General features: G+C 49.7%; 2 protein-coding genes across 2 annotated transcripts in view; both read left to right on the forward strand.

Annotated features, from left to right (window-relative positions):
- Positions 1–15,078, forward strand: part of BPIFB3 (BPI fold containing family B member 3) — a 16,126-nt gene extending 1,048 nt beyond the window's left edge. Inside the window, exons 3-15 of the mRNA XM_032419189.1 lie at positions 1,346–1,450; positions 1,884–2,024; positions 3,776–3,839; positions 5,608–5,668; positions 6,432–6,523; positions 6,632–6,811; positions 8,381–8,434; positions 10,303–10,473; positions 11,318–11,385; positions 12,613–12,655; positions 13,421–13,484; positions 13,976–14,052; positions 15,049–15,078. Of these exons, the coding sequence (XP_032275080.1) occupies positions 1,346–1,450; positions 1,884–2,024; positions 3,776–3,839; positions 5,608–5,668; positions 6,432–6,523; positions 6,632–6,811; positions 8,381–8,434; positions 10,303–10,473; positions 11,318–11,385; positions 12,613–12,655; positions 13,421–13,484; positions 13,976–14,052; positions 15,049–15,078 (1,150 nt within the window). The remainder of the gene's footprint in view (positions 1–1,345; positions 1,451–1,883; positions 2,025–3,775; positions 3,840–5,607; positions 5,669–6,431; positions 6,524–6,631; positions 6,812–8,380; positions 8,435–10,302; positions 10,474–11,317; positions 11,386–12,612; positions 12,656–13,420; positions 13,485–13,975; positions 14,053–15,048) is intronic.
- A 7,125-nt stretch (positions 15,079–22,203) lies between these two features.
- On the forward strand, positions 22,204–49,782 carry BPIFB4 (BPI fold containing family B member 4). The gene is made up of 16 exons (XM_032420047.1): positions 22,204–22,309; positions 23,124–23,186; positions 23,778–24,297; positions 25,227–25,331; positions 26,153–26,296; positions 29,119–29,182; positions 29,642–29,702; positions 30,830–30,921; positions 32,513–32,716; positions 34,249–34,302; positions 37,165–37,335; positions 39,544–39,611; positions 42,078–42,120; positions 43,825–43,888; positions 46,107–46,183; positions 49,430–49,782. The coding sequence occupies exons 1-16, from the start codon at positions 22,204–22,206 to the stop codon at positions 49,451–49,453; spliced, it is 1,860 nt and encodes a 619-aa protein (XP_032275938.1). The 3' UTR covers positions 49,454–49,782.
- The last annotated feature ends 11,215 nt before the right edge of the window (positions 49,783–60,997 follow it).

The raw sequence follows: 60,997 nt of genomic DNA on the forward strand, positions 1-60,997 counted from the left end.
GGGGTAATGGGGGAAGCCCTGGATAGGGAGTCCCAGGGCCTGAGTCGGAAAATAATGAGTCCACTGTGTATCAGGAAACACAGGGATAGCCGCATGTCCCTGTGGTTGAGGGTTCCAGTTCTGTGCCTGACTCTAGTTACTCACTGTGTGACCTAAGGCAAGTTGTTTAGTCTCTCTGGGCTAATCCAGGTATCTGCTTCATCTCCTTTGGGTGTCTGCTGCAAAGAGCCCTGCTCTGACCTACCCCTTTTTGTTCCCTCCCCTGCTTTCAAGTTCTCCAGAAGATGTATCACTCCCCCGCACCCCATATGCTTTACTGGTTTGTTTCTTGCCTCCCCTGCTAGGTTATAAACCCCAGGAGGGGCAGGGCTCCTGTTTGGCTTGTTTATTGCCATATCCCCGATATCATTAATAGTGCTTGATATATAATGGATGTTTGAAAAATATTTTTGAATGAATGAATGAAATCACATAATAGCTAATATTTATAACTTAATTACCACCTAGCCAGGGTTTTCTGTGTAACTAGCACTGTGCTGAACACAGTAAATTAATTATCCCATGGAATCTAGAGGTAGGACTGTTATCAATGGCATTTAACAGGTGAGATTGAGGCCCCCGGCAGCCAAGGGTCCTGTCCAAGTTCATCCAGCCAGAGTGGTGGTGGTGGTGGGTGTGGGTGTTAGTCACAGGCCTTATCTGCCTGCCCCACGTGGGTGGGAACCATTCCATTGGTGGTGAATCGGGGCAAGGTCAATCTGGATAGCTGGGAGGCATCAGCTAGCCAAAGGTAGATGCAGAGTGGAAGGAAAGTCAAGGGAAAGGTGTTCCAGAGAGAGGGAACAGCCTGGGCAAAGGCCCAGAGGACAGAGAAAGCAATGAGCTGTGGGGAGCTGTGTTTGAGAACCCAGCTGAGTTGCATATGCATGAACCTGGGGGGTGGGAGAGGGGAGACAGTGATCCAGGCCAGAGACTGAACCAGGATGGAGGCCATGGGGATGGGGTGAGGAGAACACTTTAATTCACTGAGCCTCCAATGAGGACGATATTACATTTATTGAACACATGCTGTACCAGCTTCAGCAACCACATTTATCTCACTTGTCTTTGCAACGTTTGAGGCGGGTACTAGTATTGGCCCACTTTATAGATGAAGAGACTGAGGCCCAGTGAGGTGAAGTAATTGGGCCCACAGTTGACTTTATGGGTTACAGATGGCATGTGGGACACAGTCCAGAGAGGCTCTAGGCACCACCTGGTCTGAGATGGTCCAGGCACTAAGGGACTGACACTGGGGGTGGGGGGGTCTGGAAATGAGTGGCCCGCCCCTTGATGCCCATCCCAGGCTGAAGATCGAGGAACTCACACTGCCAAAGGTGTCGCTGAAGCTGCTGCCTGGGTTTGGGGTGCAGCTGAGCCTGCACACCAAGGTGGGCCTGCATGGCTCAGGGTGAGTGTGTCCCTGGGAACCTCTACCCTATTGCTCCCCACCCCAGGCCACTGCTCCATTGGGGACCCTACTCTGTTGCCCCCCTCACCCCCATCTCACTGACCCCCCATTTCCTCCCACCGTACTTCCTCTCCATACCGGTCCCTTCCTGGATCCCACCCCACCCCCCTCCCCAGAGACTTCTAGCTCTCTCTCCCTGGACTGCCCTGCCCCATTGCCCAAGGCTCACTGGACGGGGTGGGGGAAGAGGGTGCAGGAACCCTCAAAATGGGGCAGGGACGCAGTGAGTGACAGGAAGGCATGGGGACTAGCCCTCTCGCAGGGCCACCCACCCACTCCTCAGGGCTCCCGCAGCCCCGGGGGCGTGGCCGAGGCGGGCCCTGTTGGGTGGGGCCTGGCAGCCTGGCCACGCCCCCAGCATCCGGTCTCGCAGCCCCCTGGGGGGCCTCCTGCAGCTGGCTGCGGAGGTGAACGTGTCGTCGCGGGTGGCGCTGGGCGTGAGCTCGCGGGGCACGCCCATCCTCGTCCTCAAGCGCTGCAGCACGCTGCTGGGCCACATCAGCCTGCTCTCGGGGTGAGTCCGCAGGTCTCCGGGAGCGGCCGGCTGGGCGGGGCCTGATCTCCCCCGGCTGCCGGTGGGACTCGCCTGTTCAGCCCGCTGCGCAGACCCGCAGACTGAGACCCATCACAGACAGGCTCTCCGGCCCAGCCCACAGCTACCATCACCCACTACTGGGCGCTCCCCTTCTCCGCCCCAGCCACCCCCGCCCCGGGATCGTCTCCCAGACAGAGCAGACCCTGGCCATCTCAGTTCCCCATCTCAGCACATCAGAGACCCAGCTCTGCCCCCGACTCGCTGTGTGACCCCAGAGGAACCCCCTCCTCTGTCTGGGCTCCAGTGTCCCCAGCTGTATAATGAGGACCTAAATTGGATGATCCAGAAGGCTCTGGCACTTTTACATCCGTGTCTTTCCCCAACTGTCCAGGACACAGTGGCCTTCCCTACACTTACATTGAACCATCACTCCTGTGGGACAACTGAGGCCCAAAGGGGGCAAGAGACTTGCCGAAGGTCACACACAGATAGCGGCAAGGATGGAGATGGGCTGGCCTCTGGACTCAGATCCGGGGCTTTTCCCCAGGGCTGGGCACCCTCCCCTCCTCTGCCTCACACTTTGCATCTCCACATTGGTTTCTACACTCCAGGCCGAATCCCACGCCCCCAGCCCATCTTTGTTGGGTGGCTCTGAGCGTGAGGGATAATCAGACAGCTCTGTGGTCACTCCCAGGAATAGGGTGAACCAGGGTTGCTCCTGGCTCCAGAAAGGCTTCCCAGGGTTTCCAGGTGGGGTCTTTGGGCTCCTTAAATCCCGGTGGCTCTACCCTGGTCCTCTGGGCTGGAGAGGGCTCTGGGGAGACTAGAGCCCCGATGGTGTTGGCATTCTGTGGCTGCGGCTCTGTGGTTGCCAGCCCTCCTCCCCAGACTCCCCTAGTCTGCAGACACACCTGAACCCCCCGACATGCACTTCTCATCCTCAGGCCTCCCCCTCTTATTCATTCAACAAATATCCCTTCATTCACCCAGCAGATGTTTACTGAACCCCCACTCTAAGCCAGGCACTCTTCTGGACCCAAATGTCACTTGTCTATAAATGTTGGAGAAGATGAAGGGAACAGACATTTATCGAGCATGTATACCAGACATGAATACAGTCCCATGTAATCTCGGCAGCAACAATTCTTTTTTTTAAATTTTTATTTAAATTCAATTAATTAACATATAGTGTATTATTAGTTTCAGAGGTAGAGTTCAGAGATTCATCAGTCGCATATAACACCCAGTGTTCATTCCATCACGTGCCCTTCTTAATGTCCATCACCCAGTTACCCGATCCCCCCCCGCCAGCAACCCTCAGTTTCCTAGAGTTAAGAGTCTCTTAGGGTTTGTCTCCCTCTCTGATTTCGTCTTATTTTATTTTTTCCTCCCTTCCCCTGTGATCCTCTGTTTTATTTCTTAAATTCCACATATGAGTGAAATCATATGATAATTGTCTTTCTCTGACTGACCTAGTTTGCTTAGCATAATACCCTCTAGTTGCATCCACATCGAGCAACAATTCTTTAAGGTGGGCATTTTACAGATGGGGAAACGGAAGTCATCCCCTGGTTTCCATGGCAAGGCAGAGCCAAGATTTAAACCCCACCCCCTCTGCCTGGAGACGGGAGACGGCCAGAGCCCCCAGTGCCCGCTCGGCCGGCCGTGTCTCCCCAGTTGGAGCTGTCCCTGTGTGGTGGCCACACCCTCACACTTCTCTCCCTGTGCAGGCTGCTACCCGCACCGCTTTTCGGGGTCGTGGAGCAGACACTCTTCAAGGTGCTGCCGGGACTGGTGAGTGTGTGGGCCCCAGGCCAGGAACGCCCCTCCCCTTGACTGCACCTCTCCTTCCCCAGTTTTGAGTAAATCTGGGCGCCAGGCAGGATTAGGCTGTTCTCCCCTTGCACGCCCACTGGATAATCCCATCCTGGCCTGCCCCCGAGCCTCCCGGGTATCGCCAGCCAGTCTGTAGGTGGCCTGGCACCCTCCATCCCCAGGCTTCCGGATCCTGAGTTGACAGCTCCAGATGAGCTGAGTCCCTGGCTCCCAAATCCAAGCCCCTTTCTTGCCCCCTGCTCTCTCTTTCCCTCCTGTATGATTATTGACTTTATACTTTTCTTTAAACCAGCTTTGAATTAAAATTGAGTCACCCAGTTTTAAAGTGAATTAAAACTGAGCCCTGGGCTTGGCAAACATGTCCAGAAAAGCACATATATATAAATTAATACATCATAGGTCAAACGCGAAAACCTGAGAAAAGCTGGTTTGCCCAAAGCCGCCTTTCATTCAGGCCAGTGAGGGGACGGTCTTGCTGGGGTCACACAGCGATCAAAGGGTGGCCGGGCCTCCTGACCCCCAGTCCTGGCAGGACTTCTCTTGTGAGTCATTATGAAGAATACCTGTGGGAGCCCATGGTTGGCAAAACTGCCCTGGGCTTGAAGAAGCCAATTGAAAGTGAAGCTCAGGGGGAAAAGGGAAGCTCCCAGCAGCAAGGACCCCAACCCAGGCCCATCTCAGGCAGATTTCAACAACGTGGAGGGGGTACATTTAAATCACGGCCCCTAACTGGGCTCTTCAGGACAACTGAGTGCAAGACAGGACTTGTGTAACTCTAAGAGGTTTTAAAAATAAGGGTCGGTTACTAACATTTCGAGATTGGAGGTTTCTCCTAACGATCCTGTTTCTGGCCTCTCTGGTGCAGTCAGCCAGCCTAGCCACAGGCCCTCCTTCCTGCAGGTTACACACGCTGGTGCCGAGGAGGAGGCCCCTCCTGCCCAGCAGAACCCTTTCTGGTCTCCTCTCATTTCTGTGACATGCCTGACCTCAGAAACCCTGGAGTTGGGGGTCCCTGAGTATAAATGAAAAGGTAGCCATCTCTTGTCTGAGAACAGCTGTGACCTTGGGCAGGTCACCTTTCTTCCATCCCAGCTGCCGAAGGAAGGGGCTGAAAGTAGGAAGGGGCTGGACTGGGTCGCCTCTGGGCTTCCTGCTCCAGCGGACTCAGATTCTGTGACTCCCAGACCCGGGGTTCTGGAAGCCAAACCACTTCGTGTCTGTCCTCCTCACCCAGGGGTTTTCTGAGCACACATGACACTGTGATGTGCGCAGCGGACGGGGCCCAGGCCTGACTCTCCGGGTGGAGGAGGGGGGTTGCCCTTCTTCGGTGTCTGAATTCTAGGTTGCCCAGTGCCCACCTGGACAGCAGGAGGGGCCCGAGACCTGGGAGGGGGCAGCTGCCTTTGTCTCCTCAAGGGAGGGCTGTGCCCCCACCCCCCAGCTGGCCTCTGAAATGTGCCTCCCCTGTTCTCCCGGCCTCCTTCGAGGCTTTCTGAGGGGACCCATGTAACTGGCCCTCTGTGCCCTCTGCTCTGCCCTCCGACACCAAAGTCCAGCCCCCCCACCCCTGCCTCCCGCCTGTGTGTCCCCCAGTCCGTCTGCACATTCTGACTTGCCTTGGACCCCAGGACCACTGAGCAAATGATTGGGAGAAAAGTCAGCTGTCCCCTGCTCTGGTCTGGGGCCACTTCTATTTTCCTGTAACACCTGTCTCCTCCGGACGCAGCTGTGCCCCATGGTGGACAGTGTGCTGGGCGTGGTGAATGAGCTCTTGGGGACTGTGCTGAGTAAGCTGGGGCCCAACCCCCTCCTCCTTGCCCCTTCTCCCTCCCCCTTCCCATTACCCCAAGGGGGGGCAGGGTGCTACGGGAAGAGGAAGGGGCAGAATTCTGGGGCCTTCACTTCCTCCTCAGACTGATGAGGCCGCCACATGGAGGAGGTCTAATGGTGGGGTTCTGGGCTGAGGCCGATTCTGCGGGGCCTGGAGGCTTAGAGCCAGCCAGGTCTCCCCCTGCCAGGGGCTGAGGGCCACTTGTCCAGCACTGGTGGTGTGTCTGGCGCTGTCAGAAGCACGAGACAGATATTATTATTATCTGGACAGACAAGATGACTGAGGCCCAGAGCTTAAGTCAGCAACCCAAAGCCCCACAGCCACAGTGGCCTCCAGTCTCTCTGAGCCTTATGGAGACATGGATGCCTTTGAAAAATATAAAAAGACATAACCAGGCTAAGGATAGAACTTAGGGGCGCATATGTCCCTATATGTGGTGTTATGTTGAGAGAGGCGGGGCCACCTCGTGGTTAGTGAAAGAAACTAGCTCTGGAAAACAGAAATCCTGGCTTTGCCATTCCATTCTGTGGCTTGTGTGACCTTGGGCTGGTGATGTCCTCCGTCTGAGCCTCAGCTTCCTTATCTATAAACTGCAGATGACCCTAGTGCCCAAGTGAATACTTAGTGGAACGCTAGGCACTCAATAGATAGGAGGCGGGCTTATTATTATTGGGGGCTGGGTTCACGGGGTCTTTCTCCCTCCTCCCCTCCCCATGTAGGCCTGGTGCCCATTGGGGCTCTTGGGTCCGTGGAATTTACTCTGGCCACGCTGCCTCTTATCTCTAACCAGTACATAGAGCTGGACATCAACGTGAGTGCCCACCAAGGCCCTGCCCACAGCCGGGGGCGGGGTGGGGTGCTGGCAGAGGCTGGGTAGGGGATGCTGGTGGTCCTCCAAATGATGTCTCCTCCCCTACAGCCCATCGTGAAAAGCGTAGCTGGTGATGTCATCGACTTCCCCAAGCCCCCCAAACCCATCAAGGTGCCCCCCAAGGAGGACCACACATCCCAAGTGGTTGTGCCTCTGCCCCTCTTCAGCACCGTGTTTGGGCTCCTGCAGACCAACGGTGCCCTTGACATAGACATCACCCGGGAGCTGGTAAGTGTGGCCCCTGCACCGCTGTGGCCTGACAGTGCTAGCCATGAGCTCGTCACATCATCACTGGTCAGCCTTGACTAGCCCTCTTCTCTATAACTAGAGAGGGTTGGACAAGTTTACGGCATGCATATGCCCACTCTTGTCCTTGTGACAGATACCACTAATCGATAATGGCCCTCTACTTGGCTAAATCTGAATGGGACATCTGAATCCTTCTCTACATGGCACTCCAGGAAGTTACTTTCAATCGGTCAAAACTGGCATATGAAATGTAGCTAGTTTTCCATCCCCATACCATTTGAGTCCTTCTGGAGTCAAAGCCCAATTTTATACTAAACTGTGAATGGTTAACATTTCCATTGCTTTCTCAAGAGCAGATTTGAGTTGGAGAGAAGAAAACTAGGGTTGGACTATACCTAAAGTCACTTGGACATTTGTTCTAAAGCTTCTGAGACCTCTCTGCTTCCATTCTGGCCCTTCTCGTACCCTCACAGATGTCTGGAAGCCCCGCAGGAGCCTCACCCAAAGACATTTTTCTTAGTCTCATCCTTTCCACAGGCAGTGAATCTGAGCCCCCTGGGGCCTCTGCCTGCAACTCAGGCCCAAGGCGGCAAGGATTGATCACTCATTTCCTGATGGTGGGGTCCAGAGAGCACTGTGAAGGCCTATGGGAGGTGGGAATAGGGCCCTGAGCTGGGAGGCAGGTGTCTTCTAGCTGGAGGGAGGAGACAGGGGAGGCTAGGCAGAGACTATGAGTGTGAGAATGTGTGTGTCAGAGCAGTGTGTGTGTGTGTGTGTGTGTGGCAGGAGAAAGGGACCTCAGTGGCCATAGGGTGATAGCTGTGTGTTGGGTGAGTGTCTGGAAATCCTCTGACCAGGAGAGAATGCGTTTGTATGTTTATCCTGTGTGAACAGGTATGTTCTGCAAAGTGGACACGTGCAAACATCAGGGCGGGGCGGCTGGGCCATTATAGATGAAAGCAGACCTGATGGGACTGTAGTGAGCTAGGGGGCCTGTGCCCCGTGTCTCTGGCAGCTGCTACTCAGCTTCCCCAAGGGGATGGGGTGCAGGCCCAGTGTGATCAGGTTTTCCAAAGTTTTAGCCAGAGCCTGGCAAATTTATATGAACTTCCTTGATTTGTAAATACTGGAAACAAATTCATAGGTTTTGAGAAAAGACCGTTTGGATAAAGGGCAGAAATGTCTGGGATCAGATCCCTGGGCCTTCAGATCGTAAGCTCTGGCAGAGTAGTTTAAGAGTCCAGGAGTCAGCCTTCCCAGGTCAGATCCTGCAGCACAACTCACCAGCTTATGACCTTGGGCGGGAGCATCAGGCTTCCCATCTGTAATGTAATGCTGAAATGAGCAAAGGCACACAAAGCCCTTAGCGTGGGCCTGGCAAGTGGTAAACACTCATCAGTGGCCAAGAGGAGGAACCCGAGTGTCTGTAGGGATGTGTGTGTGTAATTGGCAGGGGTGGGTGGGATGTGGGCAGAACTACTTTGTGTATGCTGAAGAATTCCTGTCCTGTGTCTGTTCACCCCACACCCCATTTGGGCTTGAGTCCAGGTCCCCAGCAATGTGCCGTTGACAACTACAGACCTGGCGGCTTTGGTCCCTGAGGTGAGTGACCCTCTCATGGGCTTTGATCATTGTCGCTCTTTCCTGATGGGCCTGAGTGAACTCCAGAATCGTTCTCAATACCGCTCTCCAGACAGCTGCAATTGAATGTCGAGTCCAAATTCACGCTAAAGTTTAAATGACTACCACTTAAACTTTCCTGACCGCAGATTTTGCTCGGAGAGGAAAGGATCAGAGTTTAACTGCCCAGAAGTCAACCGGGTATTTGTCCTGTGGCTGTTGCACCTCCGTCAGGCAGAGGACAGGAGATTCTTCCCCTCCGTCCACCTGCCCAACTTCATGTTGGCCTCGGTCTTCTCCGTCCCCAGGGAGAAGATTCTGGGTGCTGGCCCTGAGGAGGGAAGGGAAAGGAGAGGATTCAGGGAGGTTTGACTAGTGGGCATCCATCAGGATGTGACTTCAGGGCCTGGCCTCAGTTTTCCTGACTGTTCAGCTGGGGCTGGACCAGCCACTTTCCAGCTGTGGGAATCTGAATTCATACTGAAGTTGAAATGACTACTACAAGGTCCTTACGTAATAGCAGATGCTGACAGAGGTTGGAATGAGGCCCAGAAGGTCTGGGTTTCTACTGGGGAAGATGGAGGGGGCATCGGAGTTTGGGGGTGCAGAGGACAAACTGAATACTTGGAAGGTGGTGATTCACATCAACCTTAGCGGGTGTGGCTGGGGCCTCTGCTTCTGGGAGTCCTTGGCCGAAGGGCATAGGGGTCTCAGGCAAAGGAGGAGATGGGGCTAGACATGCAGAGGACCTCCCGAGAGCAGGAGTTGTAAGATGGAGAGGGACTTGGAGGAGGCAGAGGTGGCAGGAGTGGGGAACCCATGCCCACAGAGAGCCGGGCCTTGTCCCTCCAGCGTGGGGAAGCTGGGCCTGTCTCTGGAGGCAGAAGTCTTTGTACTTGCTGTGTCAGAGCCCCATGGCCCCGGCTCTGAGTCTGGTTCCATGGCTTCAGAATCTGTGAATACATAAGGATGGAATCTGCTGATTCCCTGTCTTTATGACCCTGCGACTCTGGGAGTCAGGGCTGGATGGGTCCCCGGGTTCCGGCATTCAAGTGGTCCTAAGCCTCGGTGACTCCGTGGCTTCCAGCATTTCTATGGTTCTATGATTGTGAATCTTGGAATTTCCTGGTTGTGAGTCAGTCAGCGCTACGCACTGAGCACCTACTATGTGCCAGGCCCTGTGCTAGGTGCAGAAGGAACCAAAGATGAAAAGCAGACCAAAGCCTGTTTCAGGAGCTGCCATCCTGGTAGGGGTGACAGACGTTGGACACATGAATAAGTAGACTATACACCCCGTCAGAAGGTGGAAGAGGATGGGGCAGTGAAGGCAGATGAGGAAGGCGGGGGTAGTGCTTTTAGGCAGGGTGCCCTGCCAAGGCCTCACTGAGGAGGTGACATTTGAACAGTAGGCTGAAGGAGTGGAGGGAGGGAAACACGCGAGTATCTGGGGAAGAAACAGCAAGTGCCAAGGCCCTGAGGTTGGGGGTGTGCCAGGCAGTTTGGAGGAAGAGCCAAGTGGCCATGAGTCAGGAGAGAATGTGGGGCCAGCGGTTGGAGGGAAGATGGAGAGGAGAGCCGAGGATGGGTCGTATAGGACCTGTGGGTCTTGCGGGAGATTTTGACTGTGAGACAAGAGCCTGATTCAATTCCGTGGGTTGATGTCTCCCCGCTTGAATGTCAGCCTCGGGGGGGCATGAGCAGGACTGTCTGGTTCGGGCTGTAACCTTAGCACCCAGCATGGTGCCCGGTGCCCATTAGGTGCTCAGTGGGTGTTTGTTGACTGACTGATTCTATTATTGGGGCACTGAAGCTGCCCTCCCGTCCCCTGCCCTGCCCCTGCCTCTCTCCAGGCCCTGGGAAAGTTGCCCCCAGGCCAGCAGCTCCTGCTCTCGATGCGGGTGAAAGAAGCACCGTCAGTCACACTCCAGAACGGCAAGGCCACCATCTCTATCCCAGCTAACATCCATGTGCTGTCCTACTCCCCTAAAGGGACCCCTGAAGCCCTCTTCGAGCTGAATGTGGTGAGTGGCCGAGGGCTGGGAGCCTGGCACCGGGGCTCTGAGCGGGCCTGCCTTCTCCCAGACCCTGATTTCGGGGGTGTCTCCCTCCCCCATTGTCGTCATCTGAGCTGAGGCCCGGGAGGCCCGGGTGCCCGCTCCATCACGCATCTGTCCTGGCCCAGGTCCTGTCTGCTCTGCCTTCCTCAGATCTCAGGAATGACTCCCCATCTCCTCAGCCTCGCTGTGCTCAGATATCTCTCCGGTGACCCTCCAGCTTCCCCCTGGCCCTCCACCTCTGCTGGTTTTCCCAAAAGCACAGCTGCAAGAGGCAGGTCCCTCCCTGCTCACTCTCTGCCTGGCCCCCCAGGACAAGCACCTTTGCCTGGCACTCAGTGCCCTCCCGCCCCATCCTCTGCCCTTCCCATCCTTCTCCCTCGGCCTCAGTGACTCAGGGCTAGCAGGTCCCAACTGGGTGCCTTTGTTGGCGGGGCTCCCCCCCCCCCGTGCCCTCTCCCCTCCCCCCTTGGCTAACTTCCTCTTTCAAGATTCAGCTCAGGTGTCACCCCACTGGGGATGCCTTTCCTTGCCCCCCTTTAGGCTGGATTGTGGGTCTCTCCAGGCTCCTGGAGCCCCAGAGCTTCCTCTCATGCAACATCAGGTGCCCTCAATGCTCCACTTCCTGAACACCAGAGCCTTCAAGTTACCTCCGCGTAGCCCAGTGTGAACCCTAGCCCACAGTAGGGCCACAGTAGGGATTAGTGGAGGGAACGGATAGTGGAAATTCACCTGTTGGCCAAAGTGGCCCTGTCCTCAAGCTCCTCCTGCCACATTCATGGCTAACCTCTGCCTGCTCTTTCCATTGCAGGTTTTGACTTTAAATGCCCAGCTGGCTCCCTCAGTTACCAAGCTGCACCTCTCGCTGTCCCTGGAACGGTAACATGGGGTCCTGGGCCTTGTCTTTAGGAACAAGAACTAGGTAGGGGCCGACTGGAACCACCACCCATTCGCTGAGCACCAGTCAAGTTGCCTGTGTTCTACCAGCCTCTTCCTTGCCTCCAGGACCTGCCAGGGAGGGGTCGGTATTAGCCCATTTTACAGATGGGACAGCCGGGGCTCAGGGCAGCAGGATCCAGAGCAGGCTTCTACCACTGCACCTGCTCCAAACCTGGCCCTGGGAGATAAACGTGCTGCGGGGACATGGAGTCCAAACTCCGTGAGTTACCAGCCCCAGAGACTAGCCACGGAGATAACTGTAAAATTCTCTGTTATTCATGTGGACTAGTTACTTCTCTAATCTCTCCACCCCCGAGGTAACTAGGTCCCATGATAACCATAAAAACCAAGATGGTGAGGTTGGTGACAGTCCTTCCTGACACATGCATGGCACTTCACAGCCGGCAAAGCCCAGGCTCACGCAGCGGGCTGTCCCCGGAAGCCGGGCTGCGGTCTGGGCCTCCACTCTGCAGGCCCAGTGCTGTCACCATGGCCTGAGGCCTGGGGACCTACCTGTCCCTCCCCTAGGTGTGGGGGGCTTTCCCGGGGGTCTCTGGGATCTGCCCGTCCAGAGCCGTAGGCCCCCCAGTGCTCACCTGACCCCGTATTCGTGTCCTCCGCAGGCCCTCAGGCTGCTGCTTCCCCCCTGCAAGGCTCCATTGTCGCCCCATTTCTAGCCTTGCCCCCCTGCCTGGGTTTGCTTCCCCTCCCTGGTAGCAGTCCCTGCCTCAGCCCCTCAGGAAATAGAGGTGTGTGTCCAGGCTCTGGCCCTGGACCTGTATTTGGGCCAGCTGGGATCCGTCTTTAGTGCTGTCTTTAGTGCTCGCCTGCTGGATGCCGGGAACCCTGAGTCCAGTGCTTAGTCTCTGGGAAGGCCACTCCTTAGGGAGGCTCGGCCACTTGCCCAGGGCCAAACAATTGGGAGGGGGACCAAGACTTCAGGGCCGTAGAGTCAGAGGGGGCCGTCATGATATATCAGAAGAAGGTTAGATCCGTTCAGGTCCATTTTACAGGTGGGAAAACTGAGTCCCTGAGTCGAGGTGACTAGAGGCAGAGTTGGGACTGTAACCCTGTTTCCTGATCCTGGGAGTGGGGTGGGCAGAGCAGTGCTCAGTAGGTGCTGTGGTGGGTGCTGCGGCCGCTCAGTATCTCTCTTCTCTCCCCCAGGCTCAGTGTCAAGCTGGCCTCCTCCTTTGCCCACGCCTTTGATGTAAGTTCCTGGGAGGGTGAGCAGCTTGCCAGTGGTGAGGGTCTTCAAGTGGGGGATGGAAAGGGGCAGGATGAGTCATAGGTCATATGCCTGAGCTGACCCGTCTGGGCTCTGCCCCAACAAGCCAGAGTGGGCAAACATCAGAGCAAGTGTGCATGTGTGTATATGTATGTGTAAAATAGTCATCATCTGAGGAAAGTGAATCTCATGATCTTCCAAAGTCTTGGAACCTTACAAAGTTGTAAACATTCAGAATCTCACAAGGACTCAAAATTCTAGAACTTCACACAGTAATAATGTTCCTGAACTCAGAAAGTTCTAACATTTCAGAGCCTCACAGAGCCCTTGGTGTCCTGCTTCTCAGAGTTCGGAGGTTCTGGAGTCCCAAAATGGTCTCAGGTTCTAGAACATTCTAAGGGTCCCTAAAAGGATAGGAATCTAAGAGCAGACCTCTCAAAGTTCTACTGGAGCTGGGCATGTTTTCTGCTCTTTCTCAGGCACTGTCCCTTCCAGGCCCCACAGACCCTTCCTCTAGGAAAGCAGTTCTTCCAAGCTCATGGGGCCTGCGTGAAGCTGTTCTAAATCACAGAGTCCCCTTTGGGGTCATTGATGGACAGCCACCCCAGTGGGCCCTGTGCCCACCAGAAATGTGTCCTCAGGCTTGGGGGAGGCTCAGCAGCTGGACCTCTGGATTCCCTGCTGGGGAAGGGATGAGCTGCTCTTGGCGAAGCCACACCTCCCAGCTTTCCCTGTGCTCTGTTGCAGGCATCCCGTTTAGAAGAATGGCTCAGTGATGTGGTCCGGGTGGCCTATGTGCCGAAGCTCAATGGTATGGGCGGACTTTGCTCTCTTCTTGGAAACATGGAATGTCTGAAATCAGATTGCCTATTGTTCTGATAGAGATACTGAGGTTGGAGGGGTTGATCCCCATTTCTAAGATGTAGAAACTGAGGCACCAATGTTTCCATTCAAACTACATTAATTAGCACCTCCATCACGCCAAACCCTGGGCCCTGAAAGCTGTCTGACCAGTGTCCTGTCCTCAAGCTCACAGTCCAGAGGGAAATAGTCATATAAACAAATAATTAAAATTTAGATGACTCAGAGTGTGCAAGGGACTGATAGAACCTCGCACTGATAGAACCTGAGGGGAGCCACTGATGACAATACAGAAAAGGAGCATTTTTGTTTGGGTTTAGTAGGATGAGTAGGAGTCTGCCAATCAGGAAAACTGAGTCCCCAAGAACAGAAATGGCTGGCTCAAGGAAACTTGTCCCAGCCCCCAACCTACCTTGGCTCTCAACCATTTCCTCCTCACAGTGGACCTGGATGTTGGAATTCCCTTGCCTAAGGTTCTCAATGTCAATTTTGCCAACGCAGCCCTGAAGATCATCGAGGTAAGTTTCCCACGCAGGTGTGGCTTTGATGGGCCTTAAGCTCGAGCTGAGGGGAATGCCCTGCCTTACCATCTGGTCTGTCCCTGCACCGTTTTCTAAGTTGCTCAGGGCATTACAAGTTACTTCACCTGGGAATGTCAAACATATGACGTGCGCTACAGCTCCTTCCTCACTCGCCCACGGCAGACATTGTCGGTTGATCACAGAGTCCTCTCCTGTTGAATGCAGACGTGCATCTGACCTATTGGATGGAATTTGAGATTCACTCACAGAGTCACAGCTCCCCTGGCCCAGGGCTAGCAAATATCCTGTGCCTGTGGCAGGCATGGCTAATAGTTCATGACATTTTTTCTTGCTGAACATCAACATGGCCTCACGATCCTTTTCTTTTCTTTTTTTTTTTTAAGATTTTATTTATTTGACAGAGGGAGACACAGCGAGAGAGGGAACACAAGCAGGGGGAGTGGGAGAGGGAGAAGCAGGCTTCCCATGGAGCAGGGAGCCCGATGCAGGGCTCCATCCCAGGACCCCGGGATCATGACCTGAGCCGAAGGCAGACGCTTAACGACTGAGCCACCCAGGCACTCCCTCACGATCCTTTTCAATCCAGCACCACTTTGAGTCTTGGAACGACTCTGGGAGGTGGGCAGAGCAGGGAATTATGGATCCACTTATCAGATGAGGATCAGGGATGAAGGAGGTAAAATTTCTGGCCCAAGGCCACTTAATAAATTAGCAGGAGAAATGGTGCTTGAACTTGGATCTCTTGACTTAAGTTCGGAAGTCAGTGACCTCTCCCACACTGGATGTCATTCATTCATCGTTCACTCACTTGTTCATTCATTCAGTTAGCGAGTGCCTGCTGGGTTCCAGGTCTGGTGCTAACCCCAGGGCACAGGGCTGGGGGTGAGGGGAGGATTGGAGGAGGACATGGAGACAGCAGCCGGGGTGGAGGGCATGGCAGATGGGCTAACCGAGAACCGTCGCTCCTTGCAGAATGCCGTTGTATTGACCGTGGTATCCTGAAGCTGAGAATGGCCACCTGCCCTCCCCGTTGACTTCCAGAGTCCGTGCACCTGCCCACTCGGCCTCAATTTCCCTCCCAGCCTCTGGCCTGTGTCGGTGACAGTGTTAGTGTCCCTTAGGCACCCAGGACCACCCAGGTGCTCTAGCCCTGCAGCTCTGCCCCCAGTCTGGGGTGGGGACTGCAGGGCTGGGCACAGAACTCCTTTTTGAAGAACAGTGGAGAGTTCTGAGCTTTCAATAAACCACTCCTCTCTCTCGGCACCTCCCAGCTGGTTTGTTCCTCAGGTTTCTGGGACCCTCGCCAGCTCCTGGCCGGGGCTCCTGGAGGGTAAAGGACTTGGGGGCCTAGTCCTTGTAGCTTTGCCTCCCAAACTTACCTGGGTGGCCTGGGAAGCCTATGTGTCTTGTCCTGCCTTCCTTCACCTCTGCCTCGGGCTCTCGTGCCCCCCTCCTCTGGCCCCTACCCCCTTCCCATATCTATTTTTCTAAGTACCCGTATCTTTCGCTCTGTCTCTCTGAGTCTGTCTGATTCTGTGTCTGTCTGTCTCTGTCTCTCTGACTTTGGGACACTTCTCAGAAGTGATGTGTGAGCAGAAGGGTGAATAGGAGTTTTTCAGGGAGAAAGGAGCCAGCATTCCCGGAAGCAAGGCTGACCTGGTCCTGCCCTGGAGGGATCCCTACTGGCTGCACGCCGGTGGTGGACTTACCGCAGGATAGGCCTCAGAACAAACTACACCAAATGCTCACAGTGTGGATGGGGAAACTGAGGCCAGAGAGGGGGCTGGCTGGCCCAAGACAGCACCGCGGCAGAGTTAGGCTGGGAAACGGGGGCGGGGGGGGTCCCACTTCAGTCCTGGGCTCCTCCCCACTGCTCAGGTTGGGCCTCCTGGGTTCTGGGGAATGGCCCCAAGTTGGCACTTATGCGTGTGCTTGAGGAAAGAGGTGCCAATGAAGTTTTGGGGAGTGGCTCAGGATTTGGGGAGACAGAAGAGAGTTGGAGCCCATCTGAAGGTTTGTGCATTAATAGGAATGACTCTGTGACCACCCCCCACCTAGCCAGCCTCCCAGCCTCCTGCCTTTCCTTCCTTCCTCTCTCCTTCCCCATCCCATCCACTCACCTTACAGGTATTGGCCCCTATTGGCTTGTATGCCAAGCCCGGTGCTAAGTGACATGTTGGAACTTATCTTTGACTCTTTTCTCACTTCCCTTGTCTCCCGACTCCCACCCAGAACAGGGCAATGGTTAAATGAGTGGCCCAAGTTAGCTGTCTCTGTTCAAATCCATCCCAACTGCGGATCAGCCATGTGGCTTTGGGCAACTCATTCAACCCCTCTGACTCTCTGTCTCTTCATCGGTAACTTGCAGATGATAGTAATGAGGTTTTGCGGGTTACCCAGCACTTAGGATGGTGAGCTCATGTTACTGCTACATGGCTCTGCCTTCTCAGCAACCTTCCTCTACTCCCTCCCTCCCCTCTCCCATCCCATCCTCCTCCAGCCCTTCCTTGACCTCATCTGGCCATCTCACCACCACTGACAGCCCTCCATTGTCTGGATTCTCACGGCCAACAGGAAATCATCCAAAATCCCAGCTTGGCATTCAAGGCTGCCCATGACCTGGCCTCAGCCGATTCCTCTGGGAGCATGGAGAAGGAGCAGAGTGGTCCCTGTGCCTCAGGCTCCTCATCTGTGAAATGGGAACACTCTAGGACTCACTCATAGGTCGTTTGAGGATTAAATGAGAAAATCATTATGAAGTACGGAAAAAAGTGCCTGGTATGTGGTAGACGTGTGTGCTGTGTACCCAGGGCCTCACAGGGCGCTTCCCCCTTCCATCCTTGCTTCCGATCGCCCCTCGCCCAGGTGTGCCTGGCAAGCTCTTGCCAGCCCTCCACACGCAGGGCACCTGCAGCCTTCAGCCGCACCGTGCTATAGGCAGGGTCCACTAACGTGCCCACCACACTGGGTTGTCGCTCCTCAGTCTAATTTTCCCACTTGACCAAGAGCGCTGCAAAGTCAGGGACGGTATTGCTTCATCGCAGTGAGTCCTGTGGCTTCATGGGGCAGCCGTGAGAGCAGCTTATCTCCACTGAGCGCCCACTGTATATCAGTCTTGGCATTACATGCTTAACACCCCTTACCTCAGTCCATTTCCACAGCGACCATAATAGTGGATGTGATGGCTTTACTTTACAGAGGAGGAAACAGGCTCAGAGAAATGGAACTGGCCAGCCCCTAAGTGATAGAGCCAGGATTTGAACCAGATCGTTCTGACTCTAGTTCCAAAACCTGGGCTTTTCCCTGTGATGCTGTAAAATACTTGCTGCATTTATTGTTTCCTGTTCCAAGTGCTTTAGATACGTTGTTTTCGACTACTTGAATCAACCCTGCTTTCTAGGAGCTGTTTTTACCCTCAGTCCGTAGTTGAGGACCCTGAGGCACAGAAAGGTTAAGTGACTGGCCCCTGGCCACACAGCTAGGAAGTGACAAGGTCAGGATTTGAACCCGGGCTCCCTGACTCCAGAGCCCAGGCTCTGAACCTCTGCACTTAGAGCAGGGGGATGAAATACGATGTGTAGAGAGCCCCTCCACGGGCAGCCCCCTTGCAGCCCTGGCAGCTGACAGCTCATGAGAGAGACCGGGCTGAAGGAGGGGGCATTGATGGGACTGGTTCTGTTTCCTGGTCCCTCAGCTCCCTGCCTGAGCCCCCCACATGGCCCCCTGCACAACTGAGTCACCTTTGGGTGAGTCCGTCACCTCCCAGGGCCTGGTTGCTTCAGCCTCAGACAAAGGTGCCTTTTGAACACTAATCCCAGGTGATCTCCCTGGCGCCAAAGTTGTGCTAATCCTCTTGGGGCTCCAGGGGACAAGCCAGCCTCATGGCCACCAGGGTCTGGCTGGTCTCAGGACCGGGGAGGGCACGGAGGCTCAGGTGACGGACAATAGCCAACCACTTTCCCGTGTGCGCTGCCCTCTAGTTTCCAGTGCGCATTGGTCCCTGCGGGAACCCGGGTGGTGGGGGGTTGGGGGAGTGGGCGGGACACAGAGCACCACTGCCCTCTTGCATTCTATTTCAATTTTAAAAGGGAATATATTGGTTTAACAAGCATTTATATCATACTCAATGCCAGACAATGGGGAGCCAAAAAGGGGGCTGCTGTGTACTGAGCCCCCACGAGGCTCCAGGCACATTGCAGACGTCTCCTGTGTAATCCTCCAAACCCAGCTAGGGCAGTGCAGTTAGGCCTGTTTCTCTGATGGCCAGACTGAGGGCCTGGAGAAGGGCTTGTGTGGGGTGGAGAGAGCAGATAGGACATGGGGGGAACGCAGGTATGTGTGTTTCTCGGGGTCCCTGCCCTAGAGCCACAAATGATCAGGTAGCCCAGGGCTGGGGCTAAAGCCCCTCCTCACACCATTCACAGCTTGCTCAGATTTGTTGCCATGTGGAACCAGCAGGGACCCGGATGATGGGGATAAAAATGTCACCTGCTAAGCACCTCCTGCGTGATTAAGTCCCTCAATCCTCACAACACCCTTTTGAGGTCACCATCTCAAACCCAAAGAAACAGAAGCTCAGAGAGCAATGGCAGCAGAATTCAAATCCAGCATCCAGCTCCAAAGCCTGTTCAGTGATGCACCCACTGCAGATGAGGAAACTGAGTCCCAGAGTGGGGCAGGCCCAGGGGCCAGTGATGACAGTGAGCTAGGCAGAACTCAATGCCCCCACTGCCTCCAGGGAGGGAAGAGGAAGCAATCTCCTCGCAGAATTCAGGGAAACACATTTATTCTCAGCCTGATTTGAGAGCAGACCTTGATGGAAAGATAGAAATGCCCCCTCAGCCCCCAAGGAGTTCTCAGGAGGACCTGGTGGGGGCAGGGAGGGGGTGGCATCAATGAAACATGGAGGCAGGACCCCGATGGGGGCTGGGGGTGGGTGGGAAGCAAAGACTGGGAGAACTCCTCACCCAGTGGGGAGTGAGAGCTCACGTTCATTCATTCCCTACAGGGGCAGCTGTGTCCGTGCTGGCTGGGAGTGGGCACAGGCTTGGTTTGCCCAGGGCAACACCATCTCCCATGGGCTGCAGAGGGCCCTGGGCGGGCCAGAGGAAGGGCCAGGGTTGGGCTTGTCACAGAAAGCTTTCTGAGTAGCTGACATTTCTGTACAGTTATAACCAGTGGAGTCTGGAGAAGGGTATCCTGTGGCAGATGTTGTACGTGCAAAGACCCAGAGACAGGGAACAAGGCGGGGGGTGATGAGCAGCACGGGGTGCAGAGAGGAGCAGGACTGAGTGCAGGAAGCAGACCCACCTTGGATGCCAAGGCCAGGGCCTGGGCTGTGTCCCTGCGGTCTTGGAGGGACAGTGGTCGCCTCTGAGGCATTGACTGGGAAGGGGCAGGAGGCAACATTCTGGGGTGATGGAAATGTTCTATACTGAGATAGGGGTGTGAGCTACAAGGTTGTACAAAATTGTCAAAATTCAACAAATAAACACTTGAGATCGGTGCATTTCACTGTAGGTAAACTTTATATCCACAGAAAAGAATCACAATGGCGTGCATTTTGAAGTGTTCAGAAGGAAATGTACTGTTCCCTGCAGTTTACTTTGAAATACATTTTTTAAAAAGACAGATTCTTGGATGCATGGGTCGATATGTGATGAAGCAGGAAGAACAGCGTGCTAATGGCGGGGATGGCCGGTGGGTGGAAGGTGACAAGTGTATGGGTCTTTAGGGTACAATTCTTTCAACTTTGCTGTATGTGTGAATATTTCATAATGAAAGATTGGGAGAAAATCTTCTGCAGGTCAAAAGAAGCCCATCTACTTGTTCTCATCACACCAGCCCCAAGTTTGAAGAGTCAGACCTATATGCCTCTCCCTGAATCTTCCAATCAGTCCTGGGAGGCAGGCATTATATCCATTTAACAGATGGAAATGATGAGAGGCACAGAGAAGGGAAATGGCTGGCCCAAGGTCATGCAGTGAGTTGGGGCTTGAGCCTGAGTTTGAACCTGAATCAGTCTGACGCTGAGTCCAGTCCCAGGGTGCTTCCTGGCTGCCGAAGCCATCTGGAGAAGGTAGTGCCTGACTTAGAGCTGGAAACCAGATGCATCTGTAGGTGTTCCTAGTTCTCCCATCTGGGGGCCTACCTCGCTGGAGTCTCCAGCAATGTGCCCAGACCAGAGGCTGATGAACCTCAGCTCATGTGACACTATCCGGAGCTGAACATGGCTCTCAGAATTAGCCACAAACCACAAACCTTTGTGGTTTCAGGGCTCAATGCCTGCTTTGCAGAGCACATCTGGATTCCAATCTCTCATAATTACATGGTGTTTCCCTCTCTAGGTCTGGGCTCCAACCCAGCTGCTATATAAGGCTGCCCTGTAACTAGACTCAGCCAAAAGCAGAGGGCCCGGTGAATAGGACCTCTCAAGCCTGAGCTGCAGGGACGTTGCAGGGGTAAGGAGGGGCCCCTTCCCCATTGAGTGTCTGGGTAGTGGGAAGCTGAGGCCTTGGGAGGCACTGAGGAGAGTCTCAGACTGGAGACCTGTCAGAGTGACCCCTCTCTGAGCCTCTGTTGTCTTGCCTATAACATGGACACAGTCAGGAGAGCCTCTCAGGGATCAACAAAAGGGCCTGAGCCGTACCAGTTACATGAGTTAACAGAGCTGCACTTATATTTCCAAGGGATTTGGGGTACCTGGCACCTTTGCTACTTCTCTGAGACTCCTCAGCTGCTTGCCAGAAATCCCTCCATTGGTGTCCATCTTTTTAACTGAAGATGGTGATCCCTCTTTGTACACAGAACTTTCTAGGTAGTAGGTTAGGATGAGGTAAAGAAGCCAGAAAAAAATATATTTTTGCACATATTAGTCCTCATATTCTAGTATAAATGAGTGCTTCCAATATTCCAGAAGTAGGTGGGAGTGGGGGAAAAAACTTGGGGGCTTTGTGAACTTCAAGAGAAGTGGTGGCCGGGAGAAGAGAAGAGGGTATGTAAGTGGAGGGGGCTGAAGCTAGTGATTTCACAATTTGGCCCAGAGGGGAGTCGATCCTCTGAAGCTGACAACTGGGTAGACTGAATTAATGGAGTGAGAGAAGTGAAGAGTGCAGAGTTAAGGCATGGAGGGCATGGAGGCAGCAACATAAAGTTTCTTAGAGGCTGAGCAGCTCATCCCAAAATGCATGCTTTCCTTCTCCCCAATCTCATAACAGTCCGCACCCGTTCCTTAGGGCTCTGAAATAATAGTACCAAGACAATAACAACAGCTGCTGGTTATTGAGTGTCTACCGCATACCAGAAACAATGTGTTAGTGATGAGGAGGCAGAGGTTCAAAAAGGTAAAGTCTCTTGTCTAAGGATTAGAACCTAGATAGCTCTGATCCAGAGCCCTTAATCTTAACTACATGGTGTAGAACTGTCTCCTCCAAAGAGGTAGGAGTGTTTTCTGGCTGGCTGGATGCATTGAAAGGGTGGCTAGATGAATGTGTTGATAGGTGGATGAACTGATGGATGGATGGATGGATGGATGGATGGATAGAAGAATGGGTGGATGGATGGATGGATGGATGGATGGAAGGAAGGAAGGATGGAAGGATGGATGGATGGATGGAAGAATGGATGGGTGGGTGGATGGGTGGAAGGATAGATGGACGGATAAATTGATGAATGGATGGAAAGATGGGTGGGTGGAGGATGAATGGGTGGATGGGAGGATGGATGGATTGGTGGGTGAACAGAGGGGTAGATGCTGGAGAGATTTCCTCTAGAAGCTGTCTGCTACTAGGTGCTACTTTGATTGGAATCCTCATGACCCCTCTCCCTGATGCTCCATTTGGAAATTTCATCTTGGGGGATAATGAGACATCCATGGCTCTAGGACAGTTTGGTTAATGAATCTGCTTTATGTCTCCAGATTCATTTCATTTTGAAAAACTTAGAAGGTGGTATTGGGAATTCTGGACCTGCCCCATGTGTGACCTCAGTACATCCCCTCCGCCTCAGTCTCAGGGTGCTAGTATGACTCTTGGCAGGGGGTGCCTAGCTCCGTCTGCTGGCCAGGGTGGTGACCCCCAGCCACAGCCCTCTGATGCACTGTCTCCTCAGCACAGAAGCTGCGCCAGCATGTGGACGGCCTGGTGTGTGGCTGTTCTGTCTGTGGCAGCTGTCTGTGGCACGCGCCAGGAGACAAACACTGTCCTCAGGGTTACCAAAGACGTGCTGAGCAACGGTGAGTCCAGGCCTGCAGGGGGTTAGCGGTGACATGGGGTGGGCAGGGCTGTCCAGCCAACTCTGAGGTTCTCAAGGACCCTCTTCGTCACTAGCAGATTCTGCATCAGGTGGATGGGTAAATTATTCCCCCTTCTGCTTTTGGCTACCATTTCCTGAGCATTTACTGTGTGCAAGGCAGCATGTTAAGGACTTTAGAGCCAAGGCAGTAGACAGCAGTGACTAAGAGCTTGGGGTCCTGGAGTCATCCTTCCTGGGGCTCAAATACTGACTGTGTGGACTTAAGTCCACAACTTGAGTTTTCTGAGCCTCAGTTTCCTTATCTGCAAAATCGATGTGATTTTGGCCCCATCGCGGATGACATATATGAGGATGAATGAGAAAGCCTTTTGAAAACTTAGCACAGTTCCTCGTACATGGGAGGCCCTCAAATGTAGGAGCTGTAATTATTCCTGCCTTTAATTCTTGGGACCTCATTTTTGTCAGCTGGCAAATGAAGACACTCCCTGCCCTGACTCCCGTCTAAGCAGGTTTATAAGCTCTGAAGTATGGAGCACTCAAAAGGGAGAATGAAGAAGAAAATCTTTCCAGGTTTGGTGAATGATGTGAAATCTAGTTAGAGTGAGAGCAGGTCAAGGTCAGCAGCTAGTGAGCTTGCTGGGATGTCAGGGCTGGATTGGTCTGGAGGTGTCTTCCCATTCGACCCTGACGTTTTACCACTAGGAAGAATGGCCCAGAGAGCCGAGCAGTGCTCCAGCGGTGGTACCCGGGGGCTGTGGGAGAAAGCCCTGACTGGTACCCTTGCTTCTCTGCAGCCATTTCCAGAACCCTACAGCAGAGTGATGCTCTCCGCTCAGCCCTGAGAGAGGTGCCCATGGGTAAAGCTGGTGGTGATGGTGGCGGACCGCTCCTGGGGGGTCTGCTTGGTGGAAATGGAGGTGGAGGTGGTGGAGGCGGTGGTCTTCTGGGGGGCCTGCTTGGTGGTGGGGGTGGAGGGGGTGGTAGTGACCTGTTGGGTGGAGTTGGGGGAGGCTTATTGGGTGGTGGTAGCAGCAGTGGTGGGGGGCTCCTGGGTGGTAGTGGTGGGGGGCTCCTGGGTGGTGGAGGCAGCAGTGGTGGGGGGCTGTTAGGTGGCAGTGGCAGTGGGCTGTTGGGTGGCGGAGGCAGCAGGGGTGGGGGGCTGCTGGGTGGCAGTGGTGGGGGGCTACTCGGTGGTGGTGGTAGGGGTGGTGGTCTTCTGGGGGGCCTGCTTGGTGGTAGGGGTGGAGGGGGTGAAGATGACCTGTTAGGGGGAGTTGGGGGGGGTTTATTGGGTGGTGGAGGCAGCAGTGGTGGGGGGCTTTTGGGAGGCAGTGGTGGTGGTCTGCTGGGTGGCAGTGGTGGTGGTCTCTTGGGTGGTGGTGGTGGTGGTCTTTTGGGCGGTGGCCGACACCATTACAATGACTACAGAAGCGCTGAATTCTCCCGAGGTGTCGGTGGCGTTCCCTACAACGATTTCCATGTCCGAGAGCGCCCCCCAAAATATACCAATGGCGACCGGCTTGGCGGTAATTACAAGTATGGTCACATCGAGACCAATGACAACACCGCTCAGCTGGGGGGCAAATACAGATACGGTGAGATCCTTGAGTCAGATGGAAGCAACAGGGACCTCCGAAATGGCGACTACCGCAATGCCGTGAATGCATATGGCAGCCCCAGGGGCCATGGGCGGTACAGGTCAGACGAAGTTGCAGCAGCCGTGGGCAGGCTTCACCGGAGAGAGCTGCGGCCTGGAGAGATCCCACCCGGTGTAGCCACTGGGGCACTGGGCCCAGGTGGTTTGCTGGGCACTGGGGGCATGCTGGCAGCCGATGGCATCCTGTCGGGCCAAGGTGGCCTGCTCGGCGGAGGTGGTCTCCTTGGCGATGGAGGACTTCTTGGAGGAGGTGGAGTCCTGGGCATCCTCGGCGAGGGTGGCATCCTCAGCACCGTGCAGGGCATCACCGGGTAAGGAGGGGCCAGGCTCTCCCTATCAAGCCCAGATGATGAACCTACAAGCTGGGTGATCACACCCAAGGGCCTGGAGTTCAAGGCTTGGCCTCAGGACTGGAGGTCTTGAGAGCCCCAAGTTGTATGGCTTGGGGGCCTTGTCCTTAAGCAGTCCTGAATGTGAGTCTCAACTCACCTTTTTATATATGTGTGTGACTCTGGGCCACACTTTTCATCGCTCTGAGTCTTGATTTCCTCATCTGTGGAAGGGTCATAGTCACAGGATGGAAAATACCCAAGGATTTAAAACTACACATATAGAGTAATTTCAGCTGTGCCCAGTCTCCTCCTCATATTCACTATCTAATTCAACAAATACTTAGCGCTCCTCCTACGTGCAGGCCACTGTGTTGGCACTGAGCACGCGGCCACATGGTTAGCCAAAAGACACGTCTCTTGTCCTCATAGAGCTTGCAGGCTGATGGGGTATATGGGCTTTCATAAAGACGCCTGAAAATAATCATACAGTTATAACACCAGCAAGCAGTTCATGGGGGAAATAGGGATGTGTATAATGGGGGAGGTCAGGGAAGGCTTCCTGGAGGAAGAGAGTCTTAATCTGAAATCTGAGACTATGTAGGAAGGAAGCAGGCAAGGAGGGGCAGGGACAATAGAGGGAATGGCGTCTTTACAAGAAAAAAAAAATCCAAAGGAAATACCTGGAAATGCAAACAGTGCGTCTCCAGCCAATAGGAGGGTGGGTCATGGCATTTTTTCTCTTTCACTTCTCTGTGTTCTCCCAGTTCTACCCACAAACCTCAGGTCTCTTTAGGGCCAGGAGGAATGAACGCAGCACAGAGAAGGGGGTGGTGTGAGACGGGGCACTCCTGGCGAGGGGTGGCAGGCAGTGGGGCTGACCGTCATCTCACCACCCCGGTCCTATGCAGGCTACGCATAGCGGAGTTGACCCTCCCCCGGGTGTCCGTGAGGCTCCTGCCTGGTGTGGGTGTCTACCTGAGCTTGTATACCCGCGTGGCCGTCAACGGAAAGAGGTATGTACCCTCAGCCCTGGAGGGGCCCCCATCGCCCTATGTCCTGGCTGGGAGATCGTGGGCAGGTCATTTCCCCTCTCTGTACCTCAGCCTCTTTGTCCATAATTTGGGGGGAATAATAAGACCTAATGTGTTACCAGTACGTGGCTTATACTTTTGGGCTCAGGTCATCTTGTGGTCCCCGTCAGCCGTGAAGGTAGCCTGCATGGTTGTTAAGCTCTGGGAGGCTGGAGACAGGTGACAGCCTGGGTTTGAATCCTGACTCTCTTTAAAGCTGTGTGACCTCGGGTCAGCCCCTTCATGTCACTGAGCCTTAGTGTCTTCTCCTGCAATGGACATAAAGACACCTCCTTTTCCAGGTGGCTGTGGCCACAGGCGAGGGAAGGCAAGCAAATGTCTCCCTGAAGAGTGCCTGCCACAAAGTAGTGCTTATCCGAGAACCTCACAGAGTGGACTTTGGTGTTGATTTCTCCCCATGGGATGAGATCATGTCTACAAAGCTAGGTCAATAGGTAGTCACCTTGGAAACCAGAATTTATGTATAGAGTTCATTTACTGACCCCTGTTCCTAGCCTTTGAAGGAAGCTCTCATAGACTAAGGAAGAGATAGAATTTGTTCACATATGTAGAGGGACCAGGGAAGCCTTCTGGTTTGAGACCCCTGAAGATGAGCAAGGAGCATAATAGATGCACAAAAGAAAGAGGCAGGGACAGCAAGGACAGAGGCCAAGGTGCAAGGTGCTGCATAGAACTGAATGAAGCTGAGCTGCCTGGCAGTCGAGGTTGACTCACAGTCTCACCAGCCCCATGATCTCCTCCAGTCTCATTGGCTTCCTGGACATCGCTGTGGAAGTGAACATCACTGCCAAGGTCCGGCTGACCATGGACCGCACAGGCTACCCTAGGCTAGTTATTGAGCGATGTGACACCCTCCTGGGGGGTATCAAAGTCAAGCTGCTTCGAGGGTGAGTACCAGCGGGCAGTGGAGTGCCTTAGGGGATGGTGCAGTGGTCTGTCTTTGACAAATCATATGGTTACGAATAAAGACTCTAGAAGAAGCCCACAGTTCAAACCTCAGCTCCACTATTCCTTGCTGTGTGACTTTGAGCAACTCTGTTGCCCTCTCTGTGCTCCAGCTTCTTTGTCTGTGGAATGGGGGTAATTGTTTTCCCTTTGGAATTGAGATAATGAATGCAAAACACTTAGTACAGAATCTGGTACATTTTAAGAGTTTTCTGAATATATGTCTAGCAGGAGTTTTGTGTCTCTTGGAGCCCTAACTCATGGGGAAATTTCCCAGTGGGTTCTGTCCAATGCAACCTTGGTTAGGGGTTGAGTTTTTTCTGTTATGCCCTCCTCATAAAGTGGCCAAGTCCCCATACTCTGTCCAGAGAGGTTTCAAGTGTCCGTGTATTGGGTACGCTGTCCCCAGGTGATGGTCTTGGATGAGGGCACATCAGGGCAGCTCAGCGCTGAGTCCTCTTCTCTTCACTCCCTGGCCCTCATCATGGGAAATGATTCTTTGGCTTCTCTCTTCGAGACCTCTGACCCCCTACTCCTTCCCCTCCTGTGTTATCAATGTTTTCTCCCTATCACTCTAGTGCTCCTCCTACCTAGACTTTTTTTTTAAAAGATTTTATTTATTTATTTGAGAGAGAGACAACGAGAGAGAATACATGAGAGGGGGGAAGGGTCAGAGGGAGAAACAGACTCCCTGCTCAGCAGGGAGCCTGACGCGGGGCTTGATCCCAGGACTCCAGGATCATGACCTGAGCCGAAGGCAGTCGCCCAACCAACTGAGCCACCCAGGCGCCCCATCTACCTAGACTTTAAAAGTAGAAAAACTCATTGTACCACTTGAACTAGAGAATTTCTGATTCATGTGAGCTTCTCTGAGTCTTTGTTTCTGCTCTAGGGTAGGTAAGGACAGAGAAAATGGGCCCCTGATATTTTGGTGAGGAGAGGAGGTGGAGACCCAGAAACCTCACAGATTTTTACATTCACATTTTCACTAGGAAATATATTTGGTAATACATGGTTCAAAATATAAAAAAAATAGGGGCGCCTGGGCGGCTCAGTTGGTTGAGCGTCTGACTCTTGATTTCGGCTCAGGTCATGATCTCAGGGTGATGAGATTGAGCCCTGCATTGGGCTATGCACTCAGCGGGGAGTCTGCTAGAGAGTCTCTTTCTCTCTCTCTCTCTGTCCCTTTCCTGCTCTCTCTGTCTAAAATAAATAAATAAATCTTTAAAAATATATGTAAAAAAATTAAAAGGCACAGACTGAAGAGCCCTCTTCCCACCCTGCTTCCCATCGGCCCCTCCCCAGCAAGCTCACTGTGCTTCTTTCTTGATTCTCCTTCCAATTCCTTTCTACAAATGAAGCAAACATGAATGTGGATTCTCATTCCCAACCCTCCTTTTAACACAAATGGGCACATCCTATAAACACCATTTTGCACTTTGTCTATTTGGAGATTTTTCTGTATTTGAACATTGAGAGTTTCCTTGTTGTTTTTACGGCCATGTACTATTCCACTGTCTGGACAAACCACCATGAATTTGTCTAGTCCCCTGGGGTGGGGACATGGCAATCTGCCTAATCTTCTGCTCTGACAAACAGGTTACAATGAATAACCGTTTATATACATTTTAAACGTGGGTTGATGTATCTGCCAGATAATTTCCCAGAAAGAGAAAACAGTCTGTGCCCTGAATGTACACAGATTAAATTCAGATGATCCCCCCCCCCCCCCCCACAGACACACACACGCACCCATGCATGGGTAAACGTGCAGGTGCATTCTCAAGGGCCTTACCCTCCAAGGAGAATTGGAACCAAGACAAGGCCCTTCAAGGTGTGCATCCATTTGAAAAGGAGACCAAAATGCATAGTGGAATGTTCTAATTAGGACAGGATCTCAAGAAATTCTTTGCTCTGTCAAACCGGCAGGCATTGGACGGTCAGTTACGACGTGGGTGGACACAGGGAGTGTTCAGTGGGGGCAGAGACGGATGGATTTTAACTGTCCGTGACACTTTGTATTAGGATAGCCATGTTTCACTCACCTTCTCGTCACTGAGGGGCCTCGGGAAACATATGCTTGCCTTACAAGTCTGTCTGTCCATCTATATGTCTTGTCTATGCATCAACACCGTGATCTCCTCTCCTCCTCAACTAACTGGTTAGGACAGTTAGTTTACAGCTGGTGACGGACTTAGAACTCGCTCTGGACCACTTCTCCGGACCCGTTTCTTTGTAGAACCGATCACATGTCCCAAGATTTTCAACAACAACAACGCATTTCCTCTTGCGGACCACATGAGCACATTTTGCTGACCAGTGTTTCTCCTCCCCTCCCTCCCACAAACATTAATTGAGCACCTACTATGCACCAGACACTGTGCTAGGTGCTTGGATCAAGTAATACATTCATTTCCCTTTAGGAAGACAGCACAAAGCGGCAGCAAGCAGCCCACTGAGGGGCAGATGAGCAGGAGGGAATGACTTTTGCACCATAAATCGGGCCTGGCCCATTGCAGAGTTCAAGGAGCATTTGTTTGTTGGATGGATGAATGGATAGATGGATGGATGGATGGACAGACGAGTGAATGTTGAATGAAAAGCCAAGCGATTTGCCAGGGTCGCCTGTCCAGTCAGGTCCAGCCACTGTCCTTCTGGCTTTCAGAACAATTTCCCAGTTCTCGCTGTTCAGGGCCTGGCCAGGGACCCCAAGTGTGGACAAGCTTGGTGAGCTCCCTCCTCCCCTCCACTCCTCTCTCTGCAGGCTTCTCCCCAACCTCGTGGACAACTTAGTGAACCGAGTGCTGGCCAACGTCCTCCCTGACTTGGTAAGAACCCATCCCGGGATGGGAAGCTAGAAGCACAGACTTTCCCCAGACTGAGGGACCACAGTCCAGCCTCCATCCCTGTGGGCATGCAGGTGACCCAGAGGGACGGAGGGAGCCAGAGGGCTGGGACATGTTCTTGGGGGTCTGGGGAGGACCTGGAGGACCATGGAGGGACAGATTAGTGAAGCGATAAGGAAGTGGAGCTTAAGAGTCACACAGTTCTGGTTTGAATCCCAGCTCGGGCACTTCCGAGCTGCGTGACAATCATATCCCCTCTTTGAGTCTTGGTTTTCCCAGCTATAAAATGGGGATTAGGAGAGAGCCTTCCCCATAGGGTTGTGGGGAGGACCGTACCGGCACAGAGCAAGCAGGCAGGAAATGTTAGCTATTGTCAGTATTCGTGCTCCCCTCCCCAACCCTAGCCCCATCACTGGAACCTCATGCCGTCTTCCCTTACAGCTCTGCCCCATCGTGGACGTGGTGCTGGGTCTTGTCAACGACCAGCTGGGTCTCGTGGACTGTAAGTCCTTCCTGCTTTGCTTCATTCAGCCAACATCTGCCAGCCCTGATCTGGGCCCAGCCATGGAAGGCACTGGGGACATAGCATGTCTGGGAGGAGGGTCCAGTGTGGTGGGGGCACACCCAATCAGGCCCTCAGAGTGCAGTGCAGCTGATGCCACAAGAGAGAGGCTACCTGGAAAAAAAAAAAAAAAAGAGAGAGGCTACCTGGCCAGACATCCCCCCGGAGGAAGGAGCCTCCCACCTGGCCCCGGAGGCTCAGGCTCTGGACTGGGACAGGGAGGCTGGGTTTGAGTCCTGGCTCTGCCCTGACACCGGTGTGGACTTGGAAAGACTTTCCAGGTTCCTCATCTCTACAGTGGGGGGTTGGCTTCATCCCGCAGAGGGATTGGAGAGTGAAGAGCACGAGACACCATGGAGACTGTCCGGGTCCTCAGAACCAGGCTCCAACACCACCCCATGATCCAAGATTTCTGAGTGAACATTCCTGAAGGCAAACCTGCCCCATATAGTCGTGCAGTTCACGCACAGCATGTTCCAGGGATCTCCTTTCATACAGACCACAACATAATGGAGACACCTGACTTATGAGGGGCTATAGTTTCTATAGCCATACAGCGCAGCCCTCTGGGGTGGCAGTCCCATCTCTCGAGACCCCAAGCAGTTTGAGGATGGCTTTCCCAGACAGGTAAAGTTCTCTCCCTTTGTGGCCAGGAACAAGGGAGGAAGAGCCCAGATGATGGGGCTATTGGTCACAAGCAGTCAGGGAAGTCCACGCTTCAACTAAGCACCACATCGTGGAACCTTAAACCTTCTTCCCTGGTCACAGTACTTCACAGTTTACAAAGCTTATCGATATCCAGACTCTCATGGACCCCACAGTATAGTCCAAGGAGTTATATTAAGCCTATTTTACAGAGGAGGGAACTGGAGTTCAGAGAGGTGCAGTGTCTTGCCTAAGGTCACACAGCAAGGAAGAGGCAGAGCTGGAATTTGAACCCAGAACTCTGGCTCTTTTCATGCTGTCTGGATCTGGAGCCTTGCTGCTCTGCCTGCTTTGGGGCACAAGGAGGGAAGGCATCTCGGAAGGTCAAGGGGACTCCCCGTGACCCCCACCTTTGCCTGCAGCTCTGGTTCCTCTGGGGATATTGGGAAGTGTCCAGTATACCTTCTCCAGCCTCCCGCTTGTGACTGGGGAATTCCTGGAGCTGGACCTCAATGTGAGTGCCGGGGCCTCGGGGCAAGGGGAGGTGGGCAGGGGTGTGAGCGCCAGACCCATGGGCTTCTACTCAATGTCTGCGAAGCAACGTTTGAACAGGACCCTCTTTTGATGACTTGAGGACCTTCTAGGAGCCACATCAGAAAACACAATCACAGCCAACACTTACAAGTGCTTACTGCTTTCCAGGCACATTCTGAGTGTTTGATGTGGATTAACTCAGTCTATCCTCACAGCAACCATATGATATAATAAGGTGAACTCTTATTGAGGAAACGGAGGCACAGAAGTTAAGCCACTTGCCCAAGGTCACACAGCGAATAAATGTGAGCCTGGGATCTAAACCCAAGCAGTCTACCTTCTGCTACTAGGACTTGGGTTTCCTGGAGGAATGAATCCGGCCGGTAGCGTGCTGATAAGCGCTAGCAGCCGGCAATCCGTGATTAAAAAAAAAAAAAAAGTCCTGATTCGTAGCATTTGCTGATTTGCATGGTCTAAATACTGCCACCATGGCCCATTTTAAGCTACCAACTTGATATCACTGAATGAAGAGTCGGGAAGACAAGCGTAGAATGTCACAAGAGCGCTTATGAGCTGGCGTGAGCTGGTTCTGGGACACCACCGAATCCGGCCCCTAACTGCACGGGGCACACGCATGCGTGCTCCCCCTGGGCTGTACCAACCCCCCGCCCCCCGCCCAATGCTCCATCAGATACAGAGCTGCAGGTGCACACCCAAGCTGCCACAGACAGAGCCTACTTGTGCACACATATGGGCACACCTAGTCTATTCATAAACAATAGCCATCCAAGAGATATTTGTTGGTCACCTGCTGTTTGCCAGACTCTGGCCTGGGGCTGGAGATGCATTGGTGAACAAGGTAAGATCTCTGCCTCAATGGAGCTTACAATCTATTGGAGGGGATAGGCCGTCCAAGAGTCACTCAAACAAAGACACAAAGATCGTGAAAGAGGGTCCCAGGATATCAGAGCCTGAAGCAAGGAGATACGATGTACCCAGGAAGGTCATGGAGGGCTTCATGGAGGGAGTGACACTTAAGCTGAGACCTGCCAGATAAGTGGGCCATAACAAGAGAAGAGTATGGGGGAGGGAACAGGGTGTGGGAAGGTGCCACGGTGGGGGTCATGAGATGGTGGTGGGGCCTGACCCTGTCAGTAGGGACAGAGTAACTCTCCATGAGGTGGAGAAGTCCCCGGTGCAGACCACGCAGCATCTGCCAACCGTGGAAAGGTGTCTGGTCTTTAGAGTGTAGATACGCCATGGCATTTTGCAGATCCATAAACATGCTGACTTGTTCTGGCAGGATGGAGTGGGGAAGAATCTATGTCACACATGTATTGAAAGCAAAAGATGGATGTAAGGGGTCATAAAGTGAGAACTGCAAGAGGTTACATTCCATCACAAATGAAGGAGAGCTGGGGGCCATAAAAGAAAGGATAACTCAGTCCCAGTGGACTTAATCGAGGAAGGCTGCCTGGCGGCAGATTCAGGACCTCACCCAGTCTCAGCCTCCTCCTCCACTCATCTCCCTGTACCCCTCCCTGTGACCCCTTTCCTCTCTGCTTCCCCAGACTCTGGTTGGGGAGGCTGGAGGAGAGCTCATTGACTATCCACTGGGGCGGCCAGCTGTGTCTCCCAGACAAAAGATGCCAGACTTGCCCCCCATGGGCGACAACACCAATTCACAACTGGCCATTTCTGCCGACTTCCTGGGCTCAGTGTTGGCCCTCCTGCAGAAGCAGGGGGCACTGGATATCGACATCACCGACGGCATGGTGAGTCATGGCCCCATCGAGAGGTGGGCTGGGCTGGGCAACAAAGAGCTCCCCACTGATCCTGTCTAGTCCCCACTGACTTGGGAAGATTGCTTTAAAGCAAGAACAGTAGTAGACAGTCCTTCCCCCACTCATTTCCCACTCACGGACATGTATTGATTATGTCAGTGTTTACCAAAGCCTGGTGCCTATAGGGTATTTTAGGTGACTCACAGCCAGGGCATGAAATAACATCAAATCATATTCAGTTCTATTTAATTTTATGCCAGTCCTTTTTTAAAAGCATGATATATATTCCTATGTATGTATACCAGTATAAATGCTTAGAATCCTTTTACTTGGTAAACATTGATATTAAAAAACTAAATCATACATAAGAATAAGGTATGATCCAGAGTAATTTTCTTTCCAAACCTTTTCTTGTGAAAATTGCAAGCCTTCAGAAAAGTTACAAAATAACACAATTAATGCCCAAATATCCTTCACCCAGATTCATCAGTTAATATTTTGCCATATTTGCTTCATGTATACCAATCCACCCATCCATCTGCTTACTCACCCATCTACTCATCCATACATCCATCGTTCTATCCTTCTTTCCTTCCATCCAACTTTCTGTCCATCCAACCATCCTTCCATCTATCTATCTATCCATCCATCTATCCATCCATCCATCCATCTACCCATCCATCCTTCTATCTATCCATCTTCTCATCCGTCCATCCTTCCATTCATCTATCTATCTAACCTATCTATCATCTACTTAGCTAGCTAGCTATTGTTGAACAATTTAAGTTTTTGGAAACATGACATTTCACTCCATAAATTTATGTCTATCTGCTAAGAATAAGATGTTCTAAAAAAAAAAAAAAACCACCATATGAATTGTGTCCTTCTTGGTTCCATCAAGAGGAAAGTCTCCATTTAGTGCCAGTATATAGTTAACCCTCTCTTGCACTTTTAAGTATCCTCTTTTTAACTCAGGGAGAACAGAACTCATACCCATAGCCCTCCACAGACAATGATATCCAAGCAGAATGTAATGGCATTATTTTGTTTTTATTGTATTTACTTTTCCAGTTGCCATTTCTTTCTGTCAAATGGTACTGGCTTTCCATTTTTTAGTATTTGAGGTTTTCAAAAGCAAGTCAATTGAAAGAAAACATTAAGTAAATAATAGTACAGGCTGTTCAAAGATATGGCAGAATTATGCATTTAGTGGACACTGAGTTATGCACATGGACTCACTGATGCTCACCTTGTTTTAGTCAAGAATTACATTTAGAGGAGAAAGAGTCAGGTCTGTGGTGAGCTTAAGTGGCTGGCCCTGTCCACTTAACCACAAAACAGCTACCGTGATCAGTATGGTGGTTGCTGTTGGACGGGCAGGGCCCCCCAAGTGGTCTTTAAAGAGAAGAAGAGGCCCCCCACTGGTTGTCTTAGGGTGTGTAGGAGTTTAATCACTGTGTTAGCAACTCCCATCTGTCCCCATAACCTCAGGGACTCACATGACCCTTCTTCTTGTCCTGCAGTTTGAAGAGCTTCCTCCTCTTACCACGTCCACGCTGGGAGCTCTGATTCCCAAGGTATGTAAGGCAGAAGTGTCCCCTTGTCTTCAGCGCTGCCCTCCTTCTAACTGTCCCAGGAACTGGGTCAGAAGGGGAGACACTCAACACTAGGGTGGGGTGACCTGACACCCTCCTTAGGAGTGCAGTGGCAAAGTGTGTTATCCAAATCCTTATGAGAGAGGGAGATGGAGGGTTGAGGTGGAAAGGCCCTGAGCTCTAGCAGTAGACTGGCCTGCACAGGTCTAATCCTGGCCTGGCTACTTCGTTGCTGTGTGTCTTCAGGCAAGAGTCTTAACATCTCTGAGCCTTAGCTTCCTTATCTGTCAAAAAAGGATGCTAACTCCCACTCCACAGCTTCATCTAAGAGAGTAAGGATGATGAAGGTGATAATTCATGTAAAGATGCTGACACAGAGCACATGCAGGTGGAGGGTGGCTTAGATGGGAAGAGCCAGGTTTCTGGAGCAGACAAACATGATTTTGAACTCTAGCTCAGCATGTCTCAACCATGCTACCGTAGGCAAATTACTTCTCACTGGCCCTCAGTTTTCTCATCTGGAAAAAAAGGATAACAACTCCCACTTCACTGTGTGGCTGAGAACCTGGGATCTGAACGTAGGCACAGAGTAGGCATTTGATAAATGTTCACTGTTATTGTTCTTGTTAATAGTAACAAAACCTTTTTTAAAAGGGGGGGGAGCAAGTGGGACTCTTGTCAGGTTAGTAGTTAGGTACAGTGGGAACAAAGGTCTTTCTGATCCCAGTTCCTGTCCCAGCGCGGGTCCCAAGCCTGTTACCCTGTCCCTGGAAGCAAAGAGTTTCTTACATAGTAAGTGTCATGCAGGTACGAAGGATTGCTGTAACCTACAACCATTTTAGACATTTCTCTTCTACCTGTTCTGCTTCTGGTTGTAATTCAGAGGCAGGAAGGGAGACCCAACTCAACAAATGGTCACTATCGCCCTCGTGTGGTTGGAAGCTGAAAGGCAGAGCACCATTATCTAACGTCCAGAATGGTGGCTGCTCTGGGAGGCAGGGAGAGCCCTCAGTCAACTGGACCTTTTATTTATTGGGCCACTTCTTATGTGCACTGCACTTTACAGCTTATGAAAGAAATTTAAGAGTGCACTCTTTTATTTGGTTTTAATTACCCTCCCTCCCCCGCATTAATGGGGCCAGAAGAGAGGAGCAATCCATTTTACAGACAGGGAAACAGAGGCTCAGAGAAGTCACACAACGAGCAAGTGGCAGAGCTGGGCTAGAGCAGAGACTCAGGCCTTGAAATGGGGCTGGGTCTGCAGCAGGGGGAGGATTCAGGCTGGACACAGAGGAATGTCTCCTGGAGACCCAGGTTGGGGTGGAGTATCAGAGTGGGGAGGGGCATCCCGGGTCTCCTGCTGCTGTGGGGAGAGTTTGAGGGGGACTCTCCACGTCCCTGCGAAGGAAGGTGTTGCTAATTGTTGGAGACTGTGTATGTTGGGGTAGGTCCCTCCAGCTATCCTGAAAATCCCTTTGTGAAAAGCCAATTCACCAAGTCATTGATTTGTCAAAAGCCAGATTGCCAAAGGGTGAATCCACTAAGTGGTCATTTGGCTGAATTTACTAGATTTGCCAATAGACCCAGTTTGTTCAAAAGAATTTCACCTTGGGGCGCCTGGGTGGCTCAGTCGGTTGAGCGACTGCCTTCTGTCCGCTCAGGTCATGATCCTGGAGTCCTGGGATCAAGTCCCACGTCAGGCTCCCTTCTCAGTGGGGTTTCTGCTTCTCCCTTTGACCCTTCCCCCTCTCGTGCTCTCTCACTCTCTCTCTCTCAAATAAATAAATAAAATCTTTAAAAAAAAAAAAGAATTTCACCTTGAATGTGTTCAAGAAAATAAACAGAGCCTTCTCAGGACCAGAATCCACACTGCTGCATTGCACATGGAAGTTTCCATTTACATGGAATTCTTTTCAAAGTAACTTTGTCGTTTTTCCCATATATTTATGTTCATTTAATATATTTAAGAAAAGTGTTCCTTAGGGGCACCTGGCTGGCTCAGTCAGAAGAGTGTGTGACTCTTGATCTTGGGGTCATGAGTTGGAGCCCCACGTTGGGTGTAGAGATTACTTAAAAATAAAATCTTAAAAAAAAATAAAGAAGAAAGAAGAGTGTTCCTTAAAATAAATTTTTTGGTAAAACAGTTATTTAGCAAATATGGGAACTGATTGCTTGATGAATTGTCCCTGTAGCTGATTAGCTTTTGGGGAGTCCATTTGCAGCAAACAGGCTCCGATTCCTCCCACCGTGTGTCTCCAGAGACCCCAGCCAATCCAGGTAGGCTGTGCCTCGCTCTGGGACTTCACTGTGAAGCCCCTTAAACTGTGAACTTTCTCATTCCAGGTGGGGCATCCAGAGGCAGCAGGAGGGGAGGGAGGCCTGGGCTTCTGAGTAACATAGACCTGGGCTGGAACCTTAGCTCTCCTGCCGGCCATAGACAATTTGCTCGAGCCTCAGGTTTTTTTTAATCTGTAACATGGGGAAAAAATACCCCATGGAGTTGTTACGATGATTTGATGCAATCGTGAATGTCCAGACGAACCCATCTTGCTCAGCAGCAGGTTCTGAGCATTTCCGGACATCAGGCATTGAGCTTTGCTGTCACCCCCACATTTAATTCTTCCAGTAACCTTACATGAGAGGCTTGGAGAGGGCAGCCCCCTGCCCAAACCCAGCAGCAGGTCAGAGCCCCTGCATGTGGTTTGTAGGGCTCGAGAGATGTTGTTGGATCTGAGGGTGCCCAGTCTGAGACCCTGGGCCATGTGTTTAGAGGTTGGCTGATGCCCCACTGGGCACCCCCACCCCCCAGGGCTCCACTTACTCTGGCCTGGTGTCCACCCCCAGGTGTTCCAGCAGTACCCTGAGTCCCGCCCACTCACCATCAGGATCCAGGTGCCGAACCCACCTTCAGTGACGCTACAGAAGGACAAGGCACTGGTGAAGGTGTTCGCCACTTCTGAGGTCATGGTCTCCCAGCCCAATGACGTCGAGACCACTATCTGCCTCATCGATGTGGTGAGTATCTGGGGCGGGGGGAGCGTCATGTGATCTTCTGGAGTCCCCAGACCCCTTCAAACCCCCATGGGACCAACCATAGTGACTACTAGCCAAACATGGGGCCAGATGATCTGATTCAAATCCAGTCTTCAGCACTTCTAGCTATGTGACCTTGGGTGGATCACTCCCTCTCTCTGGGCTTGATTTTCTCCTCTACTTTATGGGGATAGCAGCGGGGCATTAGTAAGATGCTCAGAGCAGTACCTGGCCTACCGTAAGGGCTCCTTCACAGGTTGTAGAGCACGGTGTGGCAATTCATGCATTCAGTGATTTGTTTTGAGCATCTACTCTGGGTTATGCTTTCTACTAGATGCTGGAGAAAGGGGAAACAAGGCAGATGGTACTGGTTCTCAAGTCCCTGGGACCCAGCAGGAGACAGATACAAATACAATTTCCAGTTATTTCATAGAGAAGAATCCTCTTAAAATCATGTGGCTCCTTTTCTCAAAACTTCTCCTTTCAATCTTGAAACAAGAGCCAATCCACTAACAATGACCCACAAAGTTCTTCTAGATCATCCCCTGGTTACCTTTCAACTCCTCGCTCTTTCGCTCTTTTACTCTTTCACCAACGTGCCAGGTGGAGTTCCACCCCAGGGCCTTTGCATATGCTGTTTCCGCTGCTGCTTGGAATACTCTTTCTCCAGGTGTCTGCATGACTCACTTTCTCATTTCCTTTAGGTCTCTGCTCAAATGCCACCTCCCCAGAGAGGTCTTCCCAAGACCACCTGTCTAAAATATCCCCATCCCTGGCCTCCCTCTCTCTCTCAGCCTTAACCTGACACTGTACAATGCATTTGTTAGTTTACTGCTGGGCAGAGATGCACATTGTCTTCTTCACTACAGGATCCTCAGAGCCTAGCACAGGGTCCTGCACATAGTAGGTACTCAGTAAATATTTGTTGAAGCAATGTGCTGTGTTAAATGCCATTTCCCCCTTGGTGGTTAAAACTTTAGATTCAGACACTTGGGGTTCTGTCCCATCTGCTGTGTCTTCTCAGGCTCTCCTCCCAGGATTCAAGAACAACTGAGACACCTCTAATCCAGGAAGTGGGTATTCTCGGCTAGAGCATGCCAAGCCATGGTGTGTTGGGGGTCCTTTCTGGGCATCATCAGATGACAGATTAAAAGGGCTGGTTCTCACCCAGGGAGTGGAGATGATTGCCCCTCATTGGTTGGTCCCTACTCTGTGGAAATTTTCCATCAACAGCCCAAATGCTGTATGATCTAGCTCAGAGCCCTGCCATGAAGCCCCAGTGCCCCCAGGATGCAGCCATGACTTCTCTCCAGCCTGCTAGCCCTGCCTGGTCTGGCCCCTTCTCACTCCAGTCATCTGTGGTCCTCTTACCTCCTTACTCTCTGGCCTTCTCTCTTCCCTCTAATGCTAACCTCTTTCCTGCCCCGGGGCTTTTGCACATACCCTTCCCACTGCCTGGATCACTCTCACACCCTCTTTTTCACCTGGCCAAATCCTATATACCCTTCAGGCATCAGTTCGTGAATGGATGGGATGATTATGCACACCCATGCGGGTCCCTGCCATACACACCCAGAGCATCCAGTCCTTCATCATCCCAATTAATCACCTGAATGTGTTGGAGCTTCTTTTTTTTTCATAAGACCAATTTATTTTATTTTATTTTATTTTATTTTATTTTATTTGGTGTGGGAAGCAGGGAAGCAAAAAGGAACATTCCTATAACCAGGCTTCTGCTGGAGAGGGGTTGAGTCTGGACCTTTCATGCCCTCTGCTGGGGGTGGGGGTGGGGCAGTTGCACATTGATGATGCCCAACCCCATCTGCAGTGGCTCATTTGGAGCAGCTTCCTAGGCTGCAGGCCACCCGCCCCCCGCCCCGAGACAGCTCAGACACCCGCACCAGCCAAGCAATCCCTGCTCCCTGCGACAGTGTCTTTCTGAGGGAAGTTCACTCGGCCCTTAAGCAACACACTTGTCAGCGAACATAGGCAATTTATTACTCCCAACCCCCCTCTCCAGAGCGGGAATATCCATTATATAGGGAGCGTTACTGGGGTCTCAGTTCGTAAAAGGAGATTTGACCAAGACCTCGGGGGACAGACAACCTGTGTTAATGCAGCACCTAGCTGGCGCCTGGCACACACAGCCCGTCCCGCAGCGGCACCTCATTGTCACCCCCTTTCCTCCAGGACACAGAACTCTTGGCCATGTTTTCCGTGGAGGGAGATAAGCTCATGATCGACGCCAAGCTGGACAAGTAAGGGGGTTTGCGGACTCGGGCTCCTGCCGCTCAGAAGGGCCTCTTTGGTGCTGCCGTGACTGGGGCCAGCTCCTGAAGGGACGCCTGGGAGGACACCGGAGGTCCCCTCGCACGGCTGTCAGGGCTGGGTAAATCCCGGAGGCTGCAGGGGTGAAACCGGGCTGTGACTGCCAAGGGCCCTGGCACGAGCTGGGCAGGGTGGGTGATGCCGTGAGCTTCAGAGAAAGGACCTACTGCCAACAACAACTACAATGTCAACAATAATAACAACGATGGGTGTGATGAGGATGTGCCCGGCTTTGCACTAGGTATCTGTATGCATGATCTTGTTTAGCCTTGCAATGGCCGTGCGGGGTCAGGGCTATTATTCTCCCATCTTAAAGAGGAGACAACTAGGGCTTAGAGAGGAGGTGTACTGACTCAGGCGCACCGAGGGTACAGAGAGGGGCTCCGGGCCAGCCCAGGTCTGTCTGGCCCAGAGCTGCATCATCCATTACAAGCGCAGTCTCCGGAGCCAAGCAGTATGCGTTCAAATCCTAACATGACCACTGACGGCCGTGTGACATAGGCCAGGTGACTCTGCCTCTCTGAAACTCAGTTTTCTCATCTGAAAACGGGGATAATAGTCCCTACCTCGTAGGACTCATGAGAACAGCTGTTATTTGTTGGATGTTCTCTATGTGCCAGGCATTGAGCTAAGCCCTAAGTGTGTCTCCATTCATTTCATTCCTGACGTCAGCCTATGGCAGTAAGTACAATTATCATTCCTACTTCAAGATAAATGAGATTGTATGTAAAATTGTCAGCACGTGCCTAGTTCGTTGTAAGTTGTTCTTCTTACGGCAAATATTTATCAAGCCCAACAATGGGAATTACTCGGAATAGGACACGAATCAGAGCCATCCAAGAGTCTCTAAGGCGGCGATGCTTGACCTGAGGCCTGGATGAGGAGAAGGGGCCAGTGGAGGAGGGCACAGTTCAGGCAGCGAGAGCAGCGCAGGACAGAGCTCAGGTGCTGTGGATGGAGTGACCGAGGGGGAAGGAGGGGAGGGAGTGGAAGTCGGCAATAAAACACGACTGAAGCAGTCTTCTCCCCTGAGAAGGCTCACTGGTTTCTGTGCTGCCGGATGCACAAGGGCTCCAACCGTCTGGCCCAGGGCAAGTCTGGTCCGGCCTCTCTCAGGTAGGGCTGTCGGTCTGCAGGTGACATTCAGGCACAGTGAGACCGAGACCCTCAGGGTGCAGAGACCTCAAACCCTGGTCTCGGGCCCCCTCCTCAGAATAGCGCGGCGGCCAAGAGTGCATCTCAGGGCATGAGTCCTGGGCTCTGTCTCCTGAGCTCTGTAGCCACGGCGAGGTCCCCTGGAGCCTCAGGTTCCGCTCCCAGAGGGTCACGAAAGGATTGAGCGAGGTGGGGACGATTGCTCCTGGGTGCGTGGCACGCACCCTGTACGAGGCACAGGCTCGCTTGGATTGCTCATTTAGTCCTTGCAGCCGCCCACTTTGCAGAGGAGGAAACCGAGGCAGAGAGAGGGTAAGTACTTGGCCAAGGACCCACAGCCAGTAGGTGTCACAGCTATGATCTGAGCCTTACGTACAGCAGTCCCTCCTGATCCATGGGCAGTAAGTTCCAGGACCCCCCAGTGGATGCCTGAAAGCGCAGCTGGTACCACAAGCCAGCTGCATTGGGCTTGCCCAGCTCGCATACCTGTGGTAGCATTTACTTTATAAGCTAGGCACAGGGAGAGACTAACAACAGCAGCTCATAAGTAAGATACAACTATTGTAAAAATAGACTGTACTAAAAGTTATGTGAATGTCATCTCTCTCAAAATACTGTACTATACTCACCCTTCTTTTTTTTTTTTAAGATTTTACTTATTTATTTATTTGAGAGAGAGAGAGCACAGGCTGGGGTGGGAGCAGAGGGAGAGGGACAAGCAGGCTCCATGCTCAGTGCAGAGCCCGACGCGGGGCTCGATCTCACCACCCTGACATCATGACCTCAGCCAGAATCCTGAGTCGGACGCTTAACTGACAGAGCCACCCAGGCATCTCTATACTCACCTTTCTTCTTGTGATGATGTGAGATGAAAAAATGCCCACGTAATGAGATGAAGTCAGGTGAATGTGACGGAATGTCAGGATACTATTGACCTTCCCATCATAGACCAGAAGGGGGCTCCTCTCTTCCCGACTGCAGCTGAGCGCGGATCCCTGAGCCCACAGACAACGAAACCTGGGGGCTACCGTGTATGGTATAAAAGCTCGAGCACCATGTCTAGTACATAGTTGGTGCTCACTACGTGGAGCTCAACACTGTTCTTATTAACTGCCCCCGGGGGTCAAGAGAGGTCTTTGTGAGGATGTTGGTGGAGGGGCTTCTGAGAGTTCATTGCAATACAACCCCTTATGATTCTCAGGCAATCACTATTTCTAACTGGCTGTTTGCTTTCTTGGCAGGACTCACCTCAACCTCAGAACCTCAAACGTAGGCAACTTTGATGTAAGTATTAAGCTCAGCCCCCAGGGCAAGATCCTCTGGGAATGGCATCCCCGTGTGGCTGGCTGGGGCCCAGGGAGTTGGGGAATGCCAAAGCATTGACATCATCTCTGTCAGGCCTCCGTTCCAGGTGGGGAAACGGAGGCCCAAAAAGCCAGGGAGGGGCTAGGTACAGGTTCCCAGCTCCGACTCTGCCTGTGAGGCCGTCCCATTTTAACTGACTACTCCCATGGAGGCCACTTGGCCCAAATCCCTCCACTCCGGGGTGGGGAGGCGCTAGGTGCAGCCATGTCCTACAGGACCCCTGCCTTTCTGGATTGGGTGGGGGGAGGTTGGCTTTGCCACTGACTCCCATGTAATCTTGAGCAACTCCAACCCACTCTGAGCCTCCGCAAATAGGTTTGGATTTATTCCTAGCCACCACTTTACCACCACGCTCTGGAACTCTGCCTTTCTAATCTGAGATGCTCAGATTCTAGGGTTTGGTCCTGTTTCCTCGTTTCTTTGCTGATTATTGGGTCCCCCCACACCACCAAAGTCTGCAGAAATGCCCCTCTTTTCTTTTACAAATTGACGACTAAACAGATGCCCGCTTTTCCGAGCAAGATGGGGTGAGATTTCCACATGCGCAGAGATACTCAGATCACCCACGGAGTTGCCTCTTTCTGAGTTTTTGCAAACCCCAGCCTCTCCAACCCATGGAGTGGTGTCACCAGCTTCATTTCATGGATGGAGAAACTGGGGCCCGGGGATGAGCAGTGACCTGCCTCGCAGCTGCTTGGGCCACAGCTGGGACCAGAACCGAAATCTCCGGACTCCAAGCAGAAGCAGCAGCTCACAGAGTGTGAAATTAGAGAACAGTTCTGGGATAGCAGAGCCGGGCACAGGGCACCAAATTAAGCTTTTTTTTTTTTTTTAAACAAATTTCTCTCATTTAATCCTCAAAACAAACTTATGATTTGGGCACAATTATTAGCCCATTTTCCACATAAGGCAGCCAAATGCAGAGAAGTTGGTCGATGTGTCCAAGGTCACGGTGCTGGGATAAAAGTCCCGTGCGCTTGTCACGGTCCTACCATGTGGTTCTACACCAAGGCAGGTACTTTACATAGAGGAGTTTATGTTTGGCTTTTACAACCACTGTACGAGGGAAGGGTTATTCATGCCTATTTTCAGATGTGGAAACCAAGGCTTAGAGATGTTCAGAGCGCGCACACATGAAAAGTCTCAAGGCCGGGCATTTCACCTGATCTGCCCGTAACCCTCACTGCCTCCTTGCAAGCGGGGCTTGCTGGCCCATTTTACAGCTGAGGAAGCTGAGGGTCCTGAGTGCTGAGGGAGACTTCCCAGAGGCCCACAGAGACTAAGCTGGGACGGGAACCCGGAGTGTTGGCGACACAACCCCAGGGCCTTGCGGGACGCCACCATAGACTACGGGCCCTGGGCCTCCCCCAGTCCCAGCCTCACCATGAGCCTTGGACCAGCACGGGCCCTGCTCTGGGCCTCAGTCTCCCTAACTGCAGAGACAGCAAGCAGACAGATATGCTTCACGCCTGTCCAACTCGGTGGTTCTCGAGTCACGGCAGCTCCCAGATTCTCCCAGAGCTGTTCTGCGTCTTCCTCTTGGGCCACAGGGTAGGGCCTCAAGGAGCCCTTGGGGATCCGAGTGAACCCCTGCCAAGGTTGAGTTCTCCTTCTTCCCTGCAGGTTGGCCTCTTGGAGGTGCTGGTGGGGAAGATCTTTGACCTGGCGTTTCTGCCCGCCATGAACGGTGAGAGTTACGCCCATGCCTCTGCAGGGGTGTGTGGCTGAGGGGCCTGGAGGCTGCTGGTTTGCTGGGCGTATTTGACACACAGCCATTCTGCCTCAACTGTATTTCTGAGAACTTCACCCTAAGCTTATATACTTAACCCTCTGAAGGCAAATGTTGCCCCGAGGGTCCATCAACTTCCTTATTTGCTGCTTCTGCTGTGTTCTCCTTCTCCTTCTTCTTCCTCTCTTCCCCCTCCTTCTTCCTTATTTGGCTGATTGTTTTGTTTTTCTGATTATCTATGTAAAATTCTGATTACATATGAATATTATATGTGTGTAAGTTTTAGAAAGTCCAGAACAGTTTAAAAAGTAACATCTCACCTCCCAGAGGCACTTAATCTCAACACCTGGTTATAGGTCCTTCTAAATTCTTTTTTCTCCATTAAAAAAAAAAAGTCCAAGATATTTCCTGATTTTTTTTTGTGTGTGTTTATTTTTAGTTGTGGTAAAATACACATCACATGAAATTTACCTGCTTAACCATTTTCAGGTGCAAATTTAGTATTGGTAGGTATATTCACATTATTATGGCCCTGATTGATTTTTATTTTTTCTTTATTTTTAATGTTTTTTTTGCACTTGATTGAAACTGGTTTCTCTTCTTTTTCTTTTTATTGACATATAATGTATCATTTGTTTTAAGGGTACAGTTCTGTGATTCATCAGTCTTACACAACACACAGTGCTCACATGTTGTCCTGATTGATTTTTAATCATGCATTTAATTTTACTTATACGGGGACTATGTGAATAATTATCGTTGTAAAAAGTTCGATCAGTAGAGATAAAGCTAAAGTTGCTCTTACTGATCTCCCAGCCTCCTAACCCAGACTCTGCCCCCTAGGCAACCACATTATCAGTGAGGGTTTTCCCGCTTCATAGAACGAAGGAACAGAGCATGATTCCTCCTCTCTGCGGTGCCTCGGGGACATTATCAGGAAGTTATCTGAACTGTGGGGCCACTGGAGGCTGGGAGAGCTGAACCCCCCCCCATTGTAACCTCGTCCTTAAGGCCTCCACCAAACCTGGCCCCACCCTCCCTCTTCCCACTTCCCCCTGGTGGAGGAGAGGATGGAGAGGGACTGCTATCAGCTCTACCAGCCGGGGTTCATTTGGGGTGCTCTCCATGTCCAACAGACCTTTATTCTGGAAACTGTCACCAGAAGAGGCTGAATCGCAATCCCAGGAAGGCCCTGGTCACCAAGGTCGTGCACGTTCCCTGGTGGGAGAGGAGGATGTCAGGAGCGAGGCTGGGCTGGGCTGACTTTTGAGGCAAGAGGTGGAGACTCTCGCCCGGGCTTGGTCACTAAGAGGTGGTGTGAACTTGGCAGCAAGTCCCTCATTCTCACTTTACCATTCTCAAAAGTGAGAGGCTGGATTAGGACCATGATTCTCAAAGTGGGTTCCATGAAAAATTAGTCCTACGGGATACCCTTAAGAAGAGGGATTCATGGCCAAGCAAGTTTGGGAAATTCTGAATATACTGCCCTAGGGTAGATTCACCATGTCCTTAGCTCTCTGAAAAGTCCTGCTGGAGGCAGAAAATCTGTTTAACTCCACTTAATCCAGTTCCCCCACCTACCCTTTCATCCATCCATTCCTTCCTTCCTTCCTTCCTCCCTTCTTTCCCAGAACATGAGTCAGCATGAATCTACTTAAGTTCTGACAATCTAAAAGCAAACAGTACATCCCACCGTGGTCACCTGTTGGGACTCCATGTGCATCCTTCCATGCCTCCATTCAGCGAACATCTGTCCTCTCCTCTGTGCCCAGCCCAGGGCTGGGTGATGCTGGGGACACAGTCCTGGCCTGCAAAAAACTGACACTCTGGGTAGAGGTGACAGATGGAGAAAGAGAGAATTCATATTCTCTGATTTTTGTAATGGTGGGGGTGGTTCAAGGGAGGGCAGGAGCCAAAGGTTTCTTGGCCTGGGCTGGGGGAAGCCTCACAGAAGAGATGACATCCAAACAGAGTCTCGGGGGAGTCTCAGAACTCAGCAGGCAGGCAAGGCTGAGGGCGTGTGCTCTGGGCAGGAGCACCTGCTCAGACAAAGGCCTAGAGATGGAACAGAAATGGCTGGTCTCCTTGAAAATCTTGGTGGCCTCCTATAAGGCTGATGCCTCTAAGCCACACTCACTCTGCCTGACCGTTTTGGTGGTGGTGTTTCTTTTCACAGCCGTGCTGGGCTCTGGCGTCCCTCTCCCCAAAATCCTCAACATCGACTTCAGCAATGCAGACATCGACGTTTTGGAGGTAAGGGGAGAAGAACTCTGTTCTGCCCTTTGTTCCATGCCCAGGAGTTGGGAGGAGGAAGAGAAGGGAGGGGAAAGGTAGGGCAATGGAGGCCTCTTCCTTCAAAGGATGGGGCTGAGGGAACAAGAAACAAAGCTGAAGAATCCGTCAATGAAGCTCTCTTCATCCACCATCTCATTTCGTCCCCAGGACAGATGTTATTGTCCCCATCTTGCAGATGGGAATACTGAGGCTCAGAGCTGTAAGGGGCTCACCCACAGTAGAAGTGCGATGTAGTTCACTGGAAAAACTTTTATTGAGCACCTATTGAGTGCCAGATGATGTGCAAGGGGGTGGGGAATACAGCAGTGAATAAAACGGACAATCCTGGTCCCGGAATATCTCTCCCAGCCAGGGGGACAATGGGCCTTTGGATAGATATTCCTGAAATAACTGCTAATTATAATCATGGCAGGTGCCTTGAAATTCAGTTGCAGGAGGCCTTTTTGCCATGGTAAAAGCCACATATGCTCATTAACTGAAATTTGAAAAATACAGAAAAGATTAAACAAACGCATTTATCCTCTTAGATACATTTGCAACCTAGAAATGACCACTTAGAGCATTCTACTGGTTTTCATTCCAATCGTTCTGGAGTTTTATTTTTATTTATTTATTTATTTATTTATTTATTTATTTATTTTAAAGATTTTATTTATTTATTTGAGAGAGAGAGAATGAGAGACAGAGAGCATGAGAGGGAGGAGGGTCAGAGGGAGAAGCAGACTCCCTGCCGAGCAGGGAGCCTGATGCGGGACTCGATCCCGAGACTCCAGGATCATGACTTGAGCCGAAGGCAGTCGCTTAACCAACTGAGCCACCCAGGCGCCCCTGGAGTTTTATTTTTAAACATGACTTTGCTCAGTAGGGCCTGGGTTCCAATCCTGAAGGCAGTCGCTTAACCAACTGAGCCACCCAGGCGTCCCTGGAGTTTTATTTTTAAACATGACTTTGCTCAGTAGGGCCTGGGTTCCAATCCTGATTCTGCCAGTATCCAGCTGGGTGACCCTGGGCAAGTCACTTAACGTCTCTGAGGCTCAGTTTTCACCTCTGTAAAAGGGGCTAATCATAGCACCTCTCCTCAGGGCTGCTTTTAGAATAAAGTGAGAGTCTAAGTGTAAAGTGCCTTATACTTAGTATAAGGGGAGGCCACTTGCCCAAGGTCACCCAGCTAGTGAGAAGTAGGTTTTGTACTGGTGTAACGGACATAGCTCCAACCATGGTTCTTGACTGGGGCTGTACTGCAAGCCCCCTCCCCAGCCTAAGGGCCTTTTTAAAATTAGTGGGGATGATTTTTTTCTTTCCTAAATAATCATACTTGAGTATTTCACATCAAAATACATATTATTGTATTATAAATTACTTACCTTTTATTTCTTCTTTATATTCCAGCAAGGGATATAAGTAGGTTATATAGATTATGAATTTCATTTCAGAATAGTAAAGGAGATAGCACAAATACCTGTGATACAATGTAAACTGGAGTGCTGGGTCTGAAAGGCGCAGGACCACTGATTTAAAGAGAAAACCAGCTTTGGAGTGCCTGGCTGGCTCAGGGGGTAGAGCATGTGACTTCTGATCTTGGGGTCGTGAGTTTGAGCCCCACATTGGGTGTAGAGATTACTTAAATAAATAAACTTAAAAAAAAAAAAAGATCCAGTCCAGACTTGGTCTTGTACAACCTCTGTAAATGGTAGCTACTTCTTCTCCTCTTTCTTCTTCTTTTTAAAGATTTATTTCTTTATTTTAGAGAGAGTGTGCGGGTATGGGGGGAGAGGCAGAAGGAGAGAGAGTCTCAAGCCGACTGCCCGCTGAGCACAGAGCCTGACACAGGGCTCATCTCATGACCCTGAGATCATGACCTGAGCCGAAACCAAAAGTCAGGCGCTCAACCAACTAAGCAACCCAGGCGCCTTCTCCTTCTTCTTCTCCCTCTTCCCCCCCTCCCCTCCTCCTCCTCTTCTTCTTCTTGTTATTATTGTTATTATTATATGGGTCTAGCCTTTTATTTTAACTTTTTCATTTTAAAACAATTTTAGACTTACAGAAGAGTTGCAAAAATAGTACAGAGAGTATGAGAATACTCTTCACTCAATTTCCCCTAATGTTAGCATCTTATATAACCAGAGTATAATGATCAAAACCAGGAAGTTCACATTGATAGAAAACTATTAACTAATCTACAGATCTTCCTCAACGGTTTTCCCACTGCTGTCCTTGGTCTGGTTCAGGATCCAGGATCCCACTTTGCACTTGGTTGTCAATCCAAATCTGGAATGGTGTCCTCCAACGTGTGACAGTTGCTAAATTCTTGTGTTTTATGATCTTGACATTTCTGATGAGTCTGGCCCATTGTATGGGATGTCTTACAGTTTGGATCTGACCGATATTCTCTCACGATGAGATTGAGGTTACGTATTTTTGGCAAGAATGCCACGGGAGTGATGCTGTGTCCTCAGTGCACCGTATTGGGGGGGGGGGGCACGCAATGTCAGTGTCTTATTCCTGGGGATATTGACTCTGATCATGAGGTGAAGGTGGTCCCTCTCAGTTTCCCTGCTGTTGGTTAACTTACTATTTTTCCCATTGTAACTAATAAATATCTCATGAGGAGATACTTGGAGATGACCACCCACATACCTTATTTCTCATTACACTTTCTCCCACTCATTTTGGCATTCTTTAATGGTTCTTGTCTGCAAGAGTTATTACTGTGGTGTTTGCCTCATGGAGACTTTCCATTTCGATCATTCCTTCCACATTTATTAGTTGAAATTGAAAGGAGGAAGAGCCATCCTTTCTCCTCCATTAATTTATTTACCCAATTATTTATATCAGTACAGACTTATGGGTACTTATTTTGTTCCATGGGTTAAAGCTATTATTTACTTTGCTGTAGATATTTTGAGTTAGGAAAATTCGATTTTGGAAGAATGTGGACAGAGGCTCAAGCTTGTTTCTCTTATTTGGGGGAAGAAGGAGATGAGGGGCAGGAAGTGAAGTGTCTTGCCCAAGGTCCCCTGTACAGGGCAAGCTAATGACATGGCCAAGATGCTCCTCGGGCCCCTTTAATCCCAATAAACCCCCACTGTTCGCAGTTGCTCCTTCCCAGAAATGTGCCTTGCCCAGTCCTCAGGCAGGTGACTGCTGAGGTTGTAAGCAGAAGCCATCTCCCCCACTAACTGGGTTCTCTGTTCTGACTCCAAGGACCTCCTGGTGCTGAGTGCCTGAAGGACGGAGGCAGGGATGCTGCTGCAGCCCCGGAGGAAGCCAGAACTCGCCCGGGAAAGGCTCTGCTAACACAGTCTCCAGCCCTGAGTCCCTTCAGCCCCCTACGACAGGTTCCTCCCCAGCTTCCCAACCCTCTTCCCACCTGCCCCCTCCCCCAAGAAAGGAACCAGCCAGAGACTCTTTTGGCAAACAGTGCCGGCCACGGTCAGTCCTACGGTCAGCCCCCGCGTTGGGAAGGAGGTCACCTGGAGGATCGGGTCCTCTTAGACTCCATGCCAAACCCCACACTGCGCACTTTACACTTTCAATAAAAGATTCCAATTCCCCTGCAGTTGGGGCAAGTCTCCACGAAGGACCCTCCCTCAGGGTCTGGGTGTGTCTTCCCTCCACAGCTGCACCGGGGGCACCTGGCAGTTGCCTTTGTCACCTACAAGCTTTCGGACAATGGTTCAGTTCATGAGTGAAATATGTCAGACACTTCTGAGGACCCTACAAATGGACCGGAGGGGGTTTTACTCAGTTCTCACTGCCTTGGTTCAGGGCTCCATTTGGCTGATTCCTCTTGCCTCAGTTTCCCCCACCACTCCTCAGCCCATGACAGGGGTCCAGACTCAGAAGCAACAAGTTCAGAGTCATCAGGCTTCACACTGCCATGAGGACAAGGGGCTCCTCTCCTTTCTCAGCTTCCAGCCGCCCTCTCCCCATCCCCACCTCCTCTGTGTTCACAACATGACTTGCCCAGGTCCAGAAGGGTGGATAGGTGTATCCCAGGTTCCAGGGGAGAGGTGAAAGGGACAAAAAAAATACCCTTCTGTCCCATCTTTCTGAGAGCACATGTTCATCGAGGACTTTCTACCTGCTGAGCCCTGCGCTCAGGCTTTGTGACTTGATCTCATTTAACCTCATGAGAGCACCATAAGGTAGGTGCCAGGTTGGTCCCTATTTTGCAGACAGGGAAACCGAGACACGGAGAAATGCAGGGACTTGCCCAAGGCCACACAGCTGCAAAGTGGCAGAGCTGGGGTTGGAACTTGATGATTTAGCTCCAGAGCCCATGCCTTAACCACCCACCACACTGCCTCTGCTCATACATTGCAAGGAGAAGCCCCAGGCTGAATTTGGCCCCAAAGCTGTGCAGTCCTCAGCAGAAAGAAAGCAGAGAGAGTCACACACCAGCATCACTTCAATGCATCTACTAGGAAGAGAGGCACATCACTTCAGCTTGTGTTTCAATAGCCACAGCAGGTCACATGACCCTGCCTGACCTCCAGGGGTAAGGAAATGTAATCCTTTCCTATGGCGAGGAAGGGGAAGAAAACCAGATATATCGGTGAACACGAGTAATGTCTTCCACACTCTCCTGCGTCCTCCTGGGGAGAGGAGGCTGGAGACTAGCTGGGGCGGAGGGATAGTGAAACTCCTGTTGCATCGAGATTCTACAGAATATCAAGGCCTCGTGCCTTCAGGTCCAAACTGGGGAGGCAGAGACGCAGCAGCCGCCCAGAAAATGAGCAAGATGCCTCACAAACTGGATCTTTGCAAGCATGCCCTTGGTTTCCAGAAATAAAGCCCAATGACTACAGGTTCAGGGAAACCTAGACCCTGCCCCTGTATTGTCCTCTCAGAGCACCTGTTCCCCTCACCCCCACCCAAAGGTTCCTGGAAAATCTGTCTGCCAGACAGTGAGGGGAAGAGCCAGTGGCTTCAGATTAAAAACAATCAAAATGCATTCTCCAGAGAGCTTCCCCTGCCAACGGGACAGCCCTGAGCATCACTAACCTCAACTCTGGCATAGGAGGTCATTAAAGAATAAGAATCTTGGAGTCAGGAGGATGGGGCCCAACTTCCATCTCTGTCACTTGGTTGACTTGGTGAGGCCTTCAGCCTTCTGAGCTTCAGTTCTCCCATCTGGAAAATGGACACTAATAATTATTATTACACTCTAAGTGTGAAGCTCTTTAGATGAGATTTTTTTCCTGAGGCGCTTGGCCCTGAGGGTGGCACCCGGTAAGAGCTCAGTCTGTGCTTGCTGTGGTTAGTGCTAGTTTCTAAAGTGGGGGTCCCGGGGACCCCTTGCCTCTGGTCAGAGCTCAGTTGAGGACAAAGAAGGGCACTTGACATGCTGGCAAGAGAGTGTCCACGGAACCCCTCCCAGAGCAAGGCAGACGCTGCTCCCTCAAACAGCTCCGCCTATGTTTACAGCCATAGGGCACATTTAGAGAAGTTTCAGCTTCTAGCCCTAAGAGGGCACAGAAATACTGAAGTCCCTTTACATAATTAAGATAGCTTTTCCTCCCAGTGATTTTTTTAAAGGTTTTATTTATTTATCTGTGTGTGAGAGAGGGAGCATGAGCGGGGGTGGGGGGGGGGAAGGGCAGAGGGAGAAGGACAAGCAGAATCTCCCGCTGAGCAGGAAGCCCGATGCGGGGCTCAATCCCAGGACCCTGAGATCATGACCTGAGCTGAAGGCAGTCACTTAACCGACTGAGCCACTCAGGCGCCCCCCAGTGATTTTTTTTAAAAAGACTTTTTTTCTCACTGGATTTATTCCTAATAGTTTATTGTAACTCAGTAGTATATTGGGTTTATTCCTGGCTGCATCACTCATTCATTCATTTGCTCCTTCTCTGAGTGCCCACCCAGTCTGCCCTCCTGAAGCTTAGATTCTAGTCCACAAGACAGGCCATAAATGATAAGGCCTAAGAAAACAATAATATGTAAATAAGTAAACAAAAAAGTTATTTTGAGATTGTCTTGAGGGCCATAAAGGGAGGGAATCAACAGGGACGCATATCAGGGAGGGAAAGGGAGAAAGAGGCACCATTGGGTGGTCAAGGAAGGTCCACCTCTCTGAGCAGGAAACACATCATCATCAGACTCCTCTGGGGGCCTTCAAAGTCTTCCCCTCCCCCAACAGGGATCCAGCATCTCTTTCTCTCTCTCTCTCCTGGTCTCCTTGGTAACGCCCAAATCCTAGCTCCTGAAATGGAGGGGAGGAGACTCAGAGAGGAGTGGGACGGGACTTCCTGTCCAGGCTGCTCTGGGAGAGGCTGAAGGGGAGGAAGTCCCGCCTTAGAGGGAGGTGCCTGGAGAGAGAATCCGGAACTTGATTCCCAGGCCGGTGGGTCATGGCTTTGCTGGCCTTATTACCACTATGTTAGAACCACCTCCTATAAATCCTCATGAATTCATCCATTTGTTTCTATTTCTACCTCCACCTTGGTTCCTCCCATCATCTCTCCTCTGAACCACTGCTCTAGCTTCCTCACTGGTCTCCCCTCTGGCACCTACTATCCGTTTTCCACTCAGCAGCCAGAGGGTTTTTTAAATTGCACACATGCAATCACTGCCCGTCCCCGCTTCAAGCCTTTCCATGGGCTTTTCATGGCACCCAGAGCAAAATCCAGATCCCCCATCACTGCCCACAAGGCCCTGCCGGGTCTGCCTACACCACCTTCTCCAGGGCTTTCTACCCCTTGGTCCTCCGCTGGAGGAGGGGCAGTGAAGCCTTCCGTAGGTCCCTCACACTCTTTCCTCAGACAGTAAAACACATCCACGTGCTCCAACAAGTTTAATTTCTTTTGTTATTTCATTTTCTAGGGGACTTTTAAAACTTTTCAGGGAAACTTTTGGATTATAAAGAACTCATTTCATTTTCTGTTGCCTATAGTTTCTCAACATTCAAAGGACATGCTCAGGCATTCTTTAAAGTAGGAAAATGGAAATATTTGGAAGAATAGAGAAAGAGGAAGAGACAAGGTTGGATCATATTAGAATTTGAGCAGAGTAGCATGGGCTTGAGAGTCCAAATGGTAACGTATGATCCAGAATGCTTTGGACTTCTGGGGCAGTGACAGGTACTAAGGGAGGAGTGAGGCATGATGGGTTAGTGCGGTTGACACAAGAGATCTTCAACACCTGGCCTGATTGTTCAGGCCTCGACCACTTTGCCCCCTCCTCCTTAAGCTCACGATGACATTGATCAAATCACCACTGCATCCTGAGTTGACAATGACAAAACCAAATGAACCACTGTTTTATTTTTTTAAAAAAAGATTTTATTTTTAAGAAATCTCTATATCCAATGTAAGGCTCAAACTCACAACCCCAAGATCCAAGGTCACATGCCCCACTGACTGAGCCAGCCAGGCACCTCTATACTGTTGTTTTCAATTTAAAAGTGAGAAGAGCCTCTACTAAGCATCTCCACAAGCTTTGGATGACACTGAGGTTTCACTGGTAAACCAAGGATGCCCCTCAAAATAGCAGGGATTCCAGCTCTGTGCATGTGGTGGGGGGGAGGGGACTCCCTGAACAGATTCATGGCAGGACATGCGATGAGCCTTCTCATGTGACTTCACTGATGTTCTCCTTCAGCTGTAGTTGACAAATAGCAAAGTCCGGAAGCCCCCCCACAAAGAGCTCCTGTAGTAGTTTTGGCTACTACTCCCAAGTAACAAGCCATCTCAAAACTTGGTGGCATAAAACACGATTTTCTTTTCCTCACAGATTCTGTGGCTCACGACAGCTTATCTCTGCTCCAAGCTGTCTGGGACCTCAAGCTGGGAAGAAGAGCTGGGGGTGACTTGAGGGCTGGGGGCTAGAATCATTTGGAGGCTCCTTCACTCACCTGTCTGGTGGTTGATGGTGGCTGTCAGCCAGAGCACCTACACCTGTGCTTGCGGGGTTCAAAGAGTGAGCATCCCAAGGGCACAAAATGGAAGCTGCATGGCATTTTATGAAATCATTCTGGAAGTCACGTAGTGTCACCTCTGTGATACTCATTTAGTCAAAACAGTCAAAAGGCCCTTCCAGGTTCATCAAATGGCTATTTTGTCACAATGTCACGGAAGCCTGTGATGGACCGTACTGCCTCTGAAGTTCACTCCATTCCCTCCCACCTTCACCACCCTGACCTTTGATCCCACATGCGCAGTTTCAGTTGTAGGGGCTCTACTAGAAAAAGTACTGTTCTAGTCCAGTCCTCCCACTTTTCAGTTGAGTCAAGTGAGGCTCAGAAAGGGGAGGACATCCCCCAGACTGAAGTAGTAGGCACAGCCCAGGATGCCAGTGTATATATATATCTATCTATATATAGATCGTTACATTGTACACCTTAAATGAAAGCAATGTTATATGTCAATTATATTTCAGTAAAACTGGGCAAAAAAACTCTAAACCCTATTTCACTTTAAGGGTCGTTCTTTTTTTTTTTTTAAGATTTTATTTATTTATCTATTTGACAGAGAGAGTTGAAACTCTCTGTCCTTCTCCACTGTGTGTTTTTAAAATCATCTTAACCATCTTTAAGTGTACAGTTTGGTACAGTCTGTTATATTCACATTATTGTAAGTAGATTGCTAGAACTTTTTTATTTTACAAAATTGAAACTCTATAGCCATTGAAAACTCCCAGGGAACTACCATATGGTTTTCCATAGAACCTGCACCATTATGCAGTCCTCTGTGCACAAGGGTTTCAATTTTTCCACATCCTCATCAACACTTACTATTTCCTGTTTTTTAAAATAGTAGCAAATCTTAATGGATGTGAAGTGATATCTCATTGTGGTTTTGACTTGCATTTCTCTAATCATTAGGGAAGTTGGGCAACTTTTTCATACGGTAAATGGTCAGTCATAATATCATCTTTGGAGAAAAATGTGTTCAATTCCTTTGACCACTTTTTAATTAGGTTCTTTAATTTTTTGTGGTTGGTTTGTAGGAATTCTTTATGTTTTCTAGATATTAACCCCTTATCAGATATATGATTTGCAAATATTTTCTTCCATTCCATAGGTGACCTTTTTACTCTGTTGATTGTGTCCTCAGATGCATAGAAGCTTTAAAGTTTGATGTAGTTCCGTTTCTCTATTTTTGCTTTTATTATGTGTGCTTTTGGTGTCATATCCAAGAAATTATTGCCACAGTCAACATCATGAAGATTTTCCCTCATGTTTTCTTGTAGGAGTCTTATAGATTTGGGTCTTACATTTAGCCTAGTTAATCCATTTTCGTTAAATTTTATATATGGTTGGTGTAAGATAAAGGTTCAATATTATTCTTTTGCAGGTAGATATCCAGTTTACCCAGCCCTATTTTCTGAAGAAACTGCCCTTTCCCAACTGAGTGCTTTTGGCATCCTTGTTGAAGATCATTTGACTGATACATGAGGATTTATTTCTGGCTGTTCTATTTTATTGGTCTATACATCTGTCTTTGTGCTGGTATCACACTGTGTTTTGATTACTATTTCTTTGTAGTAAGTTTTGAAATCAGGAAATGTAAGACGTTCAACTTTGTTGTTCTTTTTCAAGATTGTTTGACTATTTGGGGTTCCTTTAGATTTGCTATGAATATTAGGATAGACTTTTCTATTTCTGAAAAAATTGTCATTGGGATTTTGATAGAGATTTCATTGTATCTGTAGATTGCTTTGGGTAGTATTGACATATTCACAATATTGAGTATTACAACCCATGATCATAGGATGCCATTCTATTTATTTATGTCTTCTTTAATTACTTTTAGTACTGTTTTGTAGTTTTCAGCATACAAATCTTTCACCATCTTGTTTAAATTTATTCCTAAGTATTTTATTCTTTTTGATGTTATTGTAAATGGAATTGTTTTTTAAAATTTCCTTTTAGTATTATTCACTGAATAGAAACAAACTGATTTTTATTTGTTGATTTTGTATCCTTCAAATTTGCTGAATTACAGTGTGTGTGTGTATGTAATCTTTAGTGTTTTCTACATAAAATCACATCAACTGTAATAGAAATGCTTTTACTTCTTCCTTTCCAATTTGAATGTCTTTTATTTTTTTTTCTTGCCTGATGGCTCTAGGACTTTTAATACTATGTTGAATAGAGTGGTGTCTGCTTCTAATCTTAGAGGAAAAGCTTTTAGTCTTTCACCATTAAGTATGATGTTAGCTGTGAGCTTTCCATATATGGCATTTATTATGTTGAGGTAGTTCCTTTCTAGTCCTGTTTTTTTGTTTTTTGTTTTTTTTAATGATGAAAAGATACTGAATTTTGTCAAATGCTTTTTCTGTCTCAATTGAGATGATTGTGTTTTTTGGCCTTCATTCAGTTAATGTGGTGTATTACATTGATTGATTTTCATATGTTAAACCATCCTTGCATTCTGGGAATAAATCCTAGTAGGTCATGGGGTATAATACTTTTAATATGTGGTTGAATTTTGTTTGCTGGTATTTTTTTTTTTTTTTTTTTTTAGTAGGCTCCATGCCCAGCATGAAGCCCAATGTGGGGCTTGAATTCACGACCCTGAGATCAAGACCTGAGCCAAAATCAAGAGTCAGACATTTAACCAACTGAGCCACCCAGGAGCCCCTGGTTTGCTGGTATTTTACTGAAGATCTTTTGCATCAATATTTATCAGAAATATGGTCTGGTCTGTGGTTTTCTCTTCTTGTAGTGTCTTTGGCTTTGGTATCAGAGTAATGCTGGCTTCATAAAACAAGTTTGGAAGTTTTTCCTCTTCTTTAATTCTTTGGAAAGGGTGTTTGAGGAGGTGGATTGATGTTAAATCTTCTTTAAATATTTGGTAGAATTTTTAGTGATCTAGTTCTGGGCTATTCTTTGTTGGGTGGTTTATGATAACTGAGTCAATCTCCTTACTAGTTATTGGTCTATTCAGATTTTCTATTTCTTCATGATTCAATATTGGTAAGTTGTGTATTTCTAGTAATTTATTCTTTTTAAAAAATTTTTATTTTTTATTTAAATTCAATTAGCCAAGGTATTGTGGTTTTTATTTATTCTAGGTTATCCAATTTATTGATGTATCATTGTTTATAGCATTCTCTTATAATCTTTTTTATTTCTGTGGAATCAGTTGCAATGTCCCCTGTTACAGTTCTAATGTTAGTTGAGTCTTTTTTTTTTTAATCTAGCAAAATGTTTGTCAGTTTTGTTGGTCTTTAAAAAGAAACCAACTCTTAGTTTCATTGAATTTTTCAAATTTTCTATTTTGTTTACCTCTGCTCTAATCTTTGAATTTTCTTCCTCCTGCTCACTTTGTGTTTAGTTCATTTTTGTTTTTCTAATTCTTTGAGGTGAAAAGTTAGGCTTTTGATTTGAGATCTTTCTTCTTTTTTGATGTACGCATTTACCACCATAAACTTCCTTCTTAGCACTGCTTTCACTGTATCCCCTAAGTTTTGGTATGTTGTGTTTTTGTTTTTATTTGTTTTATTTATTTATTTACGAGAGAGTAGCATGAGTGGAGGGAGGCAAAGAGGGAGAGGGAGAGAGAATCCTCAAGCAAACTCCCTGCTGAGCCTGGAGCCTGACTCAGGGCTCAATCCCAGGACCCTGAGATCATGACCTGAGCCAAAGTCAGTTGCACAACCAACTCAGTTGATGGCTCAACCAACTAAGCCACCCAGGTGACCCTGTTTTTATTTGTCTTAAGGCATTTTCTAATTTACCTTGTGATTTCTTCTATGACCCTTGGTTGTTTAAGATCGTGTTGTTTGATTTCTACATATTTTTGATTTTCCTGTTTTTCTTCTGCTATTGATTTCTAATTACATTCCACTGTAATCAGAAAAAATACTTTTCTATAATTTCCATCTTTTAAAGTTTGTTAAGACTTAACCTGTGGCCCAAGATATGGTCTGTCTTGGAAATGTTCCACGTGCACTTAAGAAGAATGTGTATTCTGCTGTTGTTGGGTGAATGTTCTGTATATGTCTGTTAAGTTCAGTTGGTCTATAGTGTTATTCAATTCCTCTATTTCCTCATTAATTTTCTGATTGTCCATCCATTATTGAAAGTGAGGTATTGAAATCTTTCTATTATTGTGTTTCTGTCTATTTCTCCCTTCAATTCTGTCAATATTTGCTTCAAAAATTTAAAGATCTGATGTGTGATGCATAAATATTTTTATATACTTTCGGTTGAATCTACCTTTTTATTATTATGTAATGTTCTTTTTGTCAATTGTATCAGGTTTTTATCTAAAGTCCATTTTATCTGATGTTAGATAGCCACATCTGCTCTCTTTTGGTCACCATTTACATGGAACATCTTTTTCCTTTCTTTCACTTTCAGCCTTTGGATGTTCTTAGATGGAAAGCAAGTCTCTTATAAATGGCATATAGCTGGATCCTCTTTTTTTTTTTTTTTTTTTTTTTTTAAGTAGGCTCTCCAAAGCAGGGCTTGAACACACAATCCTGAGATCAAGACCTGAGCTGAGATCAAGAGTCAGACACTCAACTCAGTCAGGCAACTGAGCCACCCAGACACGCCCCTTTTTAAATCAGTTTAGCCATTCTATATCTTTTTATTGGGGATTTTAATCCATTTACATTCAAAGTAATTACTAATGGGGAAGGACTTACCATAGATATCTTGTTAATTGTTTCCTATATGTCTTGTACCTTTTTTTTTTTTAAGATTTTATTTATTTGACAGAGAGAGAGACAGCGAGAGCAGGAACACAAGCAGGGGGAGTGGGAGAGGGAGAAGCAGGCTTCCCACTGAGCAGGGAGCCCAATGCAGGGCTCGATCCCAGGACCCTGGGATCATGACCTAAGCTGAAGGCAGATGCTTAACCACTGAGCCACCCAGGCGCCCTGTCTTGTACCTTTTTAACTCTTTCTTTCCTCTCTTACTGCCTTCTTTTGCTTTTGATTCATTTTTTTTTTTTTTTTGTAGTGGCATGCTATAATTCTTTTCTCATGTTGCTTTGATTTATATCATAGATTTTTTCTTTGTGGTTACCATTGTAAAAATACCTTAAAGTTATAACAGTCCATTAAAACTGATAACAACTTAATTTCAGTTGCATACAGAAATGCCACTACTTACATCTCCACCACCCCAACTTTGTTATTGATGTCATAAATTACATGTTTATATATTGTATACTCATCAACATAGATTTATATCATTTTATGTTTTTCTCATTTAAATTCTATCCAAGAATTAAAAGTGAACTTATGTACCAAAATTACAATAATACAGGTTACTATATTTGTGCATGTATTTTCCTTTACTGGAGAATTTTATATTTTTGTACAGTTTCATTTTGCTGTCCAGTATCCTTTCATTTAAACTTGAAAGATTCCCTTTAGTATTCGTATAGGGCAGCTGTAGTGGTAATGAACTCTTTCTACTTTGGTTTAACTGGGGAAGTCTTAATTTCTCTTTCACTTTTGAGGGACAGTTTTGTCAGATATACTATTCTTGGTTGACAGTTTTTCTTTTGCCAATTTGACTATATCATCTCAGTGCCTTCTGGGCTGCATGGATTTGGCCAAGAAATTCACTAATAATCTTATAGAAGGTTCCTTGTATGTAATGAGTTGTTTTTCCTCTTGATGCATTCCAGTTCCTCTGTCTTTGACTTTCAGTTGTTTGATTATAATGTGTCTCCGTGTGGGTATTTGTGAATTTATCCTGGTTGAAGTTATTTGAATTTGTATATCCATTTCTTTCCTCAGATTTGGAAACAAATTTTTTTTTCCCAAATAAGTTCTCTGCTCCTTCTCTCTCTCTCTCTCCCTCTCTCTCTCTTCTGGGATTCCCATAATATGTATATTGGTCTGTTTGATGGTGCCTTATAAGTCCCTTAGGTTGTCTTCACTTTATTCTTTTTTCTTTTTGCTCCTCTGACTCAATTATTTCAAATGAATTGTGTTCAAGCTCTCTGATTTTTTCTCCTACCTGATCAAGTCTGCTGTTTAGCCCCTCTGGTAAATATTCAATCCACTATTGTATTTTTCAGCTCCAGAATTTCTGTTAGGTTCTTTCTTACAGTTTCTTTTTGTTGATATTCTCATTTTGCTCATGTGTTGTTTTTCTGATTTCATTTTGTTGGCTATCTGTGTTCTCTTTTAGTACTTTGAGTAGCTTTAACATAGTTCTTTTGAATTATTTGGCAGGAAGTAGGGTGATCTGAGTTTCTTTAGTGTTGACTTCTGGACTTTTATAATTTTTATTTCATTGAGCCATGTTTTCTTTGTTCTTTTTTTTTTTTTTTTTTTTTTTTTTTTTTAGATTTGGGACTTTGAAAAAACCATGTTTGCATCTTACCCCAGATTCATTTGTTGAACTCCCCAGAGGTGATGGTGTTAGTAGGTGGAGACTTTAGGAGGTGCTTAGGTCATGAGAATGGATACCTTATGAATGAGATTAATGTCTTATAAAAGAGACCCCAGAGAACTCTGCAGACCTTTTGCCATGTGAAGATAAAATAAAAAATTTGTGATCCAGAAGAGAGCCTTCACCTGATCATGCTGGTGCCATGATATTGAACTTCCAGATTTCAAAACTATGAGAAATAAATTTCTATTATTTATAAGCTACTCAGTTTGTGGTATTTTGTTATAGCAGCTTTAATGGACTAAGATAACCACCTTTTAATGAACTGGCTTAGTGCAGGGGAATACCTTCCTCAATCAGCCTGGCTAGAAGTTCTGGGACCTTTCAAGCCTTTTCTGGGGATGTGACTTCTCTGGGCTTTTGTGTGTGTGTGTGTGTGTGTGTGTGTGTGTGTGTGTGTGTGT

This window comes from Phoca vitulina, unplaced genomic scaffold (genome assembly GCF_004348235.1).
Source record: "Phoca vitulina isolate PV1807 unplaced genomic scaffold, GSC_HSeal_1.0 scaffold22, whole genome shotgun sequence".
Lineage (NCBI taxonomy): Eukaryota > Metazoa > Chordata > Mammalia > Carnivora > Phocidae > Phoca > Phoca vitulina.

What these genes read in the sequence shown, in the direction of transcription:
- BPIFB4 (XM_032420047.1), top strand. Translation starts at nt 22,204, where the DNA reads ATGTGGACGGCCTGGTGTGTGGCTGTTCTGTCTGTGGCAGCTGTCTGT. An exon ending in TCCTGGAGCTGGACCTCAAT is followed by an intron (nt 30,922 to 32,512) that starts GTGAGTGCCGGG and finishes CTGCTTCCCCAG; the next exon opens with ACTCTGGTTGGGGAGGCTGG. An exon ending in CAGACATCGACGTTTTGGAG is followed by an intron (nt 46,184 to 49,429) that starts GTAAGGGGAGAA and finishes TCTGACTCCAAG; the next exon opens with GACCTCCTGGTGCTGAGTGC.